Raw genomic sequence first — 72,089 nt, forward strand, 5'->3', positions numbered from 1 at the left:
AACTCCATGTCTGTACTCAACCTCTCCAATTCCTCCGCATCCTCATACTCATCCACCATAAGCGTTGCACAATTCTGCTAATACTAGGCTCCCTCCACCCTGATTTCCCCCAACTCTGCTGGTTAGAGGCTCCCTCCACCCTGATTTCCACCAACTCTGCTGGTTAGAGGCTCCCTCCACCATGAATTTGCCCAAACTGGGCTGTTTAGAGGCTCCCTCCACCATGAATTGGTCCAAACTGGGGTTTTTAGAGGCTCCCTCCACCATGAATTGGTCCAAACTGGGCTGGTTAGAGGCTCCCTCCACCATGAATTTCCCAAAACTTGGCTGTTTAGAGGCTCCCTCCACCATTAATTGGTCCAAACTGGGCTGGTTAGAGGCTCCCTCCACCATGAATTTGCCCAAACTGGGGTGGTTAGAGGCTCCCTCCACCATTAATTGGTCCAAACTGGGCTGGTTAGAGGCTCCCTCCACAATTAATTGGTCCAAACTGGGCTAATTAGAGGCTCCCTCCACCATGAATTGGTCCAAACTGGGCTGGTTAGAGGCTCCCTCCACCATGAATTGGTCCAAACTGGGGTGGTTAGAGGCTCCCTCCACCATTAATTGGTCCAAACTGGGCAGGTTAGAGGCTCCCTCCACCATTAATTGGTCCAAACTGGGGTGGTTAGAGGCTCCCTCCACCATTAATTGGTCCAAACTGGGCTGGTTAGAGGCTCCCTCCACAATTAATTGGTCCAAACTGGGCTAATTAGAGGCTCCCTCCACCATGAATTGGTCCAAACTGGGTTTTTTAGAGGCTCCCTCCACCATGAATTTGCCCAAACTGGGCTGGTTAGAGGCTCCCTCCACCATGAATTGGTCCAAACTGGGGTTTTTAGAGGCTCCCTCCACCATGAATTGGTCCAAACTTGGCTGTTTAGAGGCTCCCTCCACCATGAATTGGTCCAAACTGGGGTGGTTAGAGGCTCCCTCCACCATTAATTGGTCCAAACTGGGCTGGTTAGAGGCTCCCTCCACCATGAATTTCCCAAAACTTGGCTGTTTAGAGGCTCCCTCCACTATTAATTGGTCCAAACTGGGCTGGTTAGAGGCTCCCTCCACCATGAATTTGCCCAAACTGGGCTGTTTAGAGGCTCCCTCCACCATGAATTTGCCCAAACTGGGCTGTTTAGAGGCTCCCTCCACCATGAATTGGTCCAAACTGGGGTGGTTAGAGGCTCCCTCCACCATTAATTGGTCCAAACTGGGCTGGTTAGAGGCTCCCTCCACCATGAATTTCCCAAAACTTGGCTGTTTAGAGGCTCCCTCCACCATTAATTGGTCCACACTGGGCTGGTTAGAGGCTCCCTCCACCATGAATTTGCCCAAACTGGGGTGGTTAGAGGCTCCCTCCACCATTAATTGGTCCAAACTGGGGTGGTTAGAGGTTCCCTCCACCATTAATTGGTCCAAACTGGGCTGGTTAGAGGCTCCCTCCACAATTAATTGGTCCAAACTGGGCTAATTAGAGGCTCCCTCCACCATGAATTGGTCCAAACTGGGTTTTTTAGAGGCTCCCTCCACCATGAATTTGCCCAAACTGGGCTGTTTAGAGGCTCCCTCCACCATGAATTGGTCCAAACTGGGCTGGTTAGAGGCTCCCTCCACCATGAATTGGTCCAAACTGGGCTGGTTAGAGGCTCCCTCCACCATGAATTGGTCCAAACTGGGCTGGTTAGAGGCTCCCTCCACCATGAATTGGTCCAAACTGGGCTGGTTAGAGGCTCCCTCCACCATGAATTTGCCCAAACTGGGCTGTTTAGAGGCTCCCTCCACCATGAATTTGCCCAAACTGGGCTGGTTAGAGGCTCCCTCCACCATGAATTGGTCCAAACGGGTTTTTAGAGGCTCCCTTCACCATGAATTGGTCCAAACTTGGCTGTTTAGAGGCTCCCTCCACCATGAATTGGTCCAAACTGGGGTGGTTAGAGGCTCCCTCCACCATGAATTTGCCCAAACTGGGCTGTTTAGAGGCTCCCTCCACCATGAATTGGTCCAAACTGGGTTTTTTAGAGGCTCCCTCCACCATGAATTGGTCCAAACTGGGCTGGTTAGAGGCTCCCTCCACCATGAATTGGTCCAAACTGGGGTGGTTAGAGGCTCCCTCCACCATTAATTGGTCCAAACTGGGGTGGTTAGAGGCTCCCTCCACCATTAATTGGTCCAAACTGGGCTGGTTAGAGGCTCCCTCCACAATTAATTGGTCCAAACTGGGCTAATTAGAGGCTCCCTCCACCATGAATTGGTCCAAACTGGGTTTTTTAGAGGCTCCCTCCACCATGAATTTGCCCAAACTGGGCTGTTTAGAGGCTCCCTCCACCATGAATTGGTCCAAACTGGGCTGGTTAGAGGCTCCCTCCACCATGAATTTCCCAAAACTTGGCTGTTTAGAGGCTCCCTCCACCATTAATTGGTCCAAACTGGGCTGGTTAGAGGCTCCCTCCACCATGAATTGGTCCAAACTGGGTTTTTTAGAGGCTCCCTCCACCATGAATTTGCCCAAACTGGGCTGTTTAGAGGCTCCCTCCACCATGAATTGGTCCAAACTGGGCTGGTTAGAGGCTCCCTCCACCATGAATTTCCCAAAACTTGGCTGTTTAGAGGCTCCCTCCACCATTAATTGGTCCAAACTGGGCTGGTTAGAGGCTCCCTCCACCATGAATTTGCCCAAACTGGGGTGGTTAGAGGCTCCCTCCACCATTAATTGGTCCAAACTGGGCTGGTTAGAGGCTCCCTCCACAATTAATTGGTCCAAACTGGGCTAATTAGAGGCTCCCTCCACCATGAATTGGTCCAAACTGGGTTTTTTAGAGGCTCCCTCCACCATGAATTTGCCCAAACTGGGCTGTTTAGAGGCTCCCTCCACCATGAATTTGTCCAAACTGGGCTGGTTAGAGGCTCCCTCCACCATGAATTGGTCCAAACTGGGCTGGTTAGAGGCTCCCTCCACCATGAATTTCCCAAAACTTGGCTGTTTAGAGGCTCCCTCCACCATTAATTGGTCCAAACTGGGCTGGTTAGAGGCTCCCTCCACCATGAATTTGCCTAAACTGGGCTGTTTAGAGGCTCCCTCCACCATGAATTTGCCCAAACTGGGCTGGTTAGAGGCTCCCTCCACCATGAATTGGTCCAAACTGGGGTTTTTAGAGGCTCCCTCCACCATGAATTGGTCCAAACTTGGCTGTTTAGAGGCTCCCTCCACCATTAATTGGTCCAAACTGGGCTGGTTAGAGGCTCCCTCCACCATGAATTTCCCAAAACTTGGCTGTTTAGAGGCTCCCTCCACCATGAATTGGTCCAAACTGGGCTGGTTAGAGGCTCCCTCCACCATGAATTTGCCCAAACAGGGCTGTTTAGAGGCTCCCTCCACCATGAATTTGCCCAAACTGGGCTGGTTAGAGGCTCCCTCCACCATGAATTGGTCCAAACTGGGCTGGTTAGAGGCTCCCTCCACCATGAATTGGTCCAAACTGGGGTGGTTAGAGGCTCCCTCCACCATTAATTGGTCCAAACTGGGCAGGTTAGAGGCTCCCTCCACCATTAATTGGTCCAAACTGGGCTGGTTAGAGGCTCCCTCCACCATTAATTGGTCCAAACTGGGCTGGTTAGAGGCTCCCTCCACCATGAATTTGCCCAAACTGGGCTGTTTAGAGGCTCCCTCCACCATGAATTTGCCCAAACTGGGCTGTTTAGAGGCTCCCTCCACCATGAATTGGTCCAAACTGGGCTGGTTAGAGGCTCCCTCCACCATGAATTTCCCAAAACTTGGCTGTTTAGAGGCTCCCTCCACCATTAATTGGTCCAAACTGGGCTGGTTAGAGGCTCCCTCCACCATGAATTTGCCCAAACTGGGGTGGTTAGAGGCTCCCTCCACCATTAATTGGTCCAAACTGGGCTGGTTAGAGGCTCCCTCCACAATTAATTGGTCCAAACTGGGCTAATTAGAGGCTCCCTCCACCATGAATTGGTCCAAACTGGGTTTTTTAGAGGCTCCCTCCACCATGAATTTGCCCAAACTGGGCTGTTTAGAGGCTCCCTCCACCATGAATTGGTCCAAACTGGGCTGGTTAGAGGCTCCCTCCACCATTAATTGGTCCAAACTGGGCTGGTTAGAGGCTCCCTCCACCATGAATTTGCCCAAACTGGGCTGTTTAGAGGCTCCCTCCACCATGAATTTGCCCAAACTGGGCTGGTTAGAGGCTCCCTCCACCATGAATTGGTCCAAACTGGGGTTTTTAGAGGCTCCCTCCACCATGAATTGGTCCAAACTTGGCTGTTTAGAGGCTCCCTCCACCATTAATTGGTCCAAACTGGGCTGGTTAGAGGCTCCCTCCACCATGAATTTCCCAAAACTTGGCTGTTTAGAGGCTCCCTCCACCATTAATTGGTCCAAACTGGGCTGGTTAGAGGCTCCCTCCACCATGAATTTGCCCAAACTGGGCTGTTTAGAGGCTCCCTCCACCATGAATTTGCCCAAACTGGGCTGGTTAGAGGCTCCCTCCACCATGAATTGGTCCAAACTGGGCTGGTTAGAGGCTCCCTCCACCATGAATTTGCCCAAACTGGGCTGTTTAGAGGCTCCCTCCACCATGAATTTGCCCAAACTGGGCTGGTTAGAGGCTCCCTCCACCATGAATTGGTCCAAACGGGTTTTTAGAGGCTCCCTTCACCATGAATTGGTCCAAACTGGGCTGGTTAGAGGCTCCCTCCACCATGAATTGGTCCAAACTGGGGTGGTTAGAGGCTCCCTCCACCATTAATTGGTCCAAACTGGGCTGGTTAGAGGCTCCCTCCACCATTAATTGGTCCAAACTGGGCTGGTTAGAGGCTCCCTCCACCATGAATTTGCCCAAACTGGGCTGGTTAGAGGCTCCCTCCACCATGAATTGGTCCAAACTGGGGTTTTTAGAGGCTCCCTCCACCATGAATTGGTCCAAACTGGGGTTTTTAGAGTCTCCCTCCACCATGAATTGGTCCAAACTGGGGTTTTTAGAGGCTCCCTCCACCATGAATTGGTCCAAACTGGGGTTTTTAGAGGCTCCCTCCACCATGAATTTGCCCCAACTCTGCTGGTTAGAGGCTCAATCCACCCTGATTTTCAAAACAAATGTTGGTGCCAACCTCAACTTTACTACAAGGGCCAAATTCACTGCTGGTGACAAGCTCTCCTCACTGCAAGTGCCAAATACACATGTTTCAAGGTGTTTTCCTACTGTCAGAGAGGTGGTATTGAGTGTGTAAAGTGTGTAGTTGTTAGGCTGTGATGTTGGGGTAATAGAGGGTCTTTGGTGTGTTAGATGCCCCCAGACATGCTTCCCCTGCTGTCCCAGTGTCATTCCAGAGGTGTTGGCATCATTTCCTGGGGTGTCATAGTGGACTTGGTGACCCTCCAGACACGGATTTGGGTTTCCCCCTTAACGAGTATCTGTTCCCCATAGACTATAATGGGGTTCGAAACCCGTTCGAACACACGAACATTGAGCGGCTGTTCGAATCGAATTTCGAACCTCGAACATTTTAGTGTTCGCTCCTCTCTAATTAAGATTAATAGGGGGCACAAACTTTTTCATAGGACTGTAGATAATAGACATAAAAAATGCAGCAACCGTAGTAGTGTGGGGGATAAGATATATGTAAATTAATTATGTGAAGTTTAAACCTCATTACTGTTATTATCTCCCTATATTATAACTAGAGGGAGGACGCGGCTTCGCTCGGGTATATTACATTTTATGTTTGTGTAGTGGCCCCATAAGAAATGTCCAATTTTGCACTGATGTATTTTGTATGTGGTTTGTGTGTATGTCCATAAGCGTCATGTGATTATGTGTATCTCATTTTGGATATCAGTGAAAAACCTGCGATCAGTTGTTATGGCTACCTGGAGTAAAGCTGTATCTAATCCTTCCCCGTGTAGTACTGTGTTTAGACTCAAGTATCTAATCCTTGTTGGTGTGGTACCGTTTGCAGATGCACATATCTAATCCTCCGGCGTGTGGTACTGTGTGCAGATGTGTGTATCTAATCCTCCCCTGTGTGGCATTGTGTGAAGAGGCACGTATCTAATCCTCCGGTAAGTGAAACTGTGTGCAGACGTGCATATATAATCTTACGGCATGTGGTACTATGTGCAGATGCGCGTATCTAATCTTCTGGCGTTGTGGTACCATGTGCAGACAGGTGTATCTAATCCTCTGGCGTGAGGTACTTTGTGCAGATGCGCGTATCTAATCCTCCCCAGTGTGGTACTGTGTGCTGAGACGCGTATCTAATTATCTGGCATGTGGTACTGTGTGCAGAGGCATGTATCTAATCCTCCAAAGTGTGGTACTGTGTGAAGAGGCGTGTATCTAATCCTACGGCGTGTGGAACTGTGTGTAGACATGCGTATCTAATCCTACAGCATGTGGTACTATATGCAGACGCATGTATCTAATCCTATAGCGTGTACAACTGTGTGAAGACGTGCGTATCTCATCGTCTGGCATGTGAAACTGTAAGCAGACGCGTGTATCTAATCCTACGGCATGTAGTACTGTGTGCAGACGTGCTTATCTAATCCTCTGGTGTGTGGAACTGTGTGCAGATGTGCGTATCTAATCCTCCCTTGTGTGGTATTGTGTGAAAAGGCGCGTATCTAACCCTACGGCGTGTGTAACTGTGTGTAGACGCGTGTATCTAATCCTATGGCATGTGGTACTGTGTGCAGATGCGCGTATCTAATCCTCTGGCGTGTGGTACTGAGTGCTGAGACGCGTATCTAATTCTCTGGCTTGTGGTACTGTGTGCAGAGGCATATATCTAATCCTCCAAAGTGTGGTACTGTGTGCAGACACACGTATCTAATCCTCCCCTGTGTGGTATTGTGTGAAGAGGGACATATCTAATCCTGAGGCATGTGGTACTTTGTGCAGACGCGCGTATCTAATCCTCCCCGTGTTGTACTGTGTGCTTAGACACGTATCTAATTCTCTGGCTTGTGGTACTGTGTGCAGACACACGTATCTAATCCTCACCTGTGTGGTATTGTGTTAAGAAGCACGTATCTAATCCTGTGGCATGTGGAACTGTGTGTAGAAGCGCGTATCTAATCCTATGGCATGTGTTACTGTGTGCAGATGCGTATATCTAATCCTCTGGCGTGGGGTACTGTGTGCAGATGCACGTATCTAATCCTCCCTGTGTGGTACTGTGTGCTGAGATGCGTATCTAATTCTCTGGCTTGTGGTACTGTGTGCAGAGGCATGTATCTAATCCTCCAAAGTGTGGTACTGTATTCAGGCACACGTATCTAATCCTCCCCTGTGTGGTATTGTGTGAAGAGGCATGTATCTAATCCTATTGCATGTGGAACTGTGTGTAGACGCGCGTATCTAATCCTACGGCATGTGGTACTGTGTGCAGATGTGCATATCTTATGCTCTGGTGTGTGGAACTGTGTGCAGATGCGCGTATCTAATCCTCTGGCATGTGGTACTATGTGCAGATGAGCGTATCTAATCCTCCCCCGTGTGGTACTGTGTGCTGAGACGCACATCTAATTCTCTGACTTGTGGTACTGTGTGCAGAGGCATGTATCTAATCCTCTAAAGTGTGGTACTGTGTGCAGACACACGTATCTAATCCTCCCCTGTGTGGTATTGTGTGAAGAGGCGCGTATCTAATCCTACGGCGCGGGAAACTGTGTGTAGACACACATATCTAATCCTGCGGCATGTGGTACTGTGTGCAGATGTGCATATCTTATGCTCTGGTGTGTGGAACTGTGTGTAGACATGTGTATCTAATCCTATGGCGTGTACAACTGTCTGCAGACGCGCGTATCTAATCCTCTGGAGTGTGGAACTGTGTGTAGACGCGCGTATCTAATCCGACGACATGTGGTACTGTGTGCAGACGTGCAAATCTTATGCTCTGGTGCGTGGAACTGTGTGCAGATGCGTGTATCCAATCCTTTAGCATGTGGTACTGTGTGCAGACGCATGTATCCAATCCCCCGGGGTGTGGTACTTTGTGCAGACGCGTGTATCTAATCCTTCGGCATGTAGAACTGTGTGCAGACGTACGTATCAAATCCTTCAGTGTGTGGAACTGTGTGCAGAAGCGCGTATGTAATCCTCTGGTTTGTGGGACTGTGTGCAGACTCGTGTATCTAATCCTCTGGCATGTGATACTGTGTGCTGATCTGTGTATCTAATCCTCTGATGCGTGTATCTCAGTGTATATCAGTGTTGTATTGTGCATGTGGAGTGACCGTGTGTATTGCAGTTGGAATATGAGTGAAAGACTTGCAGGTTTGTATTGGCTAAGGGGGGGGGGGGGGGGGCACTGTGTTTGGAATGCTGTATCTCAGCAACGGTACGTCCGAGTGAGTTGGAGTCTCGTCTTAAACCTTCCCGGATACCTGAAGTATCTCTGTACCAAATTTGGTGAAGATTGGTCCAGTCGTTTGGTTCGCATTAGAGCACAGACAGACAGACAGACAGACAGACAGAAATTCATTTTTATAATATAGGGAGATAATAGCAGATAAAAAAAACCCAATAATAATCATTAAACTACCAAAACAAGCTGTCATCTTAATCAGTACCTGGAGCTATTTGATTGTCTTCCGCTACTCAGAGTTGGAGGGCACAGCTGTTTCTAGGCTAGTCTAGGCATCTGAAACACCAGGTGAGAGGACCCCAGCTCAGCACTTTGAAGCATATCCCTTTAATTGGGTTCCCCGTGGCTGTACTCTTCCACAAATTTTCATTGAGGCTACTGATACATAGTTACCAGGTGGTTGTCCTCATGCAGACCTTCACCCCACTGACGATTATTCTCTACTGCCTCCTAAAGATACCCTGTGTCTTGATCGCTCACGGTCCATTGACATATACCCTGTCTGCCAATAGGTATTTGGACTCCCATGCAAATGAAGATATCTGCGGTGGTCATGTACGTCATGCCTTCCGCCGTTAAATAGGAAGCAGCATTGGCATTAGTCACATACAAGATGCCACAAATTGTAGTGTTGTCTAAACTCAAGAAAGCGGTAATTGTGTACCACAGAAATGGTCGATCCTTAAGAGACATAGCAAGCAAACTGAATTACCCAAAATCAATTGTGACCTATGTGATTACAATGTGGAAGGTGAACGGTGATTGGCGGAATGTGCCCCGAGTCAGCAGATCCCCGAAAATGGAAGATATTAGAGACCGACGAGTGCTGGCCAGAGAAACCGCACCCAACCGATGGCTCACATACACCCGGAGTGTCACCAGGTATCCGGGAGTATTGTGTAGATCAATGCCATCCATAAGGAAGCATCTGCTGGGGTCTACCAACTATTGTATAGGAATAAATAATGTTCTTCTATTCTACCACAGGTGTCCAAATACTTATTGGTAGACAGTGTATTATACTTCCTGGCCAAGAGAGACAAACTGTATAGAGCAACCCAGTGTATCCCGACAGATGTTCTGATCTCAACTCTCCCACCATGATTGTGTCCTATTCACTGACTGAAAACCGTACTCTCAATGTTGGTCAAATATGGTTACAAGGTCTCTAGAGATCAAAAATGTAAGCAAAAAATGGAGCTATAGTGTGCTTAACCAAGTCTTTTAGTAGCACACTAAATGCAACAGATTGTCATATACAGAAGCACTGATGCAAGAATTAAACCATAACATTTATTTATATTGTTTAAAAAATAGGTCCCTTAAACAAGGTCCTCATGTTAAGAACATACCCATGAGTAGTCAAATATACAAATAGACTCAATAGATAAACAATTCAATCCTCACCCATGTAGCAGAGTCAAAAACCGTCTATCGTATGTAGTAATTTTAAAACGGTCTTACCAGGGTCGCCTCGCAGATAGGAGGATTTGATAGGGTCAAGGGTCCAACAAGGAATTCCTACCTATAATGCACCCTCACAACCCTCAATACCCAAATAACTCCCGCCCTGACAAGGGCAGTCCACAGCTGCCCCTGCGTATCCCTGGTATAAATATAGATCCCTAGTCCCTGCGCGTTTCCTGGCATCGTATTGCGCCACTCATCAGGGGATTTTGAATTACTAGGAGGTATCCAAATACTAGAATGCCTGCCCACAGTGATGAGACTAGACTAAAATAACATAGTTAGACACAGCTAACTGACTACCACATGATGCCTATAATAGCAAAGAAACAAACACTACCTGGTGTCCTTAAGAAGCCTCTCAAGCTCCACCTTCTCATTCCACAGCTGATGAACACCTAGGCAGCATACTGGCAAATGTCATGCCATTTTTGTGCCTTATGATGACGTCATGCGGGACCGCGTCATCATAATACTGCCCTTCCTCACATCGGAGTGCTGATCTGGGTACTGCGCATGCGCGCACAATGTCGGAACCATCGCAAGATGCCCCGTCTGCACACATGTGCACCATCGCGCCAGCCGTCAGATGCCGGCACTTCTACGGCAACCAGTGTTGATCTAAGGAGGGGACATACAGGTCAGCCAATCTCTAGCCACGTCCATCCCGGTCCCGTCTCCCCCAGAGATTCCTTTTATGTATGGGGATCCCACAAGCCATTCCCCCTATGACATACACATACAAAATTAACCCCTCCTATAGCCTCCCTCTCTCTCTTTTAACAAGGAAACATAATCCCAGGGGGTCCTAAAGGGGGAAAATGTACTACTGAAGCTGTAATTAAATGCTCTCAAAGCCTTGTTAGCTGAATACATACAGTTAATTTTACAATAGTTTAGAACAAAAAAGTAACCATTGGAAAAAGCCCATATCATGATAATCACAGAGAATAAACAACATATCCCCCCTACCATTGGTGAATATATCTCAGATGAAACAACAAAAATTTGTTCATTTAGACCCCTAGGGGCTTCGGTCTTAAGCCTAAAAATCCATCTTGCTTCGCATTGTAACGTTTTTTTTATACCAATCCCCCCCCCCCCCCCCGGGATTTGATTTTACCACTTCAATACCCATAAACCCAATACAGTTTGGCTTACCTAGAGATCACACCTCTTCTCTCTAACCCTAAACCTCAAAGGGCAATATAAAAAGGTTCATCACCAGGTCATCATTCCCTGCCTCCAGTGCAACAAGCAAACTGTCTGACCTCCATAAGCCTGCTGTATCTAAAGATGGAAGAAAGTGACAAAAGTAACCCAAATGACTACAGCATCATTCCTATAACTAGGAACCTCCGACAAAAAGCCCTCATGAAAGCTTTAGACCTGATTGACTGGGATCTACAAGATATCAAACAAGATATTAAACACATTGTGGCAAGAGTGGCAGCCCTTATATCAACTTTACTGAGTGAACGTACCCCTGTGGCAACAGAAAAGTTCATTTAGTGCCAAAATCACCTGAATGACATGTACAACTATATGGAAGACTGGAACAGCTGTGGCCATGAGACAACCTTATAATCAGAGGACCTTTCCTCTGAATCCTTTTCATTCCCAGCCAAGAAGCTTGCCGTTGATGTCCCGAGCACTGACAATACACAGGGCTTTGTGGGTGAAACCCAAATCAGGACTGTGATATGCAGATTCCTCAACATCGTCAAGTGAAAGAAGACATTATCCAAAAGTCAAGAAAAAAAGTCTAGCTTTGACATGATGGAAAGCCTCTGCTATTCTCCCATCACCCTCATTACAAGGAGGTGGCTTAAGCTAATCACTAATACGCTGAGAGCAATAAAAGTCCCTTAGAGGTGGATTCTCCCATTCGGTCTATTGATATACTTGGAAGGGATGTGCTAAACTATTAGACGTAAGATGGACTTAGGCCACCTACTGAACCAACTTGACCTACCATTAGGGTTAAGCCAATCTTGAGATTTCAGGATCGATTTTAAAACTCGATTTCTGATCATTTTCCAGCCAATCCTGATTGTGAAATTTTCTTGATCGCTGATCGGAATCCGATCTTTTCCAATCCCGATCGCTCAACCCTACCTACCACCACTGCAGATCCTAGATTGTTCCCCAATTCCAGCATTTGGATCCCAAAGTGGATGTTCACTAACGCATCATGAAATAACTCTCTATTTTCTTTCTGATATTTTTGAGGGGATATCGTCAATCCATGATGTAATTAGGAAGACAGAGCCTCAGTCAAGCAAACCAATAGAGGGCGCTCCCTTTAACATCATGCCGACCTTCTCAGAGGCCTTTGTTTGCAGTTATGTTGGGATTTTACCAGGTACAGTCTCTCAGCCAAGGACAGCTGTTTTGATGTACTTGCATCTCATCAGCTTGGCGCAGAGAGGACTGACCTCTAAGCCTCTCACTTCTGCCAGGTCAGTCCTCTCTGCGCCAAGCTGATAAGATGCAAGTACATCAAAACAGCTGTCCTTGGCTGAGAGACTCTGAGGAGACCCCTGATATATTGCTTATGGGTCTCCCATACCATGGGGAATTCGGCCTCAGGTGTGTCGTTGATGGAGAAAAATTCAGCAATGTGTTTGGAGTCTCTCATTCAGACACCTCGACCAGTCTGGTCAAGGCAGTGGTGAAACCAGATGGTCACACCATACAGGGATGTGGTCTGAAATAGATGTGGATCCTATAGAGGACTTCTTGCAATCTGGAAGGAGGCTTCTTGAGACTAAGAAGTAGTCTAAACTTTGATAGGAAGACCTTGGTTTTAGTAAAAGGAAAAATCCTTTGTCGTAGGATGGTGGACATGCCATACATCTAGCAATGAGGTTGCTTTAAGAGTCTGATGTAGCTTCCTCAAGGCTCTCTGTGTTGCTTGAAATTTCCCTGAAGATGAATCCAAAGAGGAATCCAGTGTCAGGTTCAGATCTCCGACTTAGAATAATAAGCCTCTCCGCAAATAATTCATGTACTTCGAGTGTCTTGACTAACCAGTCTACTAGGCCAGATGTGGGAGCATAGAGGTTCACTACGGTAAACTTCTCCGAGGCTATACGACCTTTCAGAAACAGCGCCCTGCCATCTTCATCAGAGAATTTGTGTTCATACTTGAAGGGGATTGAAAAATGAATAGCTGTCAACACTCCCCTGGATGCAGAAGATGAGCTTGTACGGGGGCCACACGGTGGCTTAGTGGTTAGCACTGCAGCCTTGCAGCGCGGGAGTCCTGGTGTTCAAAACCCACCAAGGGCAAAAAAAAAAAAAAAAACATCTGCAAGGAGTTTGTATGTTCTCCCAGTGTTTGCATGGATTTCCATCCCATATTCCAAAAAAGGCATACTGATAGGGAAAAATGTACATTGTGAGCTCTATGTTTTATCTACATAAAAAAAAAAAAAAAAAAAAAAAGATGAGCTTGTATTGTGGAACCACTGGTAGAAATGTCTGTTGGGTTACTGGTATGCTAATGGTGGTAGCAGTGCAGAAGCAACCACTGGGCCACTGCATTCAGTCCTGGATCAATAGTGTGCACATAATCTATCTATCTAGGGAGCCGATAGACTGGTACTATATGAGTATAGTATGGTGCCTATTTAGCAAGTACTATTACATCATCATAACATAGTAGGGAAGGGGTGAGGGGGAATGGAAAGGAAAGGGAAAATAGACAATCAAAGTAAGTGAAAATATGGTATCTAAACACATTCCAAGTTTCCACTGATGTAGATGCTAAAGTCAGAGGTGGGATTCAGAAAAATATTAAACTGAGGAACAAACTATTACAACAACATGGGAACCCAATACCCCGATAAGCATGAAGGTTTGGTAACGTCCCTAAAAGGAGAAAAAAAAAGAAAAAAAAAAACATCACCGCCCTTCTGTCATATCGGCGAGATCTCTTTAAGGAATCATCGGACGGTGGCTGTCATCTACCTCTGTGCTGTGAGTACAGGGATTATATAAAATATTGGCAGTAGTAGTTGGTGATAAAAGAATAACATCATAGCGGGGGCCACATGGTGGTTCAGTGGTTAGCACTACAGTCTTGCAATGCTGGAGTTCTGGGTTCAAATCCCGCCCGACGTGCATCAGTGAATTGTGCACTTGAAAAAGGATTCTGGATAATCCGAAACGCGTTGTGCTTGCTGTCCTATATCTTCATTAAATTACTTTCCTTTCGACTAAGCAAATTTTTGGTTATTTCTTTTGACCATCTGACCTCTGGAGCGCGGATCCCTGACTTCTGACATTTCCAGGTCACAAAAAAATGTCCACTTCCACAGTAAGGCATGCTCAGTCAGCTACCCAAATCTTAGAGGTTTGAAGCCAGTGCCGGAAGAAGACGCAAAGAGAACATGTTCCCGAAGAAGAAGATTTAAACCAAATGGCGGCCCGGAGAAGACATCTAAAAGTAGGAGACAAATAGCCTATTCCTATGTGTTAGGGACAGAAATTTGAGTTTTAATGATAGGATCCCTTTAACACAAATGTGCCTGCTCCGGATCTATATTCATATGGGCCATTCACCGGAGAGCTGCGGCCGCCATTACATTCTCTGTGATTGGCCCATCTGAATTTATCCCCCAAGCATGAGTAGACCTGGAGGACACAAGCCCGTCCTTCTACCTATCTGTATAGCTATTTATAACCATTGAATGTATTTTTCTAATTGCTATATTGATCTCCTTATTTCTGAAGCTGTATACAATGGGGTTTAGTAATGGGGTACCCACAGTGTAAAACAGGGACATCACTCGACTCATATCTAATGATTTCCCTTTACTAGGAAGTATATAAATGCCACTTACTGTCCCATAAAATACACAAACTACTGTCAGGTGGGAGCTGCACGTGGAGAAGACTTTATATCTCCTGGTAAGTGACTGGATCTTTAATATGGAGGAAATGATACAAGTATAAGATGCAAGTATTAGAAGAAACGGTGTGACGACCAATAATACAATCAGTAGGGTAATCTCTAACTGGACCATGGAGGTATCTGAGCAGGATAATTGTAAGAGTGGATAAAGGTCACAGAAGTAATGGTTTATAACATTGAGTCCATAAAAGTGTAACTTAGTGATAGTAATAGTCTCAATACATATTAACAATAAGCTTAAACACCAGGACAAAGCCGCCAGAGCTTTACACAACCCAAAGGTCATTATAGAGGAATAACGTAAGGGGTTACAGACGGCTGAATATCGATCAAAGGACATGACTGTTAGGAGAAGACAGTCCAGGCATACAACAAAAGAAAAGCTGTTATATTGAGCAATGCAGGATGTGAAAGTCATCAACCTCGCCTCAACGAGTAAGAGATGGAGAGAATTGGGGACGATGGCCGTTATGAGGATGACATCAGATATGGAGACTTGGGTCAGGAAGAAGTACATTGGGGTGTGGAGGTTCTTACTGGTGGACACCAAGGTGATGATCACGAGGTTCCCACATATGGTCACACAGTAGATCAATAAGAGAAGAACAAAAAGGATCATCCTGGAACTTTCAGTCTTAGGATATCCAACGAGGATCACTGTAGATATTCTGCTCACATTGCCTTCAAGTTTCATCTGAGAACAGTTAAATACAATTTCTTTATATTTCCTTCATTAGAAACACATAATTGTCAAATAGGCGAGTCCTAATCCCTCCAACTTTAGCCTATACATGTTTGACTCTGTTTGGCGTTCGTCCAGCCGTTCCATTACCAAACTAAAAGTTACAATGTTTATAACCTTCATACAGTATATCTATGAGGATCATTGATGATCCAAGAATTTCACATTGTTATTGTTTGTATCAACTAATATATTGAGAATTTCTTTATCAACTTTATATCAACATTGTTCACCGATCACCAGTCCACTGTTTGGGCAATATTATGAATTAACAGATGAACAAGTGACATCTGCCTCCTGCAACTTCAGGTAACATCGAACATCTGATCTTCAGGCTCGTGTGCACTATTTTTCTGGTTCGTTTTTCCATTTTCCTGGTCCTCTAATGAATCCGGACAATGAACTGCCCGGCAGAGATGTATGCCAATAAAAAAACATGCATTCAACAAAACAGAGAAAGAAGAAAAAAAATCTGGGATTTTTTGTCACGTATACCTTCCATTACATGATTCCTTCAGCACGAGCTTCTTCCTTCCAATATAACCCTGCCACACAGTCGCCCAGCATAAATCCCTATAATATTGAGCACCATACTAGTGCACACACATATATATATACTAATACAATACATAACTAGAGACTCCACAAGGACTTCATCACGCTCATGTAACCTCCAGTGATATCTCATTAACATCTAATTGTACATTCGTCTCATGTTTGTCCCAAAAGTCATTTCAAATTAACCAAATATTTCACTCGAAATATAAAAAAAATATGAAACATAAAGGAATAAGAATTGAATATAAAATGCATTACCGAAAGGGTTGAGCGATTGGGATTGGAAAAGATCGGATTCCGATCGGCGATCGAGTAAATTTCACGATTGCGATCGGAATTCCAATCACGATTGAGGTCGGAGGTTATTTCCCACAATGCTTTGCTACTGGCCAAGCATTGTGGGAAAAGCTTACAATGTTAGCTACTAGAGATGAGCGAGTACTATTCGAAACTGCCGTTTCGAATAGCACACTCCCATAGGAATGAATGGATGCAGCCGGAACGCAGACTTTGCCAGCTTAACCCCCTGCGTACCAGCTGCGTCCATTCATTCCTATGGGAGCGTATTACTCTTCTGTTTCCTCCCTGCTGTGCCGTATACTCGGCTCTGCTACATCTGAGATGTAGCAATGATTGTAATGCAGATGTAGCAGAGTCCAGTATAAGGCACAGCAGGGAGGAAACAGAACAGTATAGTCCACTAGAAACAGAATAGTCCACTTACCTGCACAGATCTGCTGCCGCTGGCACTTCCCGTTCTTCTTGGTCCAGTTCTCTCTCATTTGCAGGCCTTCAGAGCTCCGTGCGCACCCCTAGTTCACTAGGTTACTGTTACAGACCTAGGAAGAAGGCGGGGCTTGTGGCTTACGAGAGTGTGGGTGGGTACTAGGAAGTGAGATGTGATTGATGCACTCACGTCTACCCGCCCTGTGCCCGCCCACACTTTCATAAGCCACAACAAGCCCCACCTACTCCCAGCATCTCTAACACTAGCCTAGGGAGCGCACAGCGCTCTGCAGTCCTGTGAATGAGAGAGGAGAGGACCGAGAACAATGGGGAGCAGCAGCGGCAGCGATCTGTGCAGGTAAGCGGGCACCCGGGGGACTAAGTAGCCAGAGGATTTTTTTTTAATCACTACACAGCGTGGAGTCTAAATATTAAAGTGTACAATTTTTGGACACCACGGTGTGTAGTGAATAGCATTGTTTTTAAAATCCGATCTTCAATTATTAAAAAAAATCCCATTGACTTGCATCGGGATCGGAATTGGGATCGGGATCATGTTTGAATGGAAAATGATTGGAAATTGGATTTTAAAAATGATCCTGAAATCTCAAGATTGGCTCAACCCTAATTACCAATGATATAAGAATACAGGAGAGTTGGCCACATTGGGCAAAGCTTAGGCTTCGATTAGAGTTTCGGACAAGAAGCAAAACATAAAAATGTAGAGGGATTAAAACTTTTTTTCATATAATTTTAATTAAATTTCAACAAGTTACAGAAATGAATAACCATCGGGCTATAAGTAACAAGATCATAGATACATCGGAACATGGAAACATACATAGTTACATAGTTACATGGAAACATCGAGAATCCATAACGAGATAGAGTAAATAGATAAAACTGAGTATAGAACCAAATAGGTAAAACTGACCATAAAACAAGTGACGTTTTAAGAAGAAAGAGGGGGTGAGAAGGAAGGGGGAATGTAAAGGAATTGGGTTGCATTGGAAAGATTGTCTAAGGAAGGGAGGAGTATGGGAAATAAAAGGTGTAGAGATAAGAAGTGAAGGGCAACAATAAGGGTTTAAGGGTTAATCATCAATGCAGGGTTGAGGGTAAAAGATAGGGTTGAGCAATGGGGTTTGGAAAAGATCGGATTCTGATCCTGATCTGTTTTGGAGGGATCGAGGTCTTATGCTAGATCCCACAAAGCGTGGCTACTGGCCAATAACATTGTTTGCTTTTCCCACAATGCTTGGCCAGTAGCCAAGTATTGTGGGAACTAACATAAGACCTCAATCCCACCAAAACAGATCAGGATCGGAATCCGATCTTTTCCAATCCCGATCGCTCAAACTTAATAAAAGAGTTTGTCAGGGTTGGCAATTTCTCTCAAGAGTTGGATTTAAGAGCTGGAGAACTTAGTTGTTGGACACTTCATTGATGATTTCCAAGATACCAGGAACTTGGGAGTATTTCCAATGTCTGGCTATTGAATATTTAGTTGTGTGTACAAAAAAAAACCTGTTGAATAACAAAGAGGAATTTCATGTATGCCTAAAAGAAGAAGAGCTAGAGGGGTAGAAATGTGAGATGTGAGGTGGAGGAGGTTTATTAATAAGACTGAAATTTGGGTCCACAAGGGATCAATTAATGGACATCATTAAATAGATGAAGGAGTAATCTAGAGCCTGTAGCTAGCTTGGCATGTCCAACACACAGGGCTGACTGTGGGATAGATATGGGAAAGTCTTAGGGGTGGAGCACCACCGTAATAACAGTTTCTAGTATTGTTCCTAGTGGAACATCACAATATATGTTGATTTATTTGCCTACGGAAAGGCAATTCACCATTCTTTAAGAGTAAAAGTGGTGACGTCATTATCCCATCGTAAAAATTTAGTTTTCTTTTCTTTTTTTTTTCTTTTTTTTTTGAGAGAGAATTGTCATCTTGAATTGTGTAATAGAGAAGGCAAATATCCTGTTTTGGATCCTTAGAGGGCAGTTGTAACATGTCCTTCATGACAGAAGAGAGTCAGCTGTTCAGGAACAAAGACTCTAGTAGTTTCCTTACATGATTGTATTAGAACATCTCCGATTGTGGGAGGAAATACTTGTTCACTAATTCCTGGAAAGATAGTGGCATTGAGGAATGGTATGAAACTAATAGGGAACATATTCCAGAATCAATGCAACATTTACAAGATAAGTTGGGGGTATGATATTCCAGGGTTTGGAGAGGCTTGGCCGGTTGTGTAGTTAATGTATCTCTATTCCAGGCATGTAATGAGGCTATTAAGAAGAAGAGAGTTTTCTGGAGGTGGAAACATGAGGTAAGGTTTCCAGTTTTGTATTTTGGACAGGATAACTTTGGTGAATTGCTTGGACACCAATAAGATAGTTCATCTAGAGCAAAGGCTAGATGGTAATGATAGAGGCTGGGGTCTCCCATACCTTCATAAACCATGTGTTTTGACATCAAGGAGAAGGATAATCATGGTGAAAGGATGGAGAAAGGATTTAAAGATTGAGGACAAAATAAGAAATGTTAATGCCCTAAGATAGTTTAAGATTAGGGTTGAGTCGATCTTGAGATTTCAGGATCGATTTTAAAATCTGATTTCTGATCATTTTCCAGACAATCCCGATCATGGAATTTGCTCAATCGCCGATCAAGATCTGATCTTTCCCGATCCCGATCGCTCAACTCTAGTCAATCCTTCTCTATGGGAAAAGTCACTTTTAGGGTTGAGCCAATCTTGAGATTTCAAAATCCAATTTCCGATCATTTTCCAACCAATCCCGATCCCGATCGTAAAATTTGCTTGATCACCGAACGGGATCCGATCTTTTCCAATCCAGATTGCTCAACCCTATTTAAGATTCAGGGAAGAATTGGCATTTTGTATCATATGATCCTGATCATCCATCTCAAATTTGGATAGTCTATCTTGTAGCGTGTTAATAAGCAGGAGGAAAATTGCAAAGGTAAGTCCTGCACTTTAGGTGTAAGATATATGTCGAGATAGATGAGTTTAGAGGGTTGCCATATGCACAGGAAGTTAGAGGTAAGTGAAATCTGTAACACTTCAGGTAGGCTTATTGTCATCATCGGTGATTTGGAAAAGTTCATTTTATAATAAAAAAAAAAATTAGCTGAAGGACTCTAATAGAACAGTTGTTGTGGTTACTGATTCAAGGGAGTGAGTGAGATATTCACCCCGGTCACAACTTTACCATATACTTTACCCCAATATATATTGTGGGGAAGTCAGCTTGGCAGAAGCAGTGGTGCGAAGTCAGCTCGGTAGAAGCAATGGTGCGGACCAAAAAAGTCACAAAGGAACACAAAATGTGCAGACAAAAACAAAATAAATCCCTGCTCGTCCGAACGCTAACTAAACAGTAGGTTAACCTAACTATACGTGTGGCTTATTTCCAGCCACACAAAAAAAAAAACAGGTGCAATATTGTCTCACCGGAATCAGGGTTACAGGACAGAACACCTTTCTCCTCATGGAACTGCCATGAAGTGCAGGATCTACAGCTTTTTATGAGTCAGTAATAAGCCCAGAATCTACACTTGGGCTGAGGCTTCCTCCAAATCTGCCCTGGACTACACATGTCAGGAACCTGGTACTAATATACCTTCCAGCAGGATTCCAGCACGCTGCCTGTTGCCTTATCACAATATATACAGTAACTGGGCTTACTAATTTATTTGGGCCATATACTGTATGTAGGTCATTTAAATATCAATAATATGAATGTGATTGGTTGATCAGACATCATAAATGTAAGACCATATCCATAAATGATTGGTTGTCAGAGTGAAATCTCTGAGACAACTCCTTTGACCACTCTTATACGTGTTTGTCTCCCTCCGGCCGGTGACTTAGCACTTCCTAAAGAGTAACATCTAATTATAACTTCCTATCATTGAATGCTACAGACAAAGTCCATTTCGGCTTATTAAATTCTGCAGCAACCACATACAAAAATTTACATGGGGGCCCAACACACAGTATGTGGCTACTTTGTAGCTAAACATAGTATAATACTCTCTTATTGGCTCTCAGCTCTAAATAATACTCCATAGTGGCCCTTAAACACTTCATAATGTCTCCCAGTAGACCCCCGCCAATTCATAATGCTCCCCAGTGGCCCCAAAACACATGATAAAGCTCTATAGTAACGCCCAGAACCGTCATAATTTGGAACATAGACACTTAATAATTTCCACCACTGGCCCCCTAACATATTGTAAGTCTCCCCATTAACCCCTATACATGTAATAATGTTCCACAGAGACATTCAGGCACTTCATGCTGTTTCCCATTAGATCCACTTTGTATTTTTATTATGTTTTTTGTACTGTTCTGTATTATTGGGTAGTCAAATTATTTAAGTTTCTTTTATTAGTATTGTAAGGTATTATTTACAGCAGTCACATGGGAACCTAGTGTTTTTTATGATGACGTTGATGGTAGAGATTTAAGGTCATGTTCGGTATTAGGACTGTACAGAAGGTGCGGCCATGGTATCAAAGTCGCAGCCTCTTCTGCTTTGACTGTTCAGTCCAGCATGCATGGGGTTAATCCCCTTGCAGCCGATAGGCGTGGTCGGTCTAATGACAGAATACTGAACGCAACTGCAAGTGGTGTGCCAGTGAAAATACACGGACCCCATAGACTATAATGGGGTCCGTGTGCTTGCCATGAATCATGCTGGTAGGAAAGTAGATTGTGAAATACTTTTCTGTCCACATGATCCCTGTGGAGATCTGGCGGCAAGCACACGGACCCCATTATAGTCTATGGCGTCCATGTGCTTTCACTAGCACACCACTTGCAGTTGCATTCAGTATTCCATTTGGGGGGTCCCTCATGCGGACTTTCCCAGATGGAATACCAACGCAGATGTGATTGAGGCCTTACATTTTGCCAATATCTCAAAAAGAGCACAAAGAGATCACCGAGTGGCTCATAGTGTAATTCAGTACAGAAATAGATGAATATGGGTGAGCGGACATAACAAGACTCACCTTGTGACATTGTGAGAAGGTCACAACAAGCAAAACACATAGGCAAGGTGGAGCAGGAGCTTTGACCACTCGGGTCTTGGACTCAGCCGCCTCCGTTATAGGAATCAATACACCTGAGGAAGGGCGTGTTTTGCCCGAAACGCTTTATGTTTGAGTTGTTGTCTTGCCAATAAAGCCGTTCTTCTGAAATCCACGGTGGGGGCGCACTTCCTTTTATCAGATTCTTATTGGGAGTCTGTCCGCTGGTCTTTTCCATTTACATGTTGCCAATGGTTTTAAGGGATTGAAATAATTAAAAATAGAATAAAAATATATAAAAAATATCACATTAAAAGATTTTCCTATCTGTCAATGACTATTTTTTAATGTATTACAATCCGACTTCCGATCATTTTCCAGTCGATCGCGATCGTGAAATTTGCTTGATCGCCGATCGGCATCCAATCTTTTCCGATCCCGAACGCTCAACCTGAGTCAACATAAATGTCAGCATTTCAATGGTTACATTTACAAGCAAAATCAGACATTATGGAACAAAACGAGTCAGAGCCTTCTCCAGATCTTACACCCTATGGGAATTCTGCAATAATCGAGGTTTTGACAATTATTGTAAACAGATTTAATTGTCTATTCCATAATGGCCGGGAACAAAGGAGACACAGGAGAAAACCGATGACAATCTCTATAGAATTGTTACACAGCGAATCTCGGCTCCAGTGTGAGTATATATACATGAGCCATATACATTGTAGGTGTATAATGACTGTACCTCTCCATGCTACACGTCATGTTTGGGTATAATAGTGACTCCGCATCTACCGTATGGAATATTTCTGGTAACTGGGTTGAAAATAAAGATTTAGAAAATATAATCCAGGAACATGAACATATCTCTTGTAAGTATGGAGACAGGAGATACAGAAACAGTAACTATTTGGGGAATGTTAGGATCGATGCTCAGAGAACAAAAAATTCACATTTTAGAATGTTCTGCTGTAAAAGAGATTTCTAAGTGCTCACCAAGACATTCTATATGTCCAAGAAATGTAGTCTAATCTGATGCTGTGCAAATGGGTTTAGGAAGGTGAAGGAAATGCTGCAAAGTAAGGAATAGAAATAATAATAATAATAATAATAATAATAATAATAATAATAATAATAATAATTGAGGTGAATTAGGTGAGCAGCGCAGTTTAAGGTGGACTGGAGGGGGGTGAGGGTGTTTGCTGGGAGTCCATGGAGAAGGGTGTTGCAGTAGTCTAGGCAGGAGATTATGAGGGCATGGATGAGCATCTTAGTGGTTTCAGGGGTGAGGAAGGAGCGGATTCGATGGATGTTCTTGAGTTGAAGGCGGCAGGAAGTGTTGAGGGTTTGAACGTGCGATTTGAAGGATAGGTCGGAGTCCAGGGTTACCCCAAGGCATCGGGTCCATGGGACAGGGGTAAGTGGGGTTCCATTAACTCTGATAGATGGGTCAGGTAGAGGGGCTGTACAAGGTTGGGCGAAGATGATGAATTCCGTGTTGAGTTTGAGAAAGCGGGAGGAGAGGAAGGAGGCTACGGCCGCTAAACAATCTGGAATTCTGGCCAGCAGGGAGGTAATGTCTGGTCCAGAGATGTAGATTTGGGTGTCATTGGCATAGCAGTGGTACTGGAAACCATGAGATTCTATGAGTTGGCCCAGGCCGAGGGTGTAGATGGAGAACAGGAGGGGTCCTAGGACAGAGCCTTGGGGGACACCTACAGAGAGAGGGTGAGGTGAGGAGGTGGTGTGCGAGTGGGAGACGCTGAATGTGCGGTCAGTGAGGTATGAGGAGATCCAGGAATGGGCCAGGTCTTAGATACCAAGGGATGAGAGAATTACTAACAGGAGAGATTGGTCAACTGTGTCAGAGGCAGAGGAGAGGTCGAGGAGGAGGAGAACAGAGTAATGGTGCTTGGCTTTGGCGGTTAGCAGGTCATTGGTGACTTTTATTAGGGCAGTTTCAGTGGAGTGATGGGGCCTGAAGCCTGACTGAAGTCTGTCAAAGAGCAGGTTGGACGACAGATAAATAAATAATAACCTTATAATAATTGCTGACAATTCCTGATTCCGGGACGTCCAGCAGGTAATTCTTGTTCCGTTTGCGAATCACTAAAATGTGCTCTGAATGACAGAACTAATCACTTATCCAATAACTTGAGCTTATTCGGATCTTATTTTAGATTATTTGTAATTCCACCTTATACAATAACCTGGTAAATATAAGTCACAATTTAACCAAATTTGAGGTTACATTTTATTTTATTTTATTTTCTATTTTTTTTTGTTTTTGTTTTTGTTTTTGCAGGAAAACAATGTAACTGTAGTCAGTGACTTTTTTCTCTTAGGATTTCAAGTCAGCAAGAATTTGAGAATTTTTCTGTTCTCTTTGCTCTTTGTGGTCTACTGGGGGACAATATGTGGGAATCTTCTGATCATGACCTTGGTGTCCACCAGTAAGATCCTCCACACCCCAATGTACTTCTTCATCTCACAACTCTCCATCAGTGACATCTTGTTGACCTCAGACATTGCCCCGATGACACTTCATATTCTACTTAATAACGGGGCGGCCATTACTTTTATTGGCTGTATGACACAGTTTTTTTTCTTCGGAGCTGCAGAAACATTTGAGTGTTTCCTCCTCACAGTGATGTCCTATGACCGATACGTGGCCATCTGTGACCCCCTTCATTATGTCTCCATCATGACAAGTACATTTTGTGTGAAGTTGGTCATCTTGTTCTGGTTTCTTAGTTTTTTCACTGCATCTATTGACATTTTCACACTTTCTAGTCTAAAGTTCTGTGGGTCGAATATCATTGACCATTTGTTCTGTGATCTGGTTCCTTTGCAGGAAATGTCCTGTTCCGATCCATTCCCTATGAAGGTACAAATAAGTTTACTAAGTTTCCCATTACTGATCATTCCCAGTTTAATAATTGTTCTTTCTTACGTGAACATCGTGCGGTCAATTTTACGGATCTCATCTAATATCAGTAGACAGAAAGCCTTCTCCACCTGTAGCTCCCACCTCACTGTGGTCTCCATATTCTACGGGACTATATTCAGCGTTTACATTCTTCCAACGGGTGGCCAAACATTGAATGTTAATAAGATCACATCCCTGCTATATACTGTGTTTACCCCACTGGTCAACCCCATTATATACAGTTTTAGAAACAAAGATATTAAGAAAGTCGTACAGGAAACTATCCAAAAATATTTCTAATTTGTTGTTCAAGTCTATATGGTCTAACAACTAGAAGTGTTGACTTTCTCCTGTCTGATCCGTCTTCCTTCGCTACAATCCCTTATACTGTATCTTCTCACTCTGTCTCCAATCCTTTATGGTTCGATGTGTCCATATGTAATCTATCAACCAACAATTTTATAACAAAAACAAGCCCAACTACCATCTTCATAGACTACTTCTCTCCTCATCTTCTCCGATTCCTATCCACCGACATCTTCTTGGTTACTCTTAGTGACTTTTAGAGATGATCGAATCTACGAATCTCGATCAAGTACTATTAGCTATTCGCAGTAAATATTGGATTCAGAGCCAGCATTGATTGACCGACTGCTATACAGTGTAATCTCATCAGTACTGTATACGGAATTGTGTAGAATGGTGCCAACGGAACCAGCTCAGGATTAATGCTGGGAAGACCAAGGAGATGGTGGTGGACTTTAGTAAGCAGAGGAGTATTGCTAATCCGGTGGACATCCAGGGGACAGGCAATGAGATAGTCAAGACCAATAAGTATCTGGGTGTGCTCCTCAATAATAAGCTGGACTGGGCTGATCACCTGGGTGCACTGCACAGAAAGAGTCATAGCAGGCTCTACCTGCTCAGGAGGCTGAGGGCCTTTGGAGTCCAGAGGACACTTCTTAGAGTCATTTTCATCTCTGTGATTGCTTCAGCCATATTCTTCACAGTGACCTACTGTGGAAGTAGCATACCAGCCAGGGAATTAAATAGACTTGACAGGCTGGTTAGAAGGGCCGGCTCTGTCCTTCAGAGCCCCCTGGACCCAGTACAGGTGGTGGGTGACAGAAGGACACTGTATGTGGTGAGATCCATGCTGGAGAATAACTCCTATCCCTTGTATGACCCAGCACTGGGCAATACTGTCAGTAACCAACCCCAAGTGTGGGTAGGAGCTGTCGGAGATCCTTCCTCCCAACAACAGTCAGGCTACATAATCAACATCAGGCCAAGCAAAGATCACTCGCACAGAGAACTAAATGATCCTGACGTCTTTCTTTTTCTTCTTAGTTGCTATGACTCCTAGTATCTTTTCTATCTGCTATGAGCTTGTATGTGTTCTGTCTTGTAACATATTACTGTATTATCCATGCTGCTGTAACACACTGAATTTCCTGATGGTGGGACTATTAAAGGATTATCTTATCTTATCTTGGTCTGAAACATTATCATACCCTGAAGACTGCCTTTGTAGAACTCTTATCGTATCTATATAGTCACTGCATAGTGGTATGATTAGATAGAATCAGATGAGATAGAAGGCGCACTTCAATAGGCAGCTTCACAGTTATATTAGATTGGACTTTTTTAATTGGTTAAACGCACAACGTGTTTCAGGATACGTAACCCTTTCTCACGTACGTAAAAGGACAGTGTCAGATGGATTCCAGAGGGATGTTTCAAAATTTAAATTTTTACTTTGAACCTTCATTTTTGGGAAGTATTTTTGGGCTCAGGATGATGATAATACGCATTGAGAAACCCCTTGTTTCTAAAATGGGGTCATACACAATCCAATGCTATTAATGTGACCGCCGCCTACTTTTGATGTCAACATTAAATAACTAATCACAGTAGGCACGTGTCATCAGCCATCAGGGCGCACTCATCATTGTGGAAGGCACGATGGATCTACACAAGTATGCATCTATCCTTGCGGACCATGTTCACCCCTACATGTGAATTGTTTTCCCTCAGGATGATGGCATCTACCAGCAACACAATGCAACATGTCATAAAGCTCGCAGTGTACGTGTGTGGTTGGAGGAGCAGCAGGATGAGTTTACCGTACTCCCTTGGCCAGCAAATTTCCCGGACTTGAACCCAATCGAGACTCTGTGGGACCACCTCAGTCGGGTTGTTCATGCCATGGATGCTCAACCACATAACCTAGTGCAGCTGGCCACGGCACTGGAGTTGGCAGGGCTCAACATCCCAGTGACATCATCACAACATCCGCTCTCTTCCTGCACGTCTCAAAGCGGTCCGCTCTGCCAAAGGGGCTTATTCTGGGTTTTGATATGTGCTCACATTAATGTAACTGGACTGTGTATTTTGGGAGTGAATTATTTATTGTATTTCAGAACCTCTGCAAATGCCCATAATACAGTATAAGTGGTATTCACACGGAGTAACGTGGTGCTGATTCTGCCACAATAACTCGCGGCAGAATCAGCGCTGATAATAAGACTCTTATTGACTTCAATGGGTTCCCTTTAATGCGAGGAACATATTGAAATCAATGGGAGTCTTTTTATCAGCGCTGATTCTGCCGCGAGTTATTGTTACAGAATCAGCGCCACTTTACTTCATGTGAATACCACCTAAATGTACAAATTAGGCATCAAACGCACATTGGTGCTCTTTTATTTCTGAACCCTGTCGGCTTTACTGGCAAAAGATTAGGGCCGCATGTAGAGTGTTTCCAAAATCCAGCTTTATTTTTTTTTTAAATGTAGATGGTGAGCCCCACATAGAGCTCACAATGTACATTTTTCCCTATCAGTATGTCTTTTTTGGAATATGGGAGGGAAATCCATGCAAACACGGGGAGAACATACAAACTCCTTGCAGATGGTTTTATGCCCTTGGCAGGATTTGAACACCAGGACTCCAGCGCTGCAAGGCTATAGTGCTAACCACTGAGCCACCGTGTGGCCCCAAAAATACAGCTTTATTGGAAGGACTTCAGATAACGTGTTTTGGGGTATTTGCTCCACTATCAGTGCCCCCCTTCCTCAGATCTAAATGAACAACAATATAAAACTAATCTATTCAAAATTTCCAGTAATTTGCAACAGGCAGTGTAATAAATAGCAATAAATAGCATGCTACTGTTTCTTTAGCTTTCTTTAGGGAGAGCAGTATCCACAAGGTGTTAGGGAATAGCTAGATGACAATTCCCCAGTAGCTGTGAAAACTCTGGGGTGGGACACAATAGACATTGAGCCCTAAGCTGAAGCCCCCTACTGTCTCTTCCTATAGCCAGCCCTATCCTACGTAATAGGCGACAACTCGAAGACGTTCCCTTCCTATACATGTGAGACACAAAACGCAGACAAGATGGACAACAACAAAAGGAGGTCAGCTAGCCAGGGGTCAGATAACAGTCCAGCAATGCAGTGCCAAATCGAAGTCCAAAAAAATAGTCAGTAGGGAAAGCCAGAAGTCAAGGATTAGAATGCAAGCAAAAATAGTGACAGCAAGGAGCAAGTATGCACAAGGCAATAGCAAGCACTGGTGTGAATGAGAGCCAAGACTAAATAGGGAGGAAGAACCCACCCAGAACCTGATAGGAAGGCCGGCTGTCAATCACAGGGCAAAACAAAACTTACCTCTTAGAGGAGCAGAGGGAGAAGAAGGTGAAGGAGATGGTGTGGCGGAAAATCAATTAACAAGGTGAAGGAATAGGACAGTGTTCAGACCATGCAACCAAAAACTCTAAGCAAATTATCAAACTGCACACTCTCCTGCACCGCAGCATCTGAGCAGAGGGCGGCGCAGAGACCAGAACAGGTAGAGATGTTACACTAGGGCCGCCATTTATGACACAGATATCCTCACATCATCACCTAACTTTGCAGTTTTGTTTGATTGAACATAAACAGGAGAGACCTTCCTTTTCTTGGATCCCCTTCCATCCTCTCTATCTGTATTCTCCAGACCCCTAATCTGGTCTTCTCGATGTCCCTCCATATCTAAGTAACTGACTACTGGCTCAATAAGCAGCACGCTCCTCTCAAGGTTGTCAATCACCCCCAGTGTTGCATTCTGATCTTCTAGAATATTATCAATGACCTAGAACATCTGTTAAATATTACACAGTTATTGTCATGCTTGATTCCATGTTTATTATGTCCATGTCATAAATATACCATATAAGTACAGGACAGTCATTTATTCTCTAAGCCATAGAATAACTAAATTGCCATATATAAGACCTACTCAGAAAATAACCTAAATCAGCGCTTGTAAATTGTTCCGTGTATGGCTTTCTTAATATCATTATTCCTCAGACTGTATATAATGGGGTTGATCAGAGGAGTAAACACAGTATATAGCAGGGAGAGGATCTTATTGATGGTCGATGGTTGTCCTCTTGTTGGTAGAATATAAACACTGAACAGACTCCCGTAGAATATGGAGACCACCATGAGGTGGGAGCTACAGGTGGAGAAGACTTTCTGTCTACCAGTACTGGATGAAATCTTTAAGACTGCCCGAACAATATGAGTATAGGACACTACAATGATGGTGGTTGTGATTACTACAGCTGGAGCACCCAAAATTTCAATCTGCAAGCGAACAATAAAGGTGTCAGAACAGGCAATTTTGAGTAAGGGAACAATGTCACAGAATAGATGGTCAATGATATTGGGTCCGCAAAAATATAACTTTGTTGGAGTGATGGTGAGAATGAATGAAACGAAAAAGCCCAACAACCAGCACATGGCGGTCAATGCAACACAAACTCCACTTGTCATGATAGAAGTGTAATGGAGGGGGTTACAGATGGCCACATATCTGTCATAGGACATCACGGTGAGAAGAAGACATTCAATTATTTCTGATGCACCAAAAAAGTAAAACTGAGTGAAACAACCAAAAAAAGTAACAAATTTCCCATTTTTCAGAAGGACGTGGAGCAAGTTGGGGACAATATTTGTGGTCATCAAGATGTCACTGATGGAGAGTTGTGAGATGAAGAAGTACATTGGGGTGTGGAGGATCTTACTGGTGGACACCAATAATATTATCAGGAGGTTCCCACATAGTGTTACATTGTAAACAATGAGGAAGAGAAGGAAGAGAAGATCTCTAAACAATCGACTGCTTTGGAATCCTAAGAGGAAAAATCCTGTGACAACTGTTAGATTGGTCTGAAAGTAAAATTAATAAATACACATGTGAATATCAGGATACAATGGTATCTGCTCCCAGCTCTGTGCACTGTATAATACGGGCATTGGAAGCAACCCAGCACAGCTTATCCTTTAGGGTCTCTGTTAGTCCTCACGTCCATCAGATTGTTACAATCTATCCTAAGGATAAGCCATAAACCTGGACAACCCCTTAACCCCTTCCTCCCACAGCCATTGTCTATTTCTCTATTTTTGCTTTTTAACCCTCTACCTTCCATATTTTAATTTTTATTTTTTGTATTTCACAGAATGGGATTTGGGCTTCATTTGTAATTGGACCAATTAATATTTCATACAATGTACTGTAAACCTGGAAAAAAATCAGAATAGATTTGGTGAAAAAAACGTGTTTGCACCCTTTTATTATGGATTTTTTTTAAATCAGTGTTCACTGTGTGTCCAAAAATGACATGTAATCTGTATTCTGTGGCCCAGCACTGTTATGGCAACACCAAATTTATATAGTTTTAAAACCTTAAAAAAAATTCTAAATTTTGGGGAAAAAAATAAATGAATCTTTGAGTATTCTGATATTCCAACATCCAGAATTTTTTTCAATATTTTCATATATAGGGATCTGCAAAATGTGGAGCGTTTTTTATAATAAGATATTAAACTTTAATGAACCGAACTATGGCATTATAAATAGCGCTGTGACGATGTAAAGAGAACCCGTCAGTAAGTATAAATGCTACATGACATACATTATAGGAGAGCTGCTGCACCTTTGATCTCAGAGACAAATAATTGGATTCAGATGAATTATAAATTAAAATTACACAATATTTATTATATATTGATATTGTCAGGGTGTGGGGTTACTAGGTGGGGTGGCATAGAGACAAAAGTCCAGTTTCTTTAGTCCAAAAACAAAGATAGACTTTTATTTTCACTCAAAAAGGTAGTGCAGCAACAAAAGGAAACAATACAAAAATAAATACCTGCCCGGCCGGGCGCTAACTAAACATAGAATAGGTGACCTCACCTAGAAAAACAGAAATCCAAAAGCCAGTAGAATCATTCAGGACACAGCTCCAAAAGTATGACCTCTCTGTTTGGCTCTCCAGCCAAGCTCTGCCAAAGTGTTGCTGCTGGAGCGGCTTCTTAAGCCTCCTTGATGAGGAGACTCTCTGCAGCTGAGTCTCTGCCGGAACATCCCCAAAGTGTGGACTGGAGGGGGGTGGAATGACAGGTCCCACTACCAACCTACCTGCCATTCCTAAAAATCCAGCCCAATACTGAGCATTTACCAAAACGCTCAGCAGATGAAAGTTGTCTGCAGAGAACAAACATTCTTGGAGTTTTCTCATCTCACCCACCTGAATAGTGTGGGCGAGATGTACACCCCTCCATTACCTGACCAGCCATCGGCTTACAGTATATACTGTTATTATTAGAGATGAGCGAGTAATGTTCAATCAAGTAGGTGTTCGATCGAATACTACGGTATTCGAAATACTCGATCGAACACTAGCTTAAGCTGTTCAAAGTTTAAGGTTCAATGCAGAACCAGCGTTGATTGGCAAAATGCTATACATTCTGCCAATCAACGCTGGTTCTTCTCTTACCTTTAGAAGTCTTCCCCACATCCTCTTCCGGCTGTAATTCACTCTGCCTAGGCATCCAGCCTAGGCAGAGCCGACTGCGCATGTGCAGTCGGCTCTGCTCAGGCATCGGGCCGGATGCCTAGGCAGAGTGAATTCCAGCCGGAAGAGGACACAGGAACCCTGCACTGGGAGAAGACGTCTCGGAGGATCCAGCCCGACCATCACTCGTGGACTTCGTAAATATAATTTTTATCAAATCTTGCGCACCCCTGAAACGAGCATTTCCCCCCATAGACTATAATGGGGTTCAAAATCCGTTCGAACAGTCGAACAGTGTGCGGCTGTTCGAATCGGATTTCGCACCTCGGACATTTTAGTGTTCGCTCATCTCTAGTTATTATCTCTTCTTATATACTACCATGTATGTCACAGGCATGTCAGGTACGTGCGGGCCGACGGCCTGTCAGTATAACACTAGATAGACAAGGTAAAATCCTACAATTCTCTGATATTCCTATTTTACAATATTTTTAATGATTTCCTTTCATGATTTTAATCCTGATAGCCTCAGAGAAAAATTCAAAACCTTAAATAAGTAATGACAAGTGTTATTGTATATAAGTGATACAAAAGAGAGAGAAAACAAATAATATAAATATTTTTAAGAGCCAGACAATGAACACAAAAAACACTTTTCTTTCAGAAAAAAATGAATTATTAAAGGACAAAAATGAAAACAAAGTAAATCTACAAGTTTTATATTTCCACATTTGCAAAGAGTAATGAGCTGTAGTATTTAACTAATCTGTTATTTATTCCTCCAATATAAATTCTTTAAGAAACTGAAAAAATAAAATAAAATGCCAGACTTGCTTTTTTTTTTTTTTTTTTTTTTTTTTTTGCTTATTCTGACGCTCAAACCCAAAAGTAACAAATGAAAGTTATCGCGCAGCTCTATCAAGACAGGAACAACAGGTGACTATAACAAAAAAGCCCAGTAACTTGTCAATTATACTGCACAAGCAACACAATGTACAGAAAAAAAAAAAATCTCCTAAAAACAGTAAAACAAAGCCCTGCAATAAAAATGATATCACAATCAAATTGATGGAATTAAAAAAAAAAACAAAAAAAAAAAACAGGATTCTGAGAATCTGATAAAAAAAGGGAAATATTTTTTAATTTGCAATAAAACAAAACAAGCTGTGCACATGTGGAATTGCTGCAATTGTACAAAATCTATATAACAATAGAATATGGAATAGCTGTTTATTAATCCATTACTTACATCAGATCTCTCCATCTCCAGCCAGTCCATGTCTCTGGATTTCTCTTACTACCTGTATATATAGAAGCACACAGTGACGGCAGAGGATGGTGGGAAATAAGACGGTCGGATGTTCTTGCCATGACCTCAGGTCTCTCCTGTGATTTTACTTCCATGGGAGACAAACATTTGATAATTATTTTTTATCAAGAGATCACAAAATGTTTCATCATTAGATTTTTATGACTTCTGCAAGGACATGACATCGGGTGTCTCGTGTGTTCCTACTTATCGAGGATGAAAACTTCTATTGATAAGTTGTTGTTTAGAGATCAAAAAAGTTTCTTTAGTAAAAATAAAACTTTATAAAACAGATTTCAATTCAAGAAAATGAAGTCAAACAAAGTAACAACTGCCAGGAATCTTTAATATGTAGGATCTGGTAGATGACAGTGGACATCAGGCCATACACACAGTCTATTGTAACATATTACTCTGTATTATCCTGTATCTGTATTACTATGCTGCTGTAACACGCTGAAATTTCCCCAAGGTGGGACTATTAAAGGATTATCTTATCTTATCTTATTGACCCCTCTGTCTCCACTAGACCTCTCGGTCCTCTACAGTCTTCTCTCGTCTGTTTCCTTTAGGCTTCCCGTCTACTTCAGAGCCTTCTGACGTTCCAAACTCATCCATCCATAAATCACGACCACTCTGGCTCTTCCTTCTTCTCCAGACACCATTGTCTACTAACCATATCTCTGCCAGTCACTTCTAATGGGATGGAGAACTGGTCATGTTGAAATCTAATATGCCCAGGTTTGGTTTTACCTTGTTTTAGACTCTGATGGCCACAAATTGTCAAATAGGTTTAGAGGTTTGGTAGAATATTCTCAGTACTGTGCTGTACATTGGGAGGAGGAGGAAAATCTCAACACACCATGTTGTATACGGACAGTACACGGCAGTCATATTATGGGTAAAGGATAGGATTTATACAACTGCTGGTCCATATAACCCCTTTGAGGACAATAAAAGATACAGATATGTCCTTCTTTACTGTTTCCCTCTCTTGGCCGGACATGAGTGTAAGGGGATAACCAGCTTTTCAAAACCATGTAACTTCATGACAATCTGTCATAAAATGCTATCAGTGTCTAGGTGAGGCCACTTGGTGGTTTTGTTGTCATTACAGTCTGCCAAGGGTTCTTCTAAAGTGTTGTTGTATTGTATTGTATAGCTTAAATAAAACTATGGATTTCTTATCAAAAGTTAATAGACGGACTCACCTTTATCTCATCAATAACCTGATATATAACATGTAACTAACCATGATGTTATAAACTTTACACTGACACTAAGTTAATCACATGTCATTGGAAATTTCTAACTGTGGAAATGATTCCTCAAACTTGAACTGAAATCTGCAGCCGTCCACTTTGTAGTCGTCATCTGAGCACGTGTTGTACCTGGTCTGTCCTCTGGGCCATGTTGTTTTGGAATAGAGTTATTTCAGCCAAGACATTTTAATACTGCGACCTAGTTGTGGTCTTAACAAGGATTCCCTCTTCTCAGACCTTCTAACCCCCATTCGGTGTCATCTTCAAAGAGAGAGGATTGGGCGGCTCCATCAATCCAATTTTTTTCTGAACTCCCAGAAACCAGAATTAGTGCTGTCAGGAATGACTCCTAATTGCAAGTCAGAGTTTATCCATCCCTGCTACTTACTGCTGCCTCAATCCTGCATTGGAGAGTACCTAGTGAAATCACCTCCATGCTGAATGATACACAGTCCATTCCTATTAATGTGACCACCGACTCCTACTTTTGATGTCAACGTTATATAACCAATGGCAGAAGGCCCGTGTCATCAGCCATCTGGGTGCACTCATCATTGTGGAAGGCATGATGGATCAGCACCAGTATGCATCTATCCTTGCGGACCATGTTCACCCCTACATGTGAATTGTTTTTCCTCAGGATGATGGCATCTACCAGCAGGACAATGGGACGTGTCATAAAGCTCACAGTGTACGTGCGTGGTTGGAGGAGCACCAGGATGAGTTTACCGTACTCCCTTGGCCAGCAAATTCCCCGGACTTGAACCCAATCGTGAATATGTGGGACCACTTCGATCGGGTTGTTTGCGCCATGGATGCTCAACCACGTAACCTAGCGCAGCTGGCCACGGCACTGGAGTCGGCACGGCTCAACATCCCAGTGACATCATCACAACATCCCCTTTCTTCCTGCACGTCTCGCAGCGGTCCGCTCTGCCAAAGGGGGTTATTCTGGATTTTGACAGGTGGTATATATACAGTGTTGGCCAAAAGTATTGGCCCCCCTGCAATCTGTCAGATAATACTCCTTTTCTTCCAGAAAATGATTACAAGCCCAAACTCTTTGGTATTAATATCTTCATTTATTTTGCTTGCAATGACAAAAACACATATAATTTTAACAGAAAGTCCGTGTAGGAAAACTCTGTGAACTTTCTGTTCAAAGCTGTGCAGGAAGCACCCCGATGCGTTCACGTCATAGTATTTCCCGCAGCGCTTTATCGCTGTGTTTCCGGTCTGTGGGATAAGTTCCTTAGGCTTAGGGTAAGTTTGCACAGGGTCGCGTGCTCCGCTCCGGATTAGGCCCAATGAATGGGCCTAGTCAGGAGGAGGGAGTGTCTTCAGGCCGAATCGCGAGATGAATCAGCCTGAAGTATGAGCACCTCGCTTCTTTTTCCGGGAGCCGGTTTGTTCCGGAACACTTGTGTGAACTTCCCCTTAGAGTCACTAAGGATCTGTGGCAGTAAGTTTGTGGACAGATTTGACAGGGAAGAAAGGTCATTAAGGAAGTTAAGTGTTTTGTCGACAAAAGGATGGGGAAGACCCTGAACCCTGATCCAAAGTCGCAGTGTCACTGTCAGATGTGATCAGGAGAACTCGACCAAACAAATGGACACTGCGCTACTCCAGAATGGAAATCAACACGCACTTTATTGAAAATTCTTTACACGACTCAATAAACACAGCGTTTCGGGGATTCCCCCTTTTTCAAGTGTATCAGAATACACACACGTATCCAAATGTCATAAAACAAGGGAACAAGGGATAGGATCGTATCAGAAACCATCATACAGTAAAAACCATACATAATGAACAATTACTAAATAAAAGGTGCCAAATACATATAAAAGCAAAAAGTGTATATATATACACTTTCTAGGCAGGTTTATATGCTAACCTGCCTAGAAAGGAAGCCAGAACAAGCTCTTGTACACAATATAGAATAGCGATACTAAAAGTCTCCGAAAGCCATATCATTTAAAGTTACCGGGGATACCGCGGCTAAAGCGCATGTGTGGCCGCTCGGGCGCGTCCGGAATTTGACGGAGCTAGCCGAGAGCGGGTCAACGACTTGTGCGCATGCGCGCACGCCCGACACAGACAAAAGGAAAAGGTCTAGCCCGCATATTATCCAGGCTTCAATTCACGTTCTGGACTGGCACATGGGTCGATGTATCCCATGTGCAACAACATAGAGGTCCCATTAATCTAAAATTCAGGCCGAATATGCCAATTTCAATGCGCATGCGCGATGGAACGCATGCCTTTTGCGGGTTTTTGAGCTGTTTAAAGTGACACGTGGAAGCACTGGCATTATACAGCTTCTCGCATCATGGACACCACAGATTCTTTCCCCCCATTTGAGCCAGGAAGGTAAGACCTTGGTTGCAATTCCCTAACTATCTGAATATGGAGGATGTAGAATGGCGAATATCTTACCTAGTAGAAACAATATATATATATATATATATATATATATATATATATATATATATATATAAATATATTCTGACTCCTTCCCCTGTATACCACTGGAAACGACTGTGGAGGTAATTCTGTTATTTATTTATTTATTTTTTTTAAATGTAGTTTGTGAGCCCCACATAGAGCTCACAATGTACATTTTTCCCTATCAGTATGTCTTTTTTGGAATATGGGATGGAAATCCATGCAAACATGGGGAGAACATACAAACTCCTTGCAGATGGTTTTTTGCCCTTGGTGGGATTTGAACACCAGGACTCCAGCGCTGTAAGGCTGCAGTGCTAACCACTGAGCCACCGTGTGGCCCCCGGTAATTCTATTATTATGAGGATCCTATGCCATTAGGTTCAAATTGGCTTTAATTGTATTGAAGGGCCACAAATCAATTGATTTGCTTTGCTTTATTTTTGGCGTCACTCGACCCCTCGGTATTGATGGTTTTTGACATTCTTTTGTGGTATTTACCTATTTGTATATATACACTTTTTGCTTTTATATGTATTTGGCACCTTTTATTTAGTAATTGTTCATTATGTATGGTTTTTACTGTATGATGGTTTCTGATACGATCCTATCCCTTGTTCCCTTGTTTTATGACATTTGGATATGTGTGTGTATTCTGATACACTTGAAAAAGGGGGAATCCCCGAAACGCTGTGTTTATTGCGTCGTGTAAAGAATTTTCAATAAAGTGCGTGTTGATTTCCATTCTGGAGTAGCGCAGTGTCCATTTGTTTGGTCGAGTTCTCCTGGTCGTTACCTCCCCAAGGGGTTGTTGGACACTTTTGCTGCTGATATATCTCCAGTGACACCTACCAATTGAACTGTCAAGAAATTTCCTCTCATCTAGGAAGTGACAGCGGAGGGTTGCTCGGTACACAAGTTTGTGTTTACTGTCAGATGTAATATCCCGCTGTGACTTAGATGAGTGAGCTAGAGATGAGCAAACGGCGTTTGATCGAATAGGTATTCGATTGAATATCAGGCTATTCGATATATTCGATTAGAATCGACTATGACGCAGCAAACGCAGTAAACATTTGTATCCTCTCCCACCTTCCCTGGCCCTTTTTTTTTTTTTTGCACCAAAAACTGTGGAGATGGGATGGGAACAACAGAGGCATAAAAAAAAAAGTAGGAAAAAGCCATTGGCTGCCAAAACCAGGTGACCTCAGAGGTAATGCTGCAGTGTACACACAGGACAACAGAAAACTCTAAGCAAAGAATCAAACTAAACATGTCTCCTGCGCCGCAACGTGCGAGCATAGGGAGGTGCTGAGACCCAAACAGGCAGAGACATTACAGCTAGAGATGAGCGAACAGTATTCGATCGAGTAGGTATTTGAAATACTCATACTCGATCGAGTACCACTCGCTATTCGAATGTAAAAATTCAATGCAGAACCAGCGTTAATTGGCCGAATGCTATACAGTCGGCCAATCAATGCTGGTTCTTCTCCTACATTTAGAAGTCTTGTCCATGCAGCGTCCCCGCGGCATCTTCCGGCTCTGAATTCACTCTGCCAGGCATAGGGCTTGAGCAGAGCCGACTGTGCATGCCCACGCTGCCAGAAAATGGCCGCTTTGACTGCAAGCAGCCATTTTCTTGTAGTGCGGGCATGCGCAGTCGGCTCTGCCCAGGCCCGATGCCTGGTAGAGTGAATTAATTGCCGGATGACGACACGCGGAGAAGACTTCTCGGAGAATCCAGCCCAACCCTCACTCGTGGACTTGGTAAGTTCAATTTGATCGAATGTTGCCTACCCCTGAAACGAGTATTTTCCCCCATAGACTATAATAGGATTCGATATTCGATTCGAGTAGTCAAATATTGAGGGGCTACTGGAAACGAATATCGAATATCGAGTATTTAACTACTCGCTCATCTCTAATTACAGCCTGTCATAGGTCTGAAAACTAACAATCTGAAGCTCTATAGATGCTAAAGGATTAGAATGCAATCTACCCACATGTAATTTGAATACCTTTGGAAGATAGATTATATCGATCACACACAATTTAATTTATATGTTGCTAATCAATTGATTTTGCCCTATTATACCCCTTTTCCACAATTTGGTGAATGTGGTTCATGATCATCGGCACAGTCTTATGGAATGACTGTTTCTACTTCTGGACCATGGGAATCCAATTGGTGTAGATTTCCATCCTGGCACAGGGATAGCAGACAGATTTGTGCAGAGTCCGCAGCCTCTTAATAAATCTCATTCCTGCACCAGTCGAGCCATTTATTAGGAATGACATACTACATGCAACTCTTACTAAATGTGCCCCATATTGTTCTAAAAAAAAAGTTATGCAAATTCCCTTTCATGTGACTATAGGCTTATGCTGGAGATGGAATTGGAGTCAGAATGTAGAATAATACAGGAATCAGAGTCCGAGTTAGAAGTTTATTCTACCGACTGCACGGCTCTGGCCACTATACCTAATACAGGGGCTAATACAACCTCATAAAACATAATTAGAGATGAGCGAACAGTAAAATGTTCGAGATTCGATATTCGTTACAAATAGCATCTCAATATTTTACTATTCGAATGAATATCGAACCCCATTATAGTCTATAGGAGAAAATGCTTCGCTACAGGGGATCCCACCATTCGACTCAGGAGAGTCACCAAGTCCACTAAGACACCCCAGGAAATGATGCCAACACCTCTGCAATGTAACTGGGACAGCAGGGGAAGCATGTCTGGGGGCATCTAACACACCAAAGACCCTCTATTACCCCAACATCACAGCCTATCAACTACACACTATACACACTCACTACAACCTCTATCAAAGTGGGAAAATACCTGGAAACCTTCTTTACTCCCCAAATGGATGGATATAAACCCCAATTTAAGCTAAACATTAACAAGCACCCCTTTATATCACGTTCCCCATGACAACCACAGATGGAATAAGCAATGGGAAATCCATCAGTCCCCACCCTGAACTTCCAAAATTTTCTAGCCCTTAACATGAACCCTTCCAAATTAAGTTACAGGCCCTTAAGCTGAGCTACCAGCAGAGATTGAGGCCCTTCAGGTGACTTCAGCCTCTACCTGCAGAGTTTTAGGCCCTTTGGGAGAGTTGAGCCTTTAAAAAGCAGTGTTTTGGGGCCTTGGCATGAGTGGAGCCTTGCACCAGCAGTGTTTTTGGCCCTTAGAGTGAGTAGAGTCTTTCAAATACAGTGCTTTTGGCCCTTGGAGTGAGTGGAGCCTTGTACCAGCAGTGCTTTTGGCCCTTAGAGTGAGTAGAGCCTTTAAAAAGGAGAGTTTTGGCCCTTGTCATGAGTAGAGCCTTGCACCTACAGTGTTTTTGGCCCTTGGAGTGAGTAGAGCCTTTAAAAAGCAGAGTTTTTGGCCCTTGACATGAGTAGAGCCTTTAAAATACAGTGCTTTTGGCCCTTGTAGTGAGTAGAGGCTTTAAAAAGCAGATTTTTTTGGCCCTTGACATGAGTAGAGCCTTGCACCAGCAGTGTTTTGGCCATTGGAGTGAGTAGAACCTTTAAAATACAGTGCTTTTGGCCATTGGAGTGAGTAGAGCCTTGCACCAGCAGTGTTTTTGGCCCTTGGAGTGAGTAAAGCCTTTGAAATACAGTGCTTTTGGCCCTTGGAGTGAGTAAAGCCTTGTAGCAGCCAGCAGTGTATTATTTTTGGCCCTTGGGGTCACTAGAGCCATGCAGCAGCAGTGTATTATTTTTTGGCCCTTGGGATGACTAGAGCCATGCAGCAGCAGTGTATAATTTTTTGGCCCTTTGGGGTGACTAGAGCCCTGTAGCAGCAGTGTATTATTTTTTGGCCCTTTGGGGTGACTAGAACCTTGTAGCAGCAGTTTTTCATTTTTTGGCCCTTGGGGTGACCTATAAAAAAATTAGATTTCAGGCCCTTGGGGGAGTCCAAAAAAATTAATTTTCAGGCCCTTGGGGGAGCCCTAAAACATTAATTTTCAGGCCCTTGGGGGTAGCCCTAAAAAATTGTTTTTCACACCCCTGTGGGGGGTATGCATGAAAAATGTTTTTTAATTAAAAAAAAAAAATCTCCAACAATCAGTAGTAGGGGCTGGGGTTGTAGGAGGAGGAGGAGGATGAGGAGGAGGATGAGAAGGATGAGGAAGAGTAAATTGGTTGCTGACTGCATCTCTCCAGTACCTTGGCTATGGAGTGGATACCCAGCTGGATATCCACGTCCTCACCCATGTCCCCTGCTGCTGCTGGCAGCCCCTCTCCAGTACCTGGACTCTGGAGTGGATATACAGCTGGGTATCCTGGGTATGAATGTCCTCCTTCTTTCTTCTCTGTTCCCTAGCTGCTATGGACTCCTAGTATATCTTTCTTAGCATTTGTGTGTTTACTACTTCTGTAATATATTACTGTGTATTATCATGTATCTGTATTACTATGCAGCTGTAACATACTGAAATTTCCCCACTGTGGGACTATTAAAGGATTATCTTATCTTATCTTATCCAAGTCCATGTCCCCTGGTGCTGGCGAGGGGCACTTCTGACAGCCTCTCTCCAGTACATGGACTCTGGAGTGGATACCCAGCTGGATATCCATGCCCATTGCTGCTACCCACCAGGGGCACTGCTGGCAGTCTCTCTCCAGTACCTGGACTCTGGAGTGGATATCCAGCAGGGTATCCATTTCCCTGTCCTCGCCCACGTAGCCTGGTGCTGGCGAGGGGCACTGCTTGCAGCCCCTCTCCAGTACCTGCACTGTGGAGTGGATATCCAGTGGGGTATCCACTTCCATGTCCTCACCCACATAGCCTGGTGCTGGCTAGGGGCACTGCTGACAGCCTCTCTCCAGTACATGGACTCTGGAGTGGACACCCATCATGATATCCACATCCACGTGCTCACCCATGTCGCCTGGTGCTGGCGAGGGCCACTGCTGGCAGCCCCTCTCGAGTAGCTGGACTGTGGGGTGGATATACAGCTGGGTATCCACTTCCACATCCTCGCCCACGTCCCCTTGCTGCTACGCTGCATGATTTTCTAGCTAGCTATTATTGAGCTCTGAAAAGATCTGTTATTGACAATTCCTGCCTAACAAAGCACAACTAATCGCACTGACAGTCTGACACCACACTCTCTCTATCAATCCAACACGAGAATGAGACGAAGATGGCCGACACTATTCTTTTTTTTTTTTTTTTTTATGTAGAATGTGAGCCCCACATAGAGCTCACAATGTACTTTTTTTTTTTTTTTCCCTGTCAGTATGTCTTTGGAATATGGGATGGAAGTCCATGCAAGCACGGGGAGAACATACAAACTCCTTGCAGATGGTTTTTGCCCTTGGTGGGATTTGAACACTAGGACTCCAGCGCTGCAAGGCTGCAGTGCTAACCACTAAGCCACCGTGTGGCCCCCATTGTCATAGTTCCTGTCCCACCTCCCCTGCACACAGTTATTGGTGCAAAAACGTGTCAGGGAAGGTGGGAGGAGATACAAATTTTTACTGCGTATGCGACCTTGTATTCGATTGTGAACGAATACATCGAACGCCATGATATTCGATTGAATACCTATTCGATCGAACAGCGTTCGCTCATCTCTGCACATGATATGTTCAATAAAGGTGGATCTTTATGAATGTACTCTTTAGATTGATGTCTGATGGTGTCTTCAAGTTCTGGTTTTTAGTCCTTGTATGGATGATCTGCATGGAATATTGTGGCTGATTCTCCCTTTCTTATTCAATGTTTCTTGTGTGGCTTTTTTGACATCTTCATTCTTCAAGCTGTATATTATAGGGTTGATAAAAGGAGTAAACACAGTATATAACAGGGAGAGGATCTTACTCATGGTCGATGTTTGTCCTTTTGTTGGGACAACATAAACAGTGAACATGGTCCAGTAGAATATGGAGACCACAATGAGGTGGGAGCTACAGGTGGAGAAGACTTTCTGTCTACCAGTACTGGATGGGATCCTTAAGACTGCCCGAACAATAGAAGAATAAGACGCTACAATGATGATGGTTGGGACGAAGACAGTTGGAATGCCTATTACATAAATCTCTATATGGACAATAAAGGAGTCTGAGCAGGCAAGGTCTAGTAGGGGGACAAGGTCACAGAATAAATGGTCAATGATATTAGGACCGCAAAAGTCCAGCTTTGCTGTTGATATGGCATAACTGAAGATAATAGAAAATCCAAACAACCAGCAGGCTATGGTCAATATCCCACAATGCCCACTAGTCATGATGGTGGAGTACCGGAGAGGATTACAGATGGCCACATATCGGTCATAGGACATCACAGCCAGAAGAAGACACTCAGAAGCTACTGAGGCACAAAAGAAATAAAACTGTGTGATACAGCCATTAAAAGTGATGGTGGCCCCATTATTCAGTAGGATGCGGAGTAGGTTGGGGACAATATCTGTGGTTAGTAAGATGTCACTGATGGAGAGTTGTGAGATGAAGAAGTACATTGGGGTGTGGAGGATCTTACTGGTGGACACCAGGGTGATGATCAGGAGGTTCCCACATAGTGTCAAACAGTAAGTTACAAGAAAAAGAAAAAATAGGAAAATTCTTATATCTTGGTTGCCCTGAAATCCTAAGATAAAGAAGTTTGTTACCACCGTCTTGTTGTTCTCCTGCATTTAAAATTGTAAAGCTTACAAGAAACACAAACAGAAATAACTTACATAGGAAGAGACAAGATGTAGCATGGAAATAGGGAAATAGTACACGGCCCCTAGAAGACATTATCCTTGAAGAAACATTGGGCCGGATTTACTAAAGTAGCAGAATTCTGATTTGTATGCTCTTGTCATGAACCTCGTTGCCTCTGTTGCCCAATTCTCATTCGGATTGTGTCACAGCCCACTGCTATGAACGTCGTATTAGATGTAAGATATCCTCATATGTCTCCATACTGCCAAGTAAGCAAGTATACAAAGCCGAAATCTGTCAAGTGCCACAGTGTGATGTCATCCATGGATAGAACATAGCAAGTGTATTGATTTAAAAGTTTTGGAAAATTAGAATAAAAAATGGAAAAAAAAAAAATTACATGAAAAATGTTTAAATCCTGGGCCTCGTGAAGGTTTTTAGAGAACAACGTTCATATAGTCATTGGCCTTGAGTAGTTGCTTTTGTCATGTGTTGCAGCTGCTACTTAAGTACTGAGAAAATTGTACTGCAAAAAATCATATTGAAATAAAAAAACAATAGCCTATGGTAAAAATCTATATTTTGAGAGATGTATCCACCTTTGACTTACTACAATATAGATAGAACCAACTCAATACACTATTGTAACACCCACGATATCAAAAACATCGGAAGTCTGCATCACCCAACACCATGATCGGGTGCCCCACATAGACACAATAGGGAGGATAGCATAGAACTTGTATTATATTACTTATAGCGAAGAGGAAAGGTAAGGAATCTGTATACACGAGGACAAAAACATATGCCAAAATCAAACATGAAAATAATAGGATCCTTTACATGTTAACCAATCTGGGGAAATAAATAAAAAAATTAAAAAAATTCAAGATTCCATGTTCCATGTAGTACATCAAATAGTTGATCCCTTTAAAGGCTATTCAGATTGTTTTTGGGTTACAAAAAATATTATTTCTAGTGAAAAAAATTCTGTAAGACTAAACAATTAAAAAAAAAAAATGCAAGCCCCGCCTTCTTCCTAGCTCTTTAACACTAACCTGGGAGGCGGGGGTAGCGAGGCGAAGAAGAACGAGAATACCGGGCACCGGAGCAGCCATCTCTGCAGGTAAGTAGCTACTAGAGATGTTAGCTAGTCTCCCATTAGAATGAATGTAAGACTAGCTAGCAAAGCATTGTCAACTCTTACAAAGGAAAGCTATGGGTTGTGGTGGGGACGGGGAGATTTATCAAGCTAAATGCCACAGAATTCTGCAGCGTAAAATAGTCCAGTGTGTCTTTTGCCACATTTAGTTAGTGTTTTAGACACTTGTATGAGTTGTTTAAAATTAGGCTGTGGCTTAACAGGAAAGGAAGGTGACGTTATGAATAGAGATGAGCGAATAGTGAAATATTCGATATTCGTTTCAAATAGCCCCCCAATATTGGACTATTCAATCGAATATGGAACCCCATTATAGTCTATGGGGAAAAATGCTTGTTTCAGGGGAAACCACTATTTGACTCAGGAGGGTCACCAAGTCCACTATCACACCCCAGCAAATGATGCCAACACCCTGGAATGCAACTGGGACAGCAGGGGAAGCATGACTGGGGGTATCTAACAAGCCCAAGTCCCTGTATTACCCCAACATCACAGCCTAACAACTACACACTTCCCACACTCAATAGAGCCTCTATGGAAAGTGGAAAAATACTTGGAAACCTCCTTTCCTCTACATTAGTATGGACAGAAAGACAAATGTTAAGCTAAAGAAACATGAGCATGCACCTCTTTAAATCTCTTTGTCAATGACGACCACAGAGGCATAGGCAAGGGCGACATCAAACAGCCCCCACTTTTAACTGCCATTGTGTATGTATGTGTGTGTGTGATGAGACCTCCAAAAATTACTTTTTTGGCCCTTGAGGTGAGCCCTTCCAAAGTAAGTTAGAGGCCCTTGGGGTGAGGTGAGCCTTGTAGGAGCAGAAATTGAGTGTTTGGGCATCAGGACACAGAAATTGTTCTGGTGGCTCCTGGGAGGGGGCAAAGGTGGGATGACTCTGCTGGGAAGATTGGGCATGTTGGGAGATAACAAATGTATTAGCCAAGACGCTCTATTTATGGGAGACTTTGCCGCTTTTGACATTACTTTTGTATGTTTTTAAAGTCTTTACAATAAATTCTGGATTTTATTACTTCGGCTGCTGGATTTCGTCTCAAGGAACCTTCATGTTGGGAGGAAGGAGGGGAAGACTCTTGGCTAGGAAGAGGACTTGAGGTAGTGGCTGACTGGCTGGTGGACAAGCAGCTGGAAGCATTATCCGCTAGCCATTGTAACACCTGTTCCTGGCGCTCGGGCCTCGTCAGCGTTGTACCCTGCACCCTGATTAATGTAGCCATCAAGCCAGGGATTGTGATGAGCGCATGCTAATGTTTCTTTAGCTTAAAATTCGTCTTTCTGTCCATACTAATGTAGAGGAAAGAGTGTTTCCAAGTATTTTCCCACTTTCATAGAGGTTATATTGAGTGTGGAAAGTGTATAGTTGATAGGCTGTGATAGTGGGGTAATACTGGGACTTTGGTGTGTTAGACGCCCCCAGACATGCTTCCCCTGCTGTCCCAGTGTCATTCCAGAGGTGTTGGCATCATTTCCTGGGGTGTCATAGTGGACTTGGTGACTCTCGAATTGTGGTTTCCCCTGAAACAAGCATTTTTTTCCCCATAGACTATAATGGGATTCGATATTCGGTCGAATAGTCGAATATTGAGGGTCTACTCAAAACAAATATCGAATATTTCACAACTCGCTCGTCTCTAGATGTAATTACATTGTAACTCCCTAAAGTTAGTGACTGAAAATGTGTATTACACTCTGCAGGACAGATCAAGATCAAGAACTGACAAGCTAAAGCTAAAACAATGCATCAGCCTCATAAGCAGCCATCGCACCGCGCCAGGGATCTCTCTTATACCTGAAGGAACGGGAAGAGACAGTACTGAGCATTCGTGTCTACCTTGGGACGTTAAATGAGGCGGACGTAGGAAGACTGTTACCTAAAAGCAGACGGTGATTGTCTAGCATTAGTTCTTAAATATAAGAATTCTTAGATAGAACTGGCAGATCTTAGAGCTGATGTTGAGGCACCTCTTTCAAATAAATAATCCAAAATCCTGAATGAAACTGCAGGAGAATGTAATGAATACAATGTTTATGCTATTCTTTATATAATATGAATGTATCGATGTGATAACCATCTGGCAGAATGAGTCGGATACATCTCAGTTCTTGGCATCTATATTTAGTTCAGTATTTGTTCTCCTTTGTCTTCTCTCAGTTCTCTGCTGTTACGGATGATGACCTCAGACAGCAGCATAGTCTTCCATGGCCACAAGAAGAATTACCTGTGATATTTATCTATAAGATGACGGCGCGGTGCCGGGTGGAATGAGCCCCAGGAGATATCACTGCCATTATCTAATTGGTCTCTAATGCTTCATTCAATAGTGGAAAATAAAAATCTAAGTGTTATAATTAACGTCTGATATTCCGAGGTTCTCTTCTTTCTACAGTAAGAATATATTGTACATTATATATATATTGATTTATAGAATATTGATCCACCAAGAAATAAAGCTGATTTGAAGGGTTTAGTTGAGCCCAAACATCAGGTCTCCTCCGCCATGTCTGACTGTAGGGGGCGTCTTCTCTTTGAAGGCCTCTTTTTTTCCTGTAAACTCTATGTTGAGGCCTTTTCCTACTTTTGTCTCCTCTGACCAGAGAACATTCTTCCAGAACGGTTTTGGCTTTCTCTGGTAAGTTTTGGCAAACTCCAGCCTGGCTTCTGTCTGTGGGTAAGAAGTGGGGTCTTCCTGGGTCTCCTACCATACAGTCCCTTCTCATTCAGACGCTGACGCTGGATAGTACGGGGTGACACTGTTGTACCCTCGGACTGCAGGGCAGCTTGGACTTGTTTGGATGTTAGTCGCGGTTCTTTATCCGCCATCCGCACAATCTTGCGGTGAAATCTCTGGTCAATGTTTCTTTTGCGTCCACATCTCGGGAGGTTAGCCACAGTGCCATGGGCTTTACACTTCTTGATGACACTGCACACGGTAGACACAGGAACATTCAGGTCTTTGGAGATGGACTTGTAGCCTTGAGATTGCTCAGGCTTCCTCACAATTTTGCTTCTCAAGTCCTCAGACAGTTCTTTGGTCTTCTTTCTTTTCTCCATGCTCAATGTGGTCACACAAGGACACAGGACAGAGGTGGAGTCAACTTTAATCCATTTCAACTGGCTGCAAGTGTGATTTAGTTATTGCCACCACCTGTTAGGTGCCTCAGGTAAGTAACAGGTGCTGTTAATTACACAAATTAGAGAAGCATCACATGATTTTTCAAACAGTGCCAATACTTTTGTCCACCCCCTTTTTATGTTTGCTTTGGAATTATATCCAATTTGGCTTTTTGACAATTCTTTTTGTGGTTTTCCATTGAAGACAAATTAAATGAAGATAATAATACCAAAGAATTTGTGATTGCAATCATTATCTGGAAGAAAATGAGTATTACATGGCAGAATTGCAGGGGTGCAGCACTGTAGAGTCCTAGCCTAATTTTAGGATTTTTATTTTTCCACTTACAATTTGTGGTTATACACAATACAGCCATATTAATGTGACCACCTGTCAAAATCTAGACCTAAACCTTTCTAATCTAAACCTTTGGCAGAGCGGACCGCTAGTGGTTAAACCCCATTTCACGCCTGGACTGGGCTCTTCGATAACACAAATCAGTAAGGTCACATTCATGTGAGTTAAACAGAATTTCACAAAATTATGTTTTGGCCAGATTTATCCGCCTGCACCATATAATGGGAGAGAGACTCCTTGCAGTATAGTTATCTATCCTCACCTCCCATACATATACTGTCCCATACTATAACTGGTGCAGGACAGTATATCATTTGGAGCAAGGACTCCTTTCACCATAGAATACTAGTGATAGGACTCCCTCACCCAGCATAAGGTGCAGGCCAGTAAATCCAGCCAACATACGGAAAGCTGAACCTCGGTCATGTAAATGCGCCCTAAATGTAGATATACACAGTCCAGTCACAACAATGTGAGCACCTGTCAAAATCCAGAATAACCCCCTTTGGCAGAGCGGACCGCTGCGAGACCTGCAGGAACAGAGGGGATGGTGTGATGATGTCACTGGGATGTTGAGCCATGCCGACTCCAGTGCCGTGGCCAGCTGCGCTAGGTTACGCAGTTGAGCATCCATGGCGCCAACAACCCGATCGAGGTGGTAACATAGATTCTCATTTGGGTTCAAGTCTGGGGAATTTGCTGCCCAAGGGAGTACGGTAATCTCATCCTGGTGCTCCTCCAACCCCGCACGTACACTGCGAGCTTTATGACACGTTGCATTGCCCTGCTGGTAGATGCCATCATCCTGGGGAAAAAGGGGTGAACGTGGTCCGCAAGAGAGGCATACTGGTGCTGATCCATCGTGCCTTTCACAATGATGAGTGCACCCAGATGGCTGATGACACAGGCCTTCTGTGATTGGTTATTTAACGTTAACGTCAAAAGTAGGCGGCGGTCACATTAATAGGACTGAACAATGTACTAACAGACGTTATGGGTTCTACAACCAATCCATAAACCTCATTTCTGGGACAAGTAAATGTATCAGATCTCTTATTTTGAAGAAAAGTTTGTGTCAGACTGTCGGTGTTTCATGTTGAATAGGGAATATAAGGTAGCTTTCATTAAAAAAAAATCCTCAATTGAAGAATCAATAAATTTATTTTGTTTTATTTAGTTTTTATTTTGCCATCACATCAGATGACTTACCCCCCCCCCCCGACTGACACCGAAGCCAAAGACCTCAACTGACCCCCTCCTCCGCATCCCTGCATGCTCTATTTTGTCCCTTAGTGGCCCCTACACACAGTATTATACCCCATAGTGGCCCCTGCACACAGTATTATCCCCCATAGTGGCCCCTGCACACAGTATTATGCCCCATAGTGGCCCCTGCACACAGTATTATGCCCCATAGTGGCCCCTGCACACAGTATTATGCCCAATAGTGGTCCCTGCACACAGTATTATGCCCCATAGTGGCCCCTGCACACAGTATTATCCCCCATAGTGGCCCCTACACACAGTATTATGCCCCATAGTGGTCCCTGCACACAGTATTATCCCCCATAGTGGCCCCTGCACACAGTATTATCCCCCATAGTGTCCCCTGCACACAGTATTATCCCCCATAGTGACCCCTACACACAGTATTATCCCCCATAGTGGCCCCTGCACACAGTATTATCCCCCATAGTGTCCCCTGCACACAGTATTATCCCCCATAGTGGCCCCTGCACACAGTATTATACCTCATAGTGGCCCGGGCACACAGTATTATCCCCCATAGTGGCCCCTGCACACAGTATTATGTCTCATAGTGGCCCCTGCACACAGTATTATCCCCCATAGTGACCCCTGCACACAGTATTATCCCCCATAGTGGCTCCTGCACACAGTATTATCCCCCATAGTGTCCCCTGCACACAGTATTATCCCCCATAGTGGCCCCTGCACACAGTATTATCCCCCATAGTGGCCCCTTCACACAGTATTATGTCCCATAGTGGCCCCTGCACACAGTATTATGTCCCATAGTGGCCCCTGCACACAGTATTATCCCCCATAGTGGCCCCTTCACACAGTATTATGTCCCATAGTGGCCCCTGCACACAGTATTATCCCCCATAGTGACCCCTGCACACAGTATTATCCCCCATAGTGGCTCCTGCACACAGTATTATCCCCCATACTGTCCCCTACACACAGTATTATCCCCCATAGTGTCCCCTGCACACAGTATTATCCCCCATAGTGACCCCTACACACAGTATTATCCCCCATAGTGTCCCCTGCACACAGTATTATCCCCCATAGTGTCCCCTGCACACAGTATTATCCCCCATAGTGGCCCCTGCACACAGTATTATACCTCATAGTGGCCCGGGCACACAGTATTATCCCCCATAGTGGCCCCTGCACACAGTATTATGTCCCATAGTGGCCCCTGCACACAGTATTATCCCCCATAGTGGCCCCTGCACACAATATTATCCCCCATAGTGGCCCCTGCACACAGTATTATCCCCCATACTGGCCCCTGCACACAGTATTATCCCCCATAGTGGTCCCTACACACTGTATTATCCCCCATAGTGGCCCCTGCACACAGTATTATGTCCCATAGTGGCCCCTGCACACAGTATTATCCCCCATAGTGGTCCCTACACACTGTATTATCCCCCATAGTGCCCCCTGCACACAGTATTATGTCCCATAGTGGCCCCTGCACACAGTATTATCCCCCATAGTGGTCCCTGCACACAGTATTATGTCCCTCAGTGGCCCCTGCACACAGTATTATCCCCCATAGTGGCCCCTGCACACAGTATTATGTCCCATAGTGGCCCCTGCACACAGTATTATGTCCCATAGTGGCCCCTGCACACAGTATTATGTCCCCCGGCTCCTCCGCTGTCGGCCTCCGCTGTCGGCCTTCTTCAATGACGTCGGACATCACATGCCCCGGGACGCTTCTTTTTCCCGGAGCTGGTTTGTTCCGGAACACTTGTGTGAACTTCCCCTTAGAGTCACTAAGGATCTGTGTCAGTAAGTTTGTAGACAGGTTTGACAGGGAAGAAAGGTCATTAAGGAAGTTAAGTGTTTTGTCGATAAAAGGATGGGGGACATCCTGAACCCTGATCCAAAGTCACAGTGTCACTGTCAGATGTGATATCCTGCTGTGACTTAGACGAGTCAGCCAATTAATCTAAATTTTCTTCTCCATTCTAACAAATTACAGTAAACTTTCAGCTACTGTAGATGTTACAAAGACCAAAAGTACTTTTGCTGGGGCCATCCACCTTCTTATAGTGACTTGCAGGGCTGCATTACATAACACTACCATGGGTTCTTTCCTCCTTCTAAGAGATGCTTAGCAGGGACAAAGTCTAAGGACAGAGCCTCAATAGCCAGCAAGCCTGTGTGGGCTGATGACCTGTATAAAGGAAGTCCAGGACCTGCCCCAGACTTGATTGGCAGGAGGGTTGAAATTAAGTATTTAATGGAAAGAGGGAAACAAGGTGCAGGAGATGGGTGCGGTGAAAATTCAATTACAGAGGAAAGATAATAGAGCAGTGTACACACAGAACAACAGAAAACTCTAAGCAAAGAATCAAACTAAACATGTCTCCTGCGCCGCAGCGTGCGAGCATAGGGTGGTGCAGAGACCCCAACGTCATAGGATTAGAATGTGATCTACCACATATAAGAAGGGTCATGTTTGTTACGTTCCATGAATACCTTTGGAAGATAGATTATATCAATCACACACAATTTAATTTACATGTTGCTAATCAATTTATTTTGCCCAATTAAACCCCTTTTCCACAATTCGGTGAATGTGGTTCATGATCATCGGCACAGTCTTATGGAATGACTGCTTCCACTTCTGGACCATGGGAATCCAATTGGTGTAGATTTCCATCCTGGCACAGGGATAGCAGACAGATTTGTGAACAGTCCGCAACTTCTTAATAAATCTCATTCCTGCACCAGTCGAGCCATTTATTAGGAATGACATACTACATGCAACTCTTACTAAATTTGCCCCAAATTCTTCTAAAAACAGTTATATGAATTCAATTTATATGAATTCCCTTTCATGTGACTATAGGCTTATGCTGGAGATGGAATTGGAGTCAGAATGTAGAATAATACAGGAATCAGAGTCAGAGTTGGAAGTTTATTCTATTGACTGCACGGCTCTGGCCACTATACCTAATACAGGGGCTAATACAACCTCATAACCCATGACATGTTCAATAAAGATGGATCTTGGGGCAACATGGTGGCTCAGTGGTTAGCCTTGCAGCACTGGAGTCCTGGGTTCAAATCCTGCCAGGAAGAACATCTGCAAAGAGTTTGTATGTTCTCCCCGTGTTTGCGTGTATTTCTTCCCATTCTACAAGGACATACTGATAGGAAAAAAAATAAAGGTGGATCTTTATGAATGTATTCTTTAGATTGATGTCTGATGGTGCCTTCAAGATCTGGTTTTTATTCCTTGTATGGATGATCTGCATGGAATATTGTGGCTGATTCTCCAGATCTTATTCAATGTTTCTTGTGTGGCTTTTTTGACATCTTCATTCTTCAAACTGTATATAATGGGGTTGATAAAAGGAGTAAATACAGTATATAACAGGGAGAGGATCTTACTCATGGTCAATGTTTGCCCTTTTGTTGGGACAACATAAACACTGAACAGAGACCAGAAGTATATGGAGACCACAATGAGGTGGGAGCTACAGGTGGAGAAGACTTTCTGTCTACCAGTACTGGATGGGATCCTTAAGACTGCCCGAACTATAGAAGTATAAGACACTACAATGATGGTGGTTGGGATGAAGACAAGTGGAAGACTTAGTAAATAAACCTCTAAATCAATAATAAAGGTGTCTGAACAGGCGAGGTCTAGTAGGGGGACAATGTCACAGAAAAAATGGTCAATGATATTAGGACCACAAAAGTCTAGCTTTGCTGTTGATATGGCATAACCGAAGATAATAGAAAATCCAAACAACCAGCAGGCTATGGTCAATATCCTACAATGTCCACTTGTCATGATGGTGGAGTAACGGAGAGGATTACAGATGGCCACATATCTGTCATAGGACATCACTGAGAGGAGAAGACATTCAGAAGCTTCAGAGGCACAAAAGAAATAAAACTGTGTAAAACAGCCATTAAAAGTAATGGCCGCCCCATTATTCAGTAGGACGTGGAGGAGGTTGGGGACAATATCTGTGGTTAATAAGATGTCAGTGATGGAGAGTTGTGAGATGAAGAAGTACATTGGATTCTGGAGGATCTTACTGGTGGACACCAGGGTGATGATCAGGAGGTTCCCACATATTGTCAAACAGTAAGTTACAAGAAAAAATAAAAATAGGAAAATTCTTATATTTTGGCTGCCCTGAAATCCCAAGAAAAAGAATTTTGTTACCACCGTCTTGTTGTTCTCCTGCATTTAAAACCGGTAATTGTAGAGCTTGGAAGAAAAACAAACAGAAATAACTTACATAGGAGGAGACAAAAAGTAACGTGGAAATAGGGAAATAGTAGACGGCCCCTAGAAGACATTATCCAGTAACAAACATTGGTCCGGATTTACTAAGTAGCAGAATTCTGTTTGCTCTGATTTGTATGCCGGTGTAACTATTCTCTTGTCCTGAACATCGCTGCCTCTGTTGCTACATCCCAATTCTCATCCAGTTGTATCACAGCTCATTATTCTAAATGTCATGGTAGATGTAAAGTATAATCATACGTATCACCCCAAGTAAGCAGGTATACAAAGCCGAAATCCATCAAGTACCCCAGTATATTGTTCTCCATGATAACACATGGCAAATGTTAGAGTAGTGATGGGTGCATTTACTGGATATTTTTGAAAATTGGAAAAACAAATAGATACAAAATGTCTAAATCCTGGTCCTCGAGGAGGTTTTTAGAGAACTTTCATATGGTCATTGGAAATACCTTGGGTAGTCGGTTTTGTTATGTGTTGCAGCTGCTACTTAAGTATTGTGAAAATTGTACTGCAAAAAACCATGTGGGAAACAAAAATATGGACAATAGATCTTATATTTTGAGAGATGTATCCACCCTTGACTTACTATAATAACGATGGAACCAACTCAATACACTATTGTGACATGCTATCAGGCACATCAAAAGTCTGCAACTCAACACCTTGACCGGGTGACCCACATAGACACAATAAGGAGGACAGCAGATAACTTTTATTATATTACTTATAGCACATTGTAGAAAACTGCTTATCTTGTGACACATGTATGTACACTTATCCGGCTAAGAGGTAAGGTAAGGAACCTGTATACATGAGGACACAACATTTGCCAAAATCAAACATCAAAATAATAGGATCCTTTACATATTAACCAATGTGGGGGAACCAAGATGGTTCCATATAGCACATCAAGTGTTTGGTCCCTTTAAAGCTTGGAACCTTAAGACCTAGTCAGATCGTTCTTGGGATTACAAACATATTATTTCTAATCAACATATTCTGTAAGAGAAAAAGAAAAGGCTAAACAATAAAAAATACACCAGAAAATTTAGATGAAATTCTGAATTGATGAAGTAAAAATATAATAAAAGTAACATATCCATAACCATCCAATACAACGCTATACAGTGCATACGTCCTTACCTAAGTATTCTTCAGACTGAGAGCAATGCATTCCCTGGTGTGGGGTGTCTGAGGATACGAGATAATACCAGGCATCTACCGATGGAAGCTTTTTATGAGGCTGGCACTGAGAATTGCTCATAGCTAGGGACCTGGAATTTGTTTCCAGTGGGAAATTTTCTAATTCTTAGATATTATTTATTTATTTTTTGTTCTAATTAGTAATAAAGTATTTCTAGATATTCTTCTAATTACAGATAAAGTACAATTGGACTACGAGACTATTAATTGTCAAATCTTACACAGGAAAAGTAGAGTAGAGTAGTAGCCAATCAGGTTGCTGCTTGAATATTCATAATGAGCTCTGATTGGTTGTCATAGGAAACCATTAATATCATTATTCATTGTGTTAGTAATTATCATGTCACTGGCTTACCAGAACATAACATGGATGACACTGTGACCAAGTCCAGTAGGAGCCCTAAGACTGTTCTACACTATGTTATATACATAGGCTCCTAGGTAAGATAATTCTACATAGTTACATAGTTACATAGTAGATGAGGTTGGATAAAGACATTAGTCCATCAAGTCCAACCTATAACCCTACAATCCCCTACAGTGTTGATCCAGGGGAAGCCAAAAATCCCCATGAGGCTCATGCCAATTGCCCCATTTCAGGGGAAAAAAAAATCCTTCCCGACTCCAAATCTGGCAGTCAGTATAAAACCTTGGATCAACGTGTTCTTAAAGTCTAGAGACCATAACCCATAATATTGTTCTCTTAGAGAAAGGCATCCAGGCCCTCTTGGACTTGTTTAATGAATCCGCCATCACCACTTCCCGGGGCAGAGAGTTCCAGAGCCTCGCTGTTCTTACTGTGAAGAATCCCCTTCTATGTTTCTGGTGAAACCTTCTCTCCTCCTGACGTAGAGGACGTCCTCTTGTCACTGTCACCGGTCTAGGTGTAGAGGATGTCTCCTTGTCACTGGTCTAGGTGTAGAGGACGTCCCCTTGTCACTGTCACCAGTCTAGGTGTAGAGGATGTCCCCTAGTCACTGACACCGGTCTAGGTGTAGAGGATGTCTCCTTGTCACTGTCACTGGTCTAGGTGTAGAGGACGTCCCCTTGTCACTGTCACTGGTCTAGGTGTAGAGGACGTCCCCTTGTCACTGTCACCGGTCTAGGTGTAGAGGATGTCCCCTTGTCACTGTCACCGGTCTAGGTGTAGAGGATGTCCCCTTGTCACTGTCACCGGTCTAGGTGTAGAGGACGTCCCGTTGTCACTGTCAGTGGTCTAGGTGTAGAGGATGTCTCCTTGTCACTGTCACTGGTCTAGGTGTAGAGGATGTCCCCTTGTCACTGTCACCGGTCTAGGTGTAGAGGATGTCCCCTTGTCACTGTCACCGGTCTAGGTGTAGAGGACGTCCCGTTGTCACTGTCAGTGGTCTAGGTGTAGAGGATGTCCCCTTGTCACTGTCACCGGTCTAGGTGTAGAGGATGTCCCCTTGTCACTGGCCTAGGTGTAGAGGATGTCTCCTTGTCACTGTCACTGGTCTAGGTGTAGTGGATGTCCCCTTGTCACTGGTCTAGGAGTAAAAATATCCTTAGAAAGTTCTTTGTATTGTCCCTTCATGTATTTGTACATTGTTATTAGATCTCCCCGTAGACGCCTTTTCTCTAAACTGAATAACCCCAAGTTTGTTAACCTCTCGTTGTCCTCATGTCCACCCATTCCCCTAATCATTTTGGTTGTAAGCCAATTTGAAATATGGTTCATACCAAACTTGTTCAACCCCAAAACACATCAGAGACCCGTGCCACCAAATCCGAGCACAAAACAAATCTTTAGAAGTTCGTCCATCTCTAGTCTGTGGTTTGCTGCATGCCGGAGTCATTTACCTTATATTGCTGCATAGAGTTATACATTAGGGGGGATTTATTGAAACTAGCAATCCCTCCGCCAGTTTTAATTGTCTGCCAAACACACAACTTGCTATAGTTATTAGAAGGCTAGTTAGTAATTCCAGTACATGTAGGTGCGCCTGGTTGCAGGAGCTGGCGTAGATTGGTGGTATAACTCGCACCAGTTTTCTGGGCCCAACCAGACTCATTCCCCACTCCGCCCATTGTCTAAAAGTGGCAAGTGGGGAACAGGGGCTTGTGTCATCGTGTGCCAAAAATGCACAAAGCTGTGGCACAAAAGAAGGCTGAGAACAACTACATTTCCAATCTACTATGAATTAAACTGCCATATATCAACTTTCAGTGTATCATTTGCGGGCTCTGTTTCTTCTCCTCTAACCCTTGTCACTTGGGTTCCTCAGGGCTCAGTCCTAGGCCCCTTCCTCTCTTCTGCACAGTCACTTTTGGACAATCCACACTGGACAAAACCAAATTTGGGTACCGGTACCACTTTTATGCTGATGACACCCAACTATATACCTCATCCTGTGACATTACCCCTGCGCCAATACAGAAACCCCTGCACTACTACAGAACACCAGTGACTGTCTGTCTGCTGTCTCTAATATCATGGCTTCCTTCTATCTCAAACTGAATCTTTTAATGAGGCTCTATCATTAGATTTTAGTGTTTTGAGAGAAATATATGCCTGAATAGCCTTTAAAAAAGGCTTTAAATAGTCATTTTTATAAAGACCCCCTCCCCTTTTTGATAATTACTAGAGATGAGCGAACAGTGAAATATTAGATATTCGTTATTCGAGTAGCCCCTCAATATGTGACTATTCAAATAAATATCAAACCCTATTATAGTCTATGGGGAAAAACCATTCGTTTCAGGGGAAACCCAAATTCGACTCAGGAGAATCACCAAGTCCACTATGACACCCCAGGAAATGATGCCAACACCTCTGGAATGACACTGGGACAGCAGGGGAAGCATGTCTGGGGGCATCTAACACACCAAAGACCCTGTATTACCCCAACATCACAGCCTAACAACTACACACTTTACACATTCCAAAAAAAACACTATGAAAATGGGAAAATACCTGGAAACCTTCTTTCCTCCCCAATTGGATGGACAGAAACCCAAATTTTAAGGTAAATAAACATTACCAAGCACCCCTTTAAATCACGTTGCCCATGACAACCACGGATGGAATAGGCAATGGGAAATCCATCAGTCCCCACCCTGAACTGTCAAGGTGGATGTGTGTGATATGGTAAGACCTTCCAAAATTCACTTTTCTGGCCCTTAACTTGAGCCCTTCCAAATTAAGTTACAGGCTCTTAAGCTGAGCTACCAGCAGAGATTGAGGCCCTTCAGGTGACTTCAGCCTCTACCTGCAGAGATTTAGGCCCTTGGAGTGAGTAGAGCCTTGCACCAGCAGAGTGTTAGCCCCTTTAAAAAATTTTGCCCCTAAAACGGTGGTTCCAGAACCATCACTCTCATTGTGTTGGATTGATGCAGTGGATTGGACTGAGGACCCAGACACTACTAGCGGTAATGGTCCTCTAATATCAGACTCTACATCAGGCATGTCAAACTCAGGGTACCCTGAGGGCCACATGAGCAACAAGAGGTTGTTGCGAGGGCCGCACACAGCAGCTAATGGCTAGGGCCTAGGGGACTGATCACTAATACCATGCATCACAAAAATCCGGCATTTCTATTGCAGGCTACATAGAGTAGCCTACAATAGAAAGTATAGAATGACAGGCTGGAGCCTCACAAGGCTCCCGGCTGCCATAAAAATGCACGCAGGCCCCGAATCTTGCTCTGGGTGCCTGCGATTGACGGTAAAATGGCACCTCAGTTGAAGCTGGCAGACACCATTATTGTGTTGGAGTGCTGGGGGGGGGGCTGGGGGAGGGGGGCTTCTGGATGTCTGGCCCTCCCTGTTTTTTCCCACCCACTTGCAATTCTTGCACTTGGGGGTTAATAGGAGCACTACTGACTGTAATGCTCCAATTAATCCCCAAGTGAAAGAATTACAAGGTGGGTGGGAAAAAAAAAACAGTCCTCAAGCCCAAGGAGGGGCCGGACAGACATCAAAAAGCCCCCCTCCTCCAGCACCCCAACCCTTCCCCAGCACTCCAACCCCCCCATCATCATAAATCTAGTATTTATCCCCTATCCGTAGGATAGGGGTTAAATACTTTAAAAATCACAATTTCTTCTGCAGAAGCTTACCTGCTTCTGCTCTTCAGCCTGCGCAGCGGTCTTGTGAGACCGCGTAGGACGCAGGCACACGTCGGGTGCGGGCCTGATTACATGGCCACGTCACCTGGTGTGTGGGGAGGAGGGTGCGGAGTGGAGGGAGGAGGGGGTGGAGCAGAGCAGGCAGGGAGACCTGCTCTCTGCGAAGGGTCAGGGGCGGCCGCTGGAGCAGTGCTGCGTCCAGCAGGGCTGCCCCAATCCACCGCTCACTTTCCTTGTACATCTGCGGCCCGCACAAAAGTCTCAAACTTTGTCTCTAAAGTTTAGAGACAAAGTTTGAGGCGTTTGTGCGGGCCGCAGATATGCCTGTAAAGGGCCGCATGCGGCCCTTGGGCCACATGTTTGACACGCCTGCTCTATCTTACCTATACAGGGTTCTGATCAGGTGTTAATAGTCCAAACAACATGCTCCAGTACTTTACATGTAGATCATAAACCACTTTCCCTTCCAACACCAGATTTAACCAAGCTTCACCATCATCATCATCATCATCATCATCATCATCATCATCATCATCATCATCATCATCATCATCATCATCCTGCTGAGATGGAGCCACTAAAGGAAACCTTGCCTTCCAAGGCATGTTCTGGAGCTGCGACTGAGCCAAATCTAAATAGAGTCCTTTGGAACTGAACAAAATTCACCAGCAGTGTTTTTGGCTCTTGGAGTGAGTAGAGCCTTACACCAGCAGTTTTTTTGGCCTTTGAGGTGAGTTGAGTCTTTAAAGGGATTCTACCACTGAAGTAACATTTTTTCTAATTGCCACGTCGGAATAGCCTTAAGAAAAAATAGCCTTTGGTGGGCCGCAGTAGAATCCCTTAAAAGAGCAGTATTTTTTGGCCTTTGGGTGGACTAGAGCCATGCAGCAGCAGTGTTTCATTTTTTTGGCTTTAGGGGTGACCCTCAAAAAATTAGATTTCAGGCCCTTGGTGGTGAGCCCTAAAACATTAAGTTTCAGGCCCTTTGGGGGAGCCTTAAAAAATTATTTTGCAGGCCCTTGGGCTGGAGCCCTAAAAATTTCTTTGCAGGCTCTTGGGGGGTATCCATGAAAAATGTATTAAAATAAAAAAAATTAAAGTTTTTTTAACAATTACATTAGGGTGAAGGGGCTGGGGTTGGAGGAGGAGGATGAGTGAATTGGGTGCTGACAGCCCCTCTCCAGTACCTGGACTGTGGACTGGATACCCAACTGGATATCCACATCCTCGCCCACGTCCCCTGCTGCATGATTGGCAGGTTCACTGTATGTTTCTCACACTGAGAACAAGCTCTCCCTATCACTCCAAAATGAAAATGAGACGAAGATGGCCGACACTATTGTTATGCCAGGGAAGGTGGGAGGGAATATGAATTTTTACTATTTGTGAAGAGTCTTAATAAATCTCATTCCTGCACTACTCAAAACATTTATTAGTTACATAGTAGATGAGGTTGGATAAAGACATTAGTCCATCAAGTCCAACCTATAACGCTACAATCCCTACAGTGTTGATCCAGGGGAAGGCAAAAAACCCATGAGGTTCATACCAATCGCCCTATTTCAGTGGAAAAAAAATCCTTCCCGACTCCAATCTGGATCAACGTGTCCTTATAATCTAGAGTCCATAACCTGTTATATTTTTCTCTTCAAGAAAGGCATCCAAGTAGAGATGAGCAAACACTAAAATGTTCAGGGTTCAAAATCCGATTCGAACAGCCGAACACTGTTCGACTGTTCGAACGAGTTTCGAACCCCACTATAGTCTATGGGGGGAAATGCTCGTTTCAGGGGTAGGCAACATTCGATCAAATTCTACTTACCAAGTCCACGAGTGAGGGTCGGGCTGGATTCTTCTCCCTGTGCAGCGTTCTCTTCTGGCCTTGAATTCACTCTGCTAGGCATTGGGCCTGGGCAGAGCCGGAAGAGGACATGGGGAAGCTGCGCAGGGAGAAGACTTCTAAAGGTAAGAGAAGAACTAGCGTTGATTGGCAATGTATAGCATTCTGCCAATCAACGCTGGTTCTGCATCAAATCTTAACTTCGAACAGCTAGTAGTACTCAATCAAGTACGAGTATTTTGAATACTGTAGTATTCGATCGAATACCTACTTGCTCATCTCTACATCCAAGCCCTCTTTGAACTTGTTTAATGAATCCGCCACTTCCCGGGGCAGAGAGTTCCAGAGCCTCACTGTTCTTACTGTGAAGAATCCCCTTCTATGTTTCTGGTGAAAGTTGTCACTGTCACTGGTCTAGGTGTAGAGGATGTCCCCTTGTCACTGTCACTGGTCTAGGTGTAGAGGATGTCCCCTTGTCACTGGTCTAGGTGTAGAGGACATCCCCTTGTCACTGTCACTGGTCTAGGTGTAGAGGACATCCGCTTGTCACTGTCACTGGTCTAGGTGTAGAGGACGTCCCCTTGTCACTGTCACTGGCCTTGGTGTAGAGGACGTCACCTTGTCACTGTCACTGCTCTAGGTGTAGAGGACGTCCCCTTGTCATTGTCACTGGTCTAGGTGTAGAGGATGTTCCCTTGTCACTGTCACTGGTCTAGGTGTAGAGGACGTCCCCTTGTCACTGTCACCAGCCTAGGTGTAGAGGACGTCCCCTTGTCACTGTCACTGGTCTAGATGTAGAGGATGTCCCCTTGTCACTGTCACTGGCCTAGGAGTAAAAATATCCTTAGAAAGTTCTTTGTATTGCCCCTTCATGTATTTATTCATTGTTATTAGATCTCCCCGTAGACGTCTTTTCTCTAAACTGAATAACCCCAAGTTTGTTAATCTCTCGTTGTCCTCCAGTCCACCCATTCCCCTAATCATTTTGGTTGCTCTTCTTTGCACTTTTTCAAGTAATGACATGCTATATGCAATTCTTACTAAATTTGCCCCAAATTGTTCTAAAAACAGTGATATGAATTCCCTTTCATGTGACTATAGGCTTATGCTGGATATGGAATTGGAGTCAGAATGTAGAATAATACAGGAATCAGAGTCAGAGTTGGAAGTTTATTCTATTGACTGCACGGCTCTGGCCACTATACCTAATACAGGGGCTAATACAACCTCATAACTCATGACATGTTCAATAAAGATGGATCTTGGGGCAACATGGTGGCTCAGTGGTTAGCCTTGCAGCGCTGGAGTCCTGGGTTCAAATCCTGCCAGGAAGAACATCTGAAAAGAGTTTGTATGTTCTCCCCGTGTTTGCGCGGATTTCTTCCCATTCTACAAGGACATACTGATAGGAAAAAAAAATAAAGGTGGATCTTTATGAATGTATTCTTTAGATTGATGTCTGATGGTGCCTTCAAGGTCTGGTTTTTAGTCCTTGTATGGATGATCTGCATGGAATATTGTGGCTGATTCTCCAGATCTTATTCAATGTTTCTTGTGTGGCTTTTTTGACATCTTCATTCTTCAGACTGTATATAATAGGGTTGATAAAAGGAGTAAATACAGTATATAACAGGGAGAGGATCTTACTCATGCTCAATGTTTGCCCTTTTGTTGGGACAACATAAACACTGAACATGGTCCAATAGAATATGGAGACCACAATGAGGTGGGAGCTACAGGTGGAGAAGGCTTTCTGTCTACCAGTACTGGATGGGATCCTTAAGACTGCCCGAACTATAGAAGTATAAGACACTACAATGATGGTGGTTGGGATGAAGACAAGTGGAAGACTTAGTAAATAAACCTCTAAATCAATAATAAAGGTGTCTGAACAGGCGAGGTCTAGTAGGGGGACAATGTCACAGAAAAAATGGTCAATGATATTAGGACCGCAAAAGTCTAGCTTTGCTGTTGATATGGCATAACCGAAGATAATAGAAAATCCAAACAACCAGCAGGCTATGGTCAATATCCTACAATGTCCACTTGTCATGATGGTGGAGTAACGGAGGGGATTACAGATGGCCACATATCTGTCATAGGACATCACTGAGAGGAGAAGACACTCAGAAGCTTCAGAGGCACAAAAGAAATAAAACTGTGTAATATAGCCATTAAAAGTAATGGCCGCCCTATTATTCAGGAGGATGTGGAGCATGTTGGGGGCAATATTTGTGGTTAATAAGATGTCAGTGATGGAGAGTTGTGAGATGAAGAAGTACATTGGAGTGTGGAGGATCTTACTGGTGGACACCAGGGTGATGATCAGGAGGTTCCCACATATTGTCAAACAGTAAGTTACAAGAAATAGACAAAACAGTGAAACTCTTTCACATTGGCTGCCCTGAAATCCTAAGATAAAGAATTTTGTTACGACCGTCTTGTTGTTCTCCTGCATTAAAAACCGGTAATTGTAGAGCTTGGAAGAGAAAAAACAGAAATAACTTACATAGGAGGAGACAAAAAGTAACGTGGAAATAGGGAAATAGTAGACGGCCCCTAGAAGACATTATCCGATAAACATTGGTCCGGATTTACTAAGTAGCAGAATTCTGTTTGCTCTGATTTGTATGCCAGTGTAACTATTCTCTTGTCCTGAACATCGCTGCCTCTGTTGCTACATCCCAATTCTCATCCAGTTGTATCACAGCTCATTGTTTTAAATGTCATAGTAGATGTAAAGTATAATCATACGTATCACCCCAAGTAAGCAGGTATACAAAGCCGAAATCCATCAAGTACCCCAGTATATTGTTCTCCATGATAAAACATGGCAAATGTTAGAGTAGTGATGGGTGCATTTACTGGATATTTTTGAAAATTGGAAAAAAAAATAGATACAAAATGTCTAAATCCTGGTCCTCGAGGAGAACAACCTTCATATAGTTATTTGAAATACCTTGGGTAGTTCGTTTTGTTATGTGTTGCAGCTGCTACTTAAGTATTGAGAAAATTTTACTGCAAAAAATTATGTGGGAAACAAAAATATGGACAATAGATCTTATATTTAGAGAGATGTATCCATCCTTGACTTACTATAATATAGATGGAACCAACTCAATACACTATTGTAACACGCTATCAAACACATCGAAAGTCTGCAACTCAACACCTTGACCGGGTGACCCACATAGACACAATAGGGAGGACAGCAGATAACTTTTATTATATTACTTATAGCACATTGTAGAAAACTGCTTATCTTGTGACATATTAACTAGAGATGAGCGAACAGTGTTCTATCGAACACATGTTCGATCGGATATCAGGGTGTTCGCCATGTTCGAATCGAATCGAACACCACGTGGTAAAGTGCGCCAAAATTCGATTCCCCTCCCACCTTCCCTGGCGCCTTTTTTGCACCAATAACAGCGCAGGGGAGGTGGGACAGGAACTACGACACTGGGGGCATTGAAAAAAATTGGAAAAAGTCATTGGCTGCCGAAATCAGGTGACCTCCATTTTAGACGAATAGTGGATTTCAAATCCGGGTCATATGAGAATGTGAACTTTGTGACTATGAGACAGGGATAGCTGTACAGGCAGGGATAGCTAGGGATAACCTTTATTTAGGGGGGAATGTTATTAAAAATAACTTTTTGGGGCTCTATCGGGTGTGTAATTGTGATTTTTGTGAGATAAACTTTTTCCCATAGGGATGCATTGGCCAGCGCTGATTGGCCGAATTCCGTACTCTGGCCAATCAGTGCTGGCCAATGCATTCTATTAGCTTGATGAAGCAGAGTGTGCACAAGGGTTCAAGCGCACCCTCGGCTCTGATGTAGCAGAGCCGAGGCTGCACAAGGGTTCAAGCGCACCCTCGGCTCTGATGTAGGAGAGCCGAGGGTGCACTTGAACCCTTGTGCACCCTCAGCTCTGCTACATCAGAGCCGAGGGTGCGCTTGAACCCTTGTGCACACTCTGCTTCATCAAGCTAATAGAATGCATTGGCCAGCGCTGATTGGCCAATGTATTCTATTAGCCTGATGAAGTAGAGCTGAATGTGTGTGCTAAGCACACACATTCAGCTCTACTTCATCGGGCTAATAGAATGCATTGGCCAGCGCTGATTGGCCAGAGTACGGAACTCGACCAATCAGCGCTGGCTCTGCTGGAGGAGGCGGAGTCTAAGATCGCTCCACACCAGTCTCCATTCAGGTCCGACCTTAGACTCCGCCTCCTCCGGCAGAGCCAGCGCTGATTGGCCGAAGGCTGGCCAATGCATTCCTATGCGAATGCAGAGACTTAGCAGTGCTGAGTCAGTTTTGCTCAACTACACATCTGATGCACACTCGGCACTGCTACATCAGATGTAGCAATCTGATGTAGCAGAGCCGAGGGTGCACTAGAACCCCTGTGCAAACTCAGTTCACGCTAATAGAATGCATTGGCCAGCGCTGATTGGCCAATGCATTCTATTAGCCCGATGAAGTAGAGCTGAATGTGTGTGCTAAGCACACACATTCAGCACTGCTTCATCAAGCCAATACAATGCATTAGCCAGTGCTGATTGGCCAGAGTACGGAATTCGGCCAATCAGCGCTGGCCAATGCATTCTATTAGCCCGATGAAGTAGAGCTGAATGTGTGTGCTAAGCACACACATTCAGCACTGCTTCATCAAGCCAATACAATGCATTAGCCAGTGCTGATTGGCCAGAGTACGGAATTCGGCCAATCAGCGCTGGCCAATGCATTCTATTAGCCCGATGAAGTAGAGCTGAATGTGTGTGCTAAGCACACACATTCAGCACTGCTTCATCAAGCCAATACAATGCATTAGCCAGTGCTGATTGGCCAGAGTACGGAATTCGGCCAATCAGCGCTGGCCAATGCATTCTATTAGCCCGATGAAGTAGAGCTGAATGTGTGTGCTAAGCACACACATTCAGCACTGCTTCATCAAGCCAATACAATGCATTAGCCAGTGCTGATTGGCCAGAGTACGGAATTCGGCCAATCAGCGCTGGCCAATGCATTCTATTAGCCCGATGAAGTAGAGCTGAATGTGTGTGCTAAGCACACACATTCAGCTCTACTTCATCGGGCTAATAGAATGCATTGGCCAGCGCTGATTGGCCAGAGTACGGAACTCGACCAATCAGCGCTGGCTCTGCTGGAGGAGGCGGAGTCTAAGGTCGGACCTGAATGGAGACTGGTGTGGAGCGATCTTAGACTCCGCCTCCTCCAGCAGAGCCAGCGCTGATTGGCCGAATTCCGTACTCTGGCCAATCAGCACTGGCTAATGCATTGTATTGGCGTGATGAAGCAGTGCTGAATGTGTGTGCTTAGCACACACATTCAGCTCTACTTCATCGGGCTAATAGAATGCATTGGCCAGCGCTGATTGGCCGAATTCCGTACTCTGGCCAATCAGTGCTGGCCAATGCATTCTATTAGCTTGATGAAGCAGAGTGTGCACAAGGGTTCAAGCGCACCCTCGGCTCTGATGTAGGAGAGCCGAGGGTGCACTTGAACCCTTGTGCACCCTCAGCTCTGCTACATCAGAGCCGAGGGTGCGCTTGAACCCTTGTGCACACTCTGCTTCATCAAGCTAATAGAATGCATTGGCCAGCGCTGATTGGCCAATGTATTCTATTAGCCTGATGAAGTAGAGCTGAATGTGTGTGCTAAGCACACACATTCAGCTCTACTTCATCGGGCTAATAGAATGCATTGGCCAGCGCTGATTGGCCAGAGTACGGAACTCGACCAATCAGCGCTGGCTCTGCTGGAGGAGGCGGAGTCTAAGATCGCTCCACACCAGTCTCCATTCAGGTCCGACCTTAGACTCCGCCTCCTCCAGCAGAGCCAGCGCTGATTGGCCGAATTCCGTACTCTGGCCAATCAGCACTGGCTAATGCATTGTATTGGCTTGATGAAGCAGTGCTGAATGTGTGTGCTTAGCACACACATTCAGCTCTACTTCATCGGGCTAATAGAATGCATTGGCCAATCAGCGCTGGCCAATGCATTCTATTAGCGTGAACTGAGTTTGCACAGGGGTTCTAGTGCACCCTCGGCTCTGCTACATCAGATTGCTACATCTGATGTAGCAGTGCCGAGTGTGCATCAGATGTGTAGTTGAGCAAAACTGACTCAGCACTGCTAAGTCTCTGCATTCGCATAGGAATGCATTGGCCAGCCTTCGGCCAATCAGCGCTGGCTCTGCCGGAGGAGGCGGAGTCTAAGGTCGGACCTGAATGGAGACTGGTGTGGAGCGATCTTAGACTCCGCCTCCTCCAGCAGAGCCAGCGCTGATTGGTCGAGTTCCGTACTCTGGCCAATCAGCGCTGGCCAATGCATTCTATTAGCCCGATGAAGTAGAGCTGAATGTGTGTGCTTAGCACACACATTCAGCTCTACTTCATCAGGCTAATAGAATACATTGGCCAATCAGCGCTGGCCAATGCATTCTATTAGCTTGATGAAGCAGAGTGTGCACAAGGGTTCAAGCGCACCCTCGGCTCTGATGTAGCAGAGCTGAGGGTGCACAAGGGTTCAAGTGCACCCTCGGCTCTCCTACATCAGAGCCGAGGGTGCGCTTGAACCCTTGTGCAGCCTCGGCTTTGCTACATCAGAGCCGAGGGTGCGCTTGAACCCTTGTGCACACTCTGCTTCATCAAGCTAATAGAATGCATTGGCCAGCACTGATTGGCCAGAGTACGGAATTCGGCCAATCAGCGCTGGCCAATGCATCCCTATGGGAAAAAGTTTATCTCACAAAAATCACAATTACACACCCGATAGAGCCCCAAAAAGTTATTTTTAATAACATTCCCCCCTAAATAAAGGTTATCCCTAGCTATCCCTGCCTGTACAGCTATCCCTGTCTCATAGTCACAAAGTTCACATTCTCATATGACCCGGATTTGAAATCCACTATTCGTCTAAAATGGAGGTCACCTGATTTCGGCAGCCAATGACTTTTTCCAATTTTTTTCAATGCCCCCAGTGTCGTAGTTCCTGTCCCACCTCCCCTGCGCTGTTATTGGTGCAAAAAAGGCGCCAGGGAAGGTGGGAGGGGAATCGAATTTTGGCGCACTTTACCACGTGGTGTTCGATTCGATTCGAACATGGCGAACACCCTGATATCCGATCGAACATGTGTTCGATAGAACACTGTTCGCTCATCTCTAGTCCTTACCTAAGTATTCTGCAGACTGAGAGCAATGCATTCCCTGGTGTGGGGTGTCTGAGGATACGAGATAATACCAGGCATCTACCGATGGAAGCTTTTTATGAGGCTGGCACTGAGAATTGCTCATAGCTAGGGACCTGGAATATGTCCCCGGTGGGAAATGTTCTAGTTATTTCAATTATTTATTAATTTTTTTAATTTTTTTGTTTTGTTCAAATCAGTAATAAAGTATTTCTAGATGTTCCTCCTAATACTGATGAAGTAAAGTTACATAATGTGACAATCAGTTGTAAACTCTTACAAAGGAAAAGTAGAGTAGTTGTCCATGGATAGCCAATCAGGTCGCTGCTGGGGTTGAGCCGATCTTGAGATTTCAGGATCAATTTTAAAATCCGATTTCCAATCATTTTCCAGTCGATACCGATCATGAAATTTGGACTATATGGCCGAATCAGTCAGAGAATCAACGTTGAGGTCGAACAGGACACTTTTTTTTCATCATCCTGTTCCAGTCTCCTATTGGACACACCTCAAAAATCCACCTCAATATCAAAGTTAGATTCTGCCATATTCTAAGGCCGGGGCCCCACGGGCCAGAAACACCATGATTTACCCACGGCGGAAACGCTGCAGGAAAAATCCCGGTGTAACAGGCCAGAGTATACCCTCACGCAGAAATTAAAGGCAATGATACATTCCCCTCACATACTTTTTTTTTTACTTCAACCAGAAAAAAACTTGGTGTCATATACTAATCCAATGCCAAGCAGAGAAAGGAAATGCAAAAACTGACCCAGGCCACAGTATACCCCGGGGATAAACTTTATTCCTGGGGGTATAAAATAGTCTAGGTCAGACACCTGGTGTAAAAACTTTTTGCACAATTTTTCCAGTATACATCAGGTGTAGAAATTAAGGTCAATGATACCCCAAATCCCTCAATGCTAATGATTTCATTGGGGTATAATATGACCTGAAAGGTATAAATTGGCCTACGCCACTTTAACCCCAGATTCCATGTTAGATAGGTATAATCTGGCCTGGAGGGGTATAGTTTGGCCTAGGCCAAACTATACCCCAGGGTGTAAAATAGGCTAGGCCAGTTTATATCCAGGTATAGTTTGGCCTAGGCCAGTTTATACCCCGGGGTATATTCTGGTCTAGGCCAAATAATACCCAGGGTTAATCTGGGACAGGGTTACTCTGGCCTATTACACTGGCATTTTACAATACTTGCAAAGTGGATGAGATTCATGAGAATTCCATGCCCACTTTGCGGTAAAAAATTGCAGTGCGGACACGCTGCACGGTTTTGGAAATCACAGAATTCCAAATATATGTAGGGAAACGCCGGCGGTTTTCCCATAAATATAATGGTAACAGAAAGTCTGCGGAGAAAAACTCAGTGAACTTTCTGTTCAAAGCGCTGTGGGAAGAACCATGATGCGTTCCTGCCATGGTTGTTCCCGCAGCACTTTAGCGCTGCGAACCATCCCGTGGGGCCTTAGCCTGAGTCTCAATAACCCCCTCATTGTGCATTTTGATTTTTTTCGTTGTTGTTGTTTAATCATCTAGCCCTAAAGTGCCAAATGGACGAGGCCTCCTTTTTCAAAACTTACATGTGTCACTTTATATGGCAATAACTTTCCGACGCTTTAACTTACACAAGTGATTTTGAGATTGTTTTTTCATTGTGAAATATTGTGCTTTGTGTCAGTTGTAAATATTGATATGTAAAATTGATCAATATTTGTCTATTTATTTATAAACAAAATTGGAAATTTGGGGAAAAAAATAGCAAATTTCAAAATGTGGACTTTGTTACCATTAGTCAATGATCTACAAATATTCCCAAGTCCTTCCCTACCAGTGACTCTCCCAATATTACAGTTCTTGGAGATGCATCTTACATGCACATTATTATTATTAGTACTCAGATGGTAAATGTCTCATATTCTACCTGACATGGGGGGGGGGGTTTATTGAAACTGACAATCCCTCCGCCAGTCTTAATTGATTGCTTGCCAAACGCACAACTTGCTATAGTTATTAGGAGACTCCGACCTGTTGGTAGATCCAGTATATATAGGTGCACCTGGTTGCAGGAGCTGGCGTAGATTTGTGGTATAACTCAGACCAGACCCAACCAGACTCACCCCCCACTCTGCCCACTGTCTAAAAGTGGCAAGTGTGGCACAGAGGCTTAGATATGCCACTGTGCGCCACTAATGCACAAAGCTGAGACACAAGAGAAGGCTGAGAACAACTAAATGTCCAAACTACTATGAATGAAACTGCCATATATCAGCTCTGTGTATCGTTTGCAGGCTCTGTCTATTTCCCTTTTACCCTTGTCGTTTGGGTTCCTCAAGGCTCGGTCCTAGGCCCCTTCCTCTTCTCTCTCTACACAGTTGATTTTGGACAATACATATTGGACAAAACCAAATTTGGGTTCCGATACCATTTTTATGTTGATGTCACCCAACTATATACCTCAACCTGTGACATCACCACTGCACTAATACACAACACCTGTGAATGTCTCTCTGCTATCTCTAATATCATGTCTTCTTTCTATCTCAAACTGAATCTTTTAAAGACTGAACTACTTCTGTTTTCACCATCAGCTACCTGAGCTAACCCTGATATTTCCGTATTCTCCCATGTGCTGGTGTTTTCAGTGTACCCTTGATGTCAAGTGCAAATAAAGACAGGATGGCGGAGGTAAGAGGCACAGCTTGTCTCTTTGGCGACATGGAAGCAAAACTCACATACAATAGCAAGTTTCACACATAAGACACATACACAGAGAGCAGATTGGATATGTTCTTAACCTTTTTCTTCAGACCTACGAACCTTTCTACTTTAGTGATCTGGGGCAACCACTTGGGATCTAATCCTCCTTTGCAGCCACTCTTGGGAAAATGCAGGAACATCTTGGTTGTGGAGACCTAACTTTTATCACTGGTCAGCCCTGGAAATGATCAATATCTTCAGGATTACAAACTCTTGATTCTGCAAACTTGGGAGTGTTGGGGTTTTTAACTTCGTTTATCTAACCAACAGAGCTCAAGGTGATCTGAGAGAAGTTAGGACAGCCCCCTCTAATACTGGATACTCTCTATCTGTGATGAACAAGAAGTTACTCTTGGGTAAAGATTGGGGGGTCCTGGTCACAACTAAGCTCCTCCCACCTGATAGTCATTCCTACCTACACAACAATACAGAAATGGTAAAGTAACTCCAAAGTGTCCAGTGTAAACTCAAAAATGAAAAAAAGCCCAGATCACCAGAAAACAATAGAAGATATTATAAAACATATTGTTACGGTTAGCAGACTGTTATGATTTGCAGGATATATTTAAAAAAAAAACAAAAAAAAAAACACCTAAATAATAAATCCTGTGAAACCCACTGGGCTCTGAACTGCAGGGCACACTGGTGTGAACAAGGCCCGACAGTTACCCTCACTGCCGGGCTACACCACAAACTTGGTGCTTCACTGTTAGCTGCACAGGGAAACTACCACTGCAGTACAAAGCAGCTGCTTAAAGGAATTATAAAGTCTTGCAGTTACTGCACTGCAAGACCAAAGACAAACCATGACTGTGTGCTCCCAGCAGCTTACTGGGCCATGCCCACACCACAGCCACCTGCTGAGGAGCACCACAGGTAGCAGCCTGCCTAAGGTAGGAGGTTCACAATACTAAATAAAGGAGAGATTCCCACAAACTCTATCTAAGGGGCTGGTTCCCCACAATTTAAACCCAAAAGGTTGAGATTCCCTCTACCTATCTAACTGGGCAGCTTTAGGGCAAACCTAATTCTTGCACAGACGTGCACCAAGTGTTATTAGGCTAAAGCACCCGACAGCCCAAACCAGCCTCCTTAAATGGCCTTAAATGGAGGGAAAGCAGGACTGATCAGTGAGCCCAGGTGCTGAAGCAAGATGCCAATAGGCTGACACCATTGTCAGTCAGCAGACCAACCAACGGCTGCAAGGGGATTAACCACATGCATGCTGGAAGAGGCTCCGATCCTGATACTATGGCCACACCTGCTGCACAGTCCAAACATAGTCTAACTTAAAAAAAAAACAAAAAACATAGCCTGTGGAGCCCAACTGGGCTCTGAACCACAGGGCACTCTGGTGTGAATGAGACAATTAACTTCACTGCCAG

At 43.9% G+C, this 72,089-nt stretch overlaps 5 protein-coding genes across 5 annotated transcripts; 1 reads left to right on the forward strand and 4 right to left on the reverse strand.

Annotated features, from left to right (window-relative positions):
* Nucleotides 1-22,790: 22,790 nt before the first annotated feature.
* Nucleotides 22,791-25,141, forward strand: LOC142204304 (olfactory receptor 5G9-like). Its single transcript, XM_075275615.1, has 2 exons — nt 22,791-22,883; nt 24,218-25,141. The coding sequence occupies exons 1-2, from the start codon at nt 22,791-22,793 to the stop codon at nt 25,139-25,141; spliced, it is 1,017 nt and encodes a 338-aa protein (XP_075131716.1).
* A 4,001-nt stretch (nt 25,142-29,142) lies between these two features.
* Nucleotides 29,143-29,895, reverse strand: LOC142204305 (olfactory receptor 5G9-like). The gene has a single exon (XM_075275616.1). It carries the CDS (start codon nt 29,893-29,895, stop codon nt 29,143-29,145), a length of 753 nt encoding a protein of 250 aa, XP_075131717.1.
* A 12,494-nt stretch (nt 29,896-42,389) lies between these two features.
* Nucleotides 42,390-43,376, reverse strand: LOC142204306 (olfactory receptor 11L1-like). Its single transcript, XM_075275617.1, has one exon. It carries the CDS (start codon nt 43,374-43,376, stop codon nt 42,390-42,392), a length of 987 nt encoding a protein of 328 aa, XP_075131718.1.
* A 9,150-nt stretch (nt 43,377-52,526) lies between these two features.
* Nucleotides 52,527-53,513, reverse strand: LOC142204307 (olfactory receptor 10A7-like). The gene has a single exon (XM_075275618.1). The coding sequence runs from the start codon at nt 53,511-53,513 to the stop codon at nt 52,527-52,529; it is 987 nt and encodes a 328-aa protein (XP_075131719.1).
* An 8,666-nt stretch (nt 53,514-62,179) lies between these two features.
* LOC142204308 (olfactory receptor 10A7-like) lies at nt 62,180-63,166 on the reverse strand. The gene has a single exon (XM_075275619.1). It carries the CDS (start codon nt 63,164-63,166, stop codon nt 62,180-62,182), a length of 987 nt encoding a protein of 328 aa, XP_075131720.1.
* Nucleotides 63,167-72,089: the final 8,923 nt, after the last annotated feature.

This window comes from Leptodactylus fuscus, chromosome 5 (genome assembly GCF_031893055.1).
Source record: "Leptodactylus fuscus isolate aLepFus1 chromosome 5, aLepFus1.hap2, whole genome shotgun sequence".
Taxonomy (NCBI): domain Eukaryota; kingdom Metazoa; phylum Chordata; class Amphibia; order Anura; family Leptodactylidae; genus Leptodactylus; species Leptodactylus fuscus.

What these genes read in the sequence shown, in the direction of transcription:
- LOC142204305 (XM_075275616.1), bottom strand. Translation starts at nt 29,895, where the DNA reads ATGTACTTCTTCATCTCACAACTCTCCATCAGTGACATCTTGATGACC.
- LOC142204307 (XM_075275618.1), bottom strand. Translation starts at nt 53,513, where the DNA reads ATGCAGGAGAACAACAAGACGGTGGTAACAAAATTCTTTTTCTTGGGA.
- LOC142204304 (XM_075275615.1), top strand. Translation starts at nt 22,791, where the DNA reads ATGGAGACAGGAGATACAGAAACAGTAACTATTTGGGGAATGTTAGGA. An exon ending in ACATTTTAGAATGTTCTGCT is followed by an intron (nt 22,884 to 24,217) that starts GTAAAAGAGATT and finishes TTGTTTTTGCAG; the next exon opens with GAAAACAATGTAACTGTAGT.
- LOC142204308 (XM_075275619.1), bottom strand. Translation starts at nt 63,166, where the DNA reads ATGCAGGAGAACAACAAGACGGTCGTAACAAAATTCTTTATCTTAGGA.
- LOC142204306 (XM_075275617.1), bottom strand. Translation starts at nt 43,376, where the DNA reads ATGCAGGAGAACAACAAGACGGTGGTAACAAACTTCTTTATCTTAGGA.